The 72,089-nt window shown below is 40.6% G+C and overlaps 1 protein-coding gene across 2 annotated transcripts; it reads right to left on the bottom strand.

The window, feature by feature from the left end:
- Window positions 1–32,995: 32,995 nt before the first annotated feature.
- Window positions 32,996–39,113, bottom strand: CTLA4 (cytotoxic T-lymphocyte associated protein 4). Of its 2 annotated transcripts, XM_003253971.4 has the most exons (4): window positions 38,848–39,113; window positions 35,985–36,332; window positions 35,431–35,540; window positions 32,996–34,204 (listed from the first exon to the last, which is right to left on the bottom strand). In XM_003253971.4, exons 1-4 carry the CDS (start codon window positions 38,954–38,956, stop codon window positions 34,100–34,102), a joined length of 672 nt encoding a protein of 223 aa, XP_003254019.1. In that variant the 5' UTR covers window positions 38,957–39,113; the 3' UTR covers window positions 32,996–34,099. The 2 variants fall into 2 exon arrangements, with proteins under 2 accessions (XP_003254019.1, XP_003254020.1); XM_003253972.3 differs by lacking the exon at window positions 35,431–35,540 and having other exon boundaries at window positions 38,848–39,096.
- Window positions 39,114–72,089: the final 32,976 nt, after the last annotated feature.

The raw sequence follows: 72,089 nt of genomic DNA, 5'->3' as shown, positions 1-72,089 counted from the left end.
GCTATCTGGCCATCCCTTAACCCAGTCAAGTTGATACATGAAATTAACCAGTACACTTGGTTATCGTTTTTAAATTGGCAAAAATTATTGGTACCATTTTACCTTCCTTACTACCTACAACCTACTAGTTTCTACCTCCCCAAGTTTAGTGCTATTACATTCCCCCAAACACTAATATTACCATATTCCTCTTTTTTCTACCCACAATCAAAGCTATTTTCCCCCTAGGTAGAGAAAAAATGACCCTCCCAAACTTTTGCACAAGAAAGTGTGAATAGCCATTAAGATCCTCTTACTTTCCTAAATGTTTCTGTATATTTTTTTATTAATAAATTTTATTTTTAGAGCAGTTTTAGGTTCACAGTAAAATTGAGTGAAAAGTACAGACAGTTGCCAAATACCCTGTCCCCACACATACACAACCTACCCTACTATCAAGATTCCCCACCAAAGAGGTACATTTGTTACAACCATTGCACCTTTATTTCACACATCACTGTCACTCAGAGTTCATGGTTTACATTAGGGTTCACTTGGTGTACATTCTATGGGTTGGGACAAATGTATAATGACATATCTCTACCACTGTAGTTTTATGCAGAATAGTTTAACTGCCCTAAAAATTATCTATGCTCTCCCTATTCATCTCTCCCTCGTCCAGCCCCTGGCGACTACTCACCTTTTTATTGTCTCTGTAGTTTTGCCTTTTCCAGAATGTCATATAGTTGGAAGCACACAGTAGGTAGGCTTTTCAGATTGTCTTCTTCCATTTAGTATTATGCATTAACTTTTCCTCCATGTCTTTTCATAGCTTGATAGCTCATTTATTGTTAGCACTGAATAATATTCTATTGTCAGTTTCCCAACAAGAGTGAAAAAATAAAATAAAACATTTCATTGTCTGGATGTACTACAGTTTATTTATCCATTCACCTAAAGAAAATCTGGTTGCTTCTGAGTTTTGGCAATTATGAAGGAAGCTGCTATAAACATTCATCTGCATGTTTTTGTGTGAACGTAAGTTTTCAATTCATTTGGTAAATACTAAGGAGCATGATTGCTGGATCATATGGTGAAAGTATGTGTAGTTTTGTAAGAAACCTCCAAAATGTCTTCCAAAGTGGCTGTATGCATTTGCATTCCTACCAGCAATGAATGAGAATTTCTGGTGTTCTACATCCTCATAGCATTTGGTGTGTCAATGTTTTGGATTTCGGCCATTCTAATAGGGATGTCATGGTACCTCATTGTTGTTTTAATTTGCTGCTTCCTAACAGCAGATAATGTTAACTATCTTTTCACATGCTTACTTACCATCCATGTATGGCCTTTTGTGAGATACTGTTCAAATATTTCATACAATTTTAATTGGGTTGTTTATTTTCTCATCATCGAATTTTAAGAGCTCTTTTGGATAACAGTCCTCTCTCAGATGAGTCTTTTGTCAATATTTCTCCTGGTCTGTGGCTTGTCTTCTCATGCTCGTAACATTTTTTTTTCACAGATAAGTTCTGAATTTTAATGAAGTTCAGCTTTTCAATTATTTCTTTCATAGATTGTGCCTTTGGTGTTGTATCTAAAAAGCCATAGTCATACCCAAGGTCATCTAGATTGTCTCCAATGTTATCTTCTAAGAGTTTTATAGTTTTGTGTTTTGCATTTAGGTCTATTATCCATTTGAGATTAATTTTTGTGATGGGGGAGACCTGTGTCTGGCTTCAGTTTTTGGTTTTTGTTCTTGTTTTTTGCATGTGGATGTCCAGTCTTTCCAGCACTATTTATTGAAAAGACCATCTTTGATTTGTTAGATTATCTTCGCTCCTGTTAAAAGAAAAACTTTGACAAATTAATCTTAACAGAGTTAATTGGGCAAAGGATGATTTGTGAACAAGAGAAAAAAAGAACACTTCAGGCTCTACAAAACTTTTACTGGCTTTCCTGAAGAATGTTTACCAGCTTTTATCATTATGAACAAGATAATCATGAAGTAAGTGAAGTCAACAGAGCATTGAAAATAAACACTTGTCCAAACCCATAGAGTATATGACACCAAAAGTGAATTACCCTAATATAAACTATGAACTTTGGGAGTTAATGATGTATCAATGTAGGTTCATCAATGGTAACAAATGTACCCCTCTGGTGGGGGATGTGGATTGTGGGTGGGAGATTGTATGCCTAGAAACAAAGGGAATACGGAAACTCTTGTACTTCCCACTCCATTTTTCTATGAACATAAAACTGCTCTAAAAAAATACAGTTTATTAGGAATAATTTTTTTTTTTTTTGATGGAGTCTCGCACTACCTCCCAGGCTGGAGTGCAGTGCATGATCTCGGCTCACTGCAACATCTGCCTCCCAGGTTCAAGCGATTCTCCTGCCTCAGCCTCCCGAGTAGCTGGGACTACAGGCGCCCGCCACCACACCCAGCTAATTTTTTATATTTTTAGTAGAGATGGGGTTTCACCGTGTTAGCCAGGATGGTCTCAATCTCCTGACCTCATGATCTGCCTGCCTCGGCCTCCCAAAGTGCTAGGATTACAGGCATGAGCCACCACTCCCAGCCAGGAATAATATTTTAAAGCAGCACATAGAAGGAATGGTAAAATGAAATAAAATACTTTTTAAATGAAGTTGTTTAAACTATGAGCACTGTTCTTTCTTGTCATATTTTTATTGGTTGAAGCACATTTTTCAGGCCCATGGGTCACTACTGATTTATAGACTTTACTTGAATAACTTGGAACATTCAAGAGCACACACACAGTGATGTAAAAATCACATGAGACTTGTGGGTAGGTCATCAAAATGTTTTGTAATCAGATAGCTGGAATGACTACACAAAGGTTACCAGGCCCAGCCTCAAAACTTGGGCATATGTGCGTTGACATGGCCAGCATTCTACAGGGGCGGAAACTCCAAGCTGGGTCTGGGTAGACTGTTCCAAGGTTAATAACTGCTCCATTTTATGAATTCTTTATTGTTGCTCAACCAAATGCTCAGCAATTATAACCCAGTTCTTTCTATTTTGACCACTAAAAGTATTTATGGTCCATGCTCTTCACATTATAACCTCTCAATTTTTGAGGAATGATATTAAGGCTCCAAGTAAAGTAATCCAAATCCTGCAAACTATTTTCTGGTTCTTCCCCACTACAACATTTTTCTAGTTCATAACAAATAAAAGAGTTAAGGAGACAAGCTAAAAAGAAAAAGAGAAAAAGGGAGCTAAGACTAGGAAGTAGTAAAGATACAGGTAAGGTGACTCTGCAGAGCCCTAAAGGTGTAGTAAACACAGTTAACATAGCTTCTACTTGTACTTCCTAGACTCTTGAATTTCACAAAGTAAATTTTCAAAAATAAATAAATCCATCAGTAAAAAGCTTTGTTAGCTTTCACTTTGCCAAGTAATGGCATTAAAATAAATAAATTTTTAAAAATAATAAAGATCTTAATATAAACTACCATGATAAATTTATAGAAAGAAGGAACATGTTTAATATCAAAAAGTAGGATGAATCTATTCTCAAAAGAATGACAGTTCTTTACAGTGAATTAAAAGGGCACTACATCCACTTTCATCACTACATAAAAATGTTTTTCTCATTTTACTACAGATGAATGAAACTCTGTCAAAGAAAAGCACTTCTCCTCCACAGCCTGGCCTTTAAATGCCCCTAGGCTACTCCATCGCAAGCATGAAATGAAACAGAAAAGCCCAAGGTGTTACAAGCAGAAGATGGTTTCATAGTGCTATGCAGGAGACATTCTGGCATGTGTAGCTCTGCACAGTGGGCAGACTCTTCTTCATTTAAACTCCCATCAGAAAGTCAAACTACCAACCTTCACCAAGCTTTGAGTAGATGCAACTGGTTTTTGTATATTGATCTTGTATCTTGCAACCTTGCAAAACTCATCTGTTAGTGCTAACAGTTTTGTGTATGGATTCCCTTTTTTTTTTTTTTTTTTTTGACAGAGTCTTGCTCTTGTCACCCAGGCTGGAGTGCAATGGCATGATCTCGGCTTACTGCAACCTCAGCCTCCCGAGTAGCTGGGATTACAGGCGCCCGCCACCGCACCTGGCTAATTTTGGTATTTTTTTTAATAGAGATGGGTTTTCACCATATTGGCCAGGCTGGTCTTGAACTCCTGACCTCATGATCCACCCACCTTGGCCCTCCAGTGTGTGTGGATTCTTTTGGGTTCTCTGTATATACTATCGTGTCCTCTGCAAGTAGAAAGAATTTTATTTCTTCCTTTCTAGTCTGGATGCCTTTATTTCTTTTTCTTGCCCTGGCTAAAACCTTCAGTACAATGTTGATTAGAAATGGCAAAACGAGATATCCTTGTATTTTTCCTATTCTTAGAGGAAAAGCTTTTATACCTTCACTGTTATTAGCTATAAATTTTTATATATGACCTTCATCGTATTGAGAAAGTTCCATTCTATTCCTAGTTTGTTGAGTGTTTTTTGTAATGAAAAATGTTAAATTTTATCAAATTTTTTTCTGCACCTATTGAGATAATATTTTATTCTATTAATATGGTGCATTACATTGATTGACTTTTGTATATTGAACCAACCTTGCACTCCTGGGATAAATCTCATTTGGTCCTGTATAATACTTCTTAATGTGTATAATCCTTCTTATATGATGCTGGATTCAGTTTAGTAGTATTTTATTAAAGATTTTTGCACCTATATTCACAGGGAATATTGACTTGTAGTTTTCTTTTCTTGTGATAATTTTGTCTGCTTTTGCTATAGGGTAATACTGGCCTAATGAATGAGTTAGAAAGTGTTCTTTGGGGAGAAACCACAGCACAAAACAGTGAATAAACAACAGAAAGCTCTCAAAATGAGTCAGAAGAATCAAGAGAAGTTGTGTCTTGTTTAAAATGTAACTGCACCAGGCATTTTGTAGGCTATATTGTAAACAAATGCATCTGCAGGCAATAAGAATTTTACTCAATTGTTAGATACAAGATATAAACTAGACACAAGGAAATGACCATAGTAGCACAGACAATGACCAGTATGGCCTGAAAGCTAATTCCTAATGGGGAAAACTGAAGTTCAGTCTAAAAACCTCACTGTAGATTATTCATTATTTGTTTAATATAATTATACTTGTAGTAAAGCATAATTATAAAAATGTATAACATTTTTATTTCATAGTCACAGTTTAGTTGTTCTCAATGAAACTTTGTGACAGAAATTGTGAATTGTCTCTCCATTATCTCCTCTCTTTTTCTTCTTTAGTAATAGCAAGATTTAGCTGGACACATAACTATTCAGTCAAAGACTACATTTCTCAGTCACCCTTGCAGCTAGGTGTGAGTAAGTTCTGGCCAATAGGACGTGGGAAAACATGACGTGCAACTTTCAGGTCATGTCCTTAAAAAACAGGAATTTGCTCTTCCCTCTTCCCAGTCCCTGCTTGTTAGAATGTGGAAGTCATAGTGGAAGTTAGAGCAGCCATCTTAGATCACAAGATGGAAGCCACATGTTGAGCATGGCAGAGCAAAAAGGATCCAGACCCCCAACTTCACTGGTCTCCTTCAATCCTTTCACTCAGGTAGTCACTAAGTAAGAGAGAAATAAATTTCCATCTTGTTGACTGCCAATTTGGCCTTTGTTACTGCAGCAAAATCATTAATAGCATCCTAACTAACACACCCCCTGTCTAAAATTGCAGGTTAAAAAAATAAAACCTGGAGATATTGTTGAAGTCTAATTTTTTTTATTTAACAGGCTGTAGCTTTCAACTATAGTTACAATTTTGTATTGTAAAACAAATGAGCAAAAAGACCAGATAATATCCTTTTTCTGTAATTTATTTTTCTCTTCTCACTCTTGAACATACTTTAGTCAAGTCTCTTCTTCTCAGCCTTCCACCAAAATTACTCTTGTCAGGATCAAAAGTGACCTCTAAATTATGAAATTCAATCATTAACTCTCAACCCAATTTATATTTGACCTGTCAGTGTGGACACGTGTGTTTTTTCTCCTCTTTGAAACGCTTAATTTTGTTTGCAAAGCACCTTGCCTTCCTGGGCTCCCTCCATCCTCACTAGCTGTTCCTTTTTAGCCTCTTCCTCATCCCCGCTACTGCACAGAGTGCTTCTCAGCTCCTAGAACTCTCTTTCCTATCTGCATTCACTTCCTTGGTGATCATATACAGTCTCATATCTTTAAATATCATACAGACGATGCAACTCCAAAACTTTATGTTCTGCCTACTACAGTGTAAACCCTCTGAGGGCAGGGATCCTTGTCTGCTTCTTCCCAGAGATACTTTGTATCTTCAGGGCCTAGAACTGGGCCTGCCACAGACAGGTGCAGCAAGTAAGCTAATTGTGGAATGAATAAATAAGTAACTACAATCTGTTTTGCTTCCTAACTGATCTCTTTAAAGAGCTTAATATGTACTTTCCCCCTTGAAAGTTTTATTAGAGGGCAAGGAAAACCCATATCCTTGCTTAGCATATTGAACATATGCAGCATAAATTTCAACTCTGAATTCCTGGGGGCACAGACAAGCTGTATATCACTCTCACTGCTATTGCCAGCTATGCAGAGAGGGTGATGAAGACGGTCTGTGTTGGTCTGAAGAATTTATAGCACCGCGGAATATGGAAAGATATGCCAAAGTCAATAACAGGCTTAAAGAAAATAACGGTATTCAGTTCTTCATATCTGTGAATTCTAATCCTCAATACAGATTCTTTTAGGGTCATAAACAATCCTCAAAGACCAGCACTTTTAAAGGGTGTTTACAGGGTCTGCTTCGTTTCTGGGTGTAGTTAACCACCAATTATACTCAGTGAGATACTCGGGCACTCAGAAAAGAGCACATGTGTCTAATTAGAAGTATTATCAGTTAAATGCAGGCTCAGTTAGTCCCAATACAACCTGTGCTTACCCAAAACTGAGCCCAGGGACTGCAACAAGCTCTTCCCTTCAAAAGCCATGCTAATAGCATGCACAAGTTTAATCTCTTGGATTCTGAGTGGTCTCTGAGTGAGCAGCTTGGTTTAGGTGTCTTTCTGTCTATGTGTCAGTGTGCTTATTTGTGTATGTAAGTCTGTGCCCAAGAAAGTATGTCTGTGTCTATGTTCTGAAAATATTCTGCTCAGATATCCTGGGAAAAAAGAAGAGCTAATAGCTGAAAATCTGTCTGTGAAGAGATAAAGCAGAATGCTTAAGAGAAAAAAAATATTTCCCCTCTGGGAAACTAGATTCTTAGAAAAGGTTTCTTCAGAGCTTATATTTGACAGATCATTGCCAATGTTTCGATTTGGCAAAGTAGACCTACCTCTCATACCTTAGAGAAATGGAGAAGGTACGAAGAGGTAGTGTTGTGTGCCATGGTGGTTTGCTGCACCTGTCAACCCATCACCTAGGTATTAAGCTCCACATGCATTAGCTATTTCTCCTGATACTATCCCTCCCCTGCCCCACCAACAGGCCCCAGTGTGTGTTGTTCCTCTCCCTGTGTCCATGTGTTCTCATTGTTCAGCTCCCACTTATAAGTGAGAACATGCAGCATTTGGTTTTCTGTTCCTGTGTTAGTTTGCTGAGGATAATGGCTTCCAGCTCCATCCATGTCCCTGCAAAGGACAAGATCCCATTCCTACTTAAAAAATTTAAATCCCAAGGATTTTAGAAGTACAAAAAAACACTGGGGATAATCCACTGTGATCCTTCTCACAGGGATGAGAAAATGGAGCACAGAGAGGAGAAGTAATTTGTCCCTAATCACACAGCCACCTGGTAACAGAAATGGGATTAGAAACTGGGTCTCAGGTCCAAGTCTATACACTAGACCAAGTGATCCAAAAAAGATCTACACATGAATATTCATGGTCTCCCAAAGTGCTTATTATGAAAACATGGAAATCAAGATCTCCCTTTCAACATCAAGAGATTTTGTGATGTTCAAGTGTAAAATTATTATATCCATGTATTAGCCAGGGTTCTTTGGGGAAACAGAACCGAGAGAGAGGGAGTAAGAGAGAGACAGATTTATTATACAGAATTGGCTCATGCACTTATGGAGGCTGAAAAGTTCCAAGATCTGCAGTTGACAAACTGCAGACCCAGGAAAGCCAATGGTATAATTCTAGTCTTAGAGTCCAAAGGCCTGAGAATCAGGAGAGCCAATGGTGTAATTTCTGTCTGAAGACCAGCAGGCTGAAGACACAGGAAGAGCTGATGTTTCCATTTGAATCCAGAAGCAGGAAAACAGAAACAAAAACAAAAACCTATTCCCAATTCAAAGACAGTCGGCCTTTGAACTGAAAGAGTTTCCTTTGACTCATTGAAAGGGCAGTGTTTTTATTCTATTCAGGCCTTTAACTGACGGGATGAGGCCCACCCAAGTTTAGCGAGGGCCATCTGCTTTATTCAGTCTACTGATTTAAATGTTAATCTCATCCAGAAACATCCTCAGACACACTTAGAATAATGTTTGACCAAATATCTGTGCACCTTATGGCCCAGTCAAGCTGACACATAAAACTAACCATCACAAATTGTTATCATTAGATTCCTGGGTCTGGGTAACAACAGAGAAGCAGAGTTGCACACACAGCCTCCAATGCATCTATCTTTGATAATCGCTCTGCCCAGCAGCTAGGGAAGATTGTGACGCTGGGGGAAAAAGAGGTATCCAGACCTCTTTGCTGAGCCTGTTCTTTTGGAGTTGGCCAAGAAGGCGGATAAATTAGAGCTACATATGATAACCTCATTGATAGTAGTATTTGGAATGTAAATCCTGATATTTTAGAATGAAATGGAAAAAAGAATAAAAAGGTAACATATAGCTTAGAAATTTTTACTCTTGAACTATAAGGAGGATTTTGAAAAGACAGAAAGGTTTATGAGAATGGCACTATCTCTTGAGGTTTCTCTAGAAAGCAGGAGTCTCTAAGTTTTGGTGACAAGCAGCCACTTTTCATTCCCCCAAAGCTTTATGCCCACAAATGTAGTAGAGCAAGGAGGGAAAAGACTGTAATAAAAACAGTGTGAGGGGACTACTCTTCCTTACGATTGGAATTTTGGCAAATCACAGAGCTCTTTGCTGGTAGTTATAAAGATCTTGGAGCCCCACTGTGAAAAGATTAAAGACTATAGTTAGGGTTCATTGTCATTGACAGCTAACACCCTGTAAATGTTCAAAAGTAAAAATAACAGGAAGAAAAAATAAGAAGGAGATCTATAGAAGTCACATAGAGTAATAAGATTACAGAAAATCAGAATGTCAGCACTTTCTAATGGGAAGTGAAAGACAGATAAGGAACTCACTATTTCAAGAACTTTAAAAAAAAAGAAAGAAAGAAATTAAGAGAGGCCCCATGAAAATGATGGCTCTATTCATTGACTTAAATAACATTTTCTCTGGATCTTTGAAGGGAAAAAACATAATTATTTTTAGGTGAAGCACGTTTTGCGATTTCATCGCCCTGGCTGCATATTTAGTACATTTTCAGACCATCAGCAGGATTACAGAGCCTAGAAAGTCCAATCAGAGGCAGGACGGAGGCTTAGCTACTATTTGAGAATCTGATTCTATGGCTCATGCTGGCACCAATATCAGGGAGAATACTCCAAAATACCACAAGTGTAACATATCTGGGCAGCAATATCCTATTTTTAAAAAAATTAAAGAGAAGTCAGTTAATCACCATCATTCTTGGTAGATCAAATCTGGTTACATCCATCTAGGCTAGCAACTATCTTCCTACCACCTGGAAAACTTCCTACAGCGTGCATATGACCCTCATCCTACCTGAGAATTTATCCCTTCATCTTCTGCCAGGTTAAAGGCAGGAGAACCAGTATCTGTTTCTCAAGGTCACAAAAATGGCATCTTTTTTGTTGACCCCCTTTAGAACTGGGGCAAGGAGTAGAAAGATTGAAAGCGAAATATTTGGGATTGGGCTATAAATCAAATGAAAGAGAAAAAAATTCTAAAAGTGTTCAATATCTGCTTACTGTCCAGGCCATCATCAAGGAACTGAATTATGATCAGCTCTACAGGCTTCCTCTCTCAAGCTCCTTCCTCTGGAGTACCTTCTCTCCACCTCCATAACTGGCACACGCCTCTAGGGACCACCAGGACCAAGCCATAGGCCCTAAGAAAAGGAGATAATGGAAAGGGAGATCAGGAAGCTCGGCTGATGGTTTTCCAAGCCAAGTTATCACATGAAACTAGATATACTATAGATTTTAACCTCGGAGAATAAGGTTTTTGTTTTGGGGGTTTGGGTTGTTTCTTTTTTCCAAGAAGAATTAAATGTTACAGAATTTGGAGGCATGATTGTACAGATACTATATGAGGAAAAAAATATTTTGTGCCACAACCGCTTAAAATTCTTTAAATTGCTGAGGCCAAAGATACTGAAACCTCACAGCAATACTGAGTGACAGGTACACTAATCTTCTTTCTATTCTTTTTATAAGAGAAGAAGGTGGGACTCATAGAAATAAAGCAAAGTGGGTGACGGCAATTTAGAAGCCTGGCTGGGAGGTAAGCCTGTCCTTCTGATTTCAGAATGTTTGTCTTTTTTTTTTTTTTTTTTTACTTTAAGTTCTGGGATACATGTGCAGAAAGCTCTGGGATACATGTGCAAAATGTGCAGGTTTGTTATGTAGCTATACATGTGCCATGGTGGTTTGCTGCACCTATCAACCCATCATCTAAGTTTTAAGCCCCACATGCATTAGGTGTTTGTCCTAGTGCTCTCCCTCCATTTGTCCCCCAGCAAGGCCTCAGTGTGTGATGTTCCCCTCCCTGTGTCCATGTGTTCTCATTGTTCAGCTCCCACTTATGAGTGAGAACATGTGGTGTTTGGTTTTCTGTTCCTGTGTTAGTTTGCTGAGAATGATGGACTCCAGCTTCATCCATGTCCCTGCAAAGGACATGAACTCATCCTTTTTATGGCTGCGTAGTATTCCACGGTGTATATGTGCCATATTTTCTTTATCCAGTCTATCATTGATGAGCATTTGGGTTGGTTCCAAGTCTTTGCTATTGTAAATAGTGCTGCAATAAACATACGTGTGCATATGTCAGAATGTTTGTTTTTACAGTGACCAGAATGTTTGTTTTTATCAGCATTCAGAAAGCGGAGAGGAGAGAGAGAAAAAAAGATAGAAAAACATAAAAAGGCTTTTTATTCTTTTTTCTGTTTTCTCTCTCTCTCTTTTTTTTTTTTTTTCCTGAATAACCTTGAAGCACCTGAGTACTCAAATACCTGATTTTTCTTTCCTGGCTCACTGTCATCAGACTTCCCCTAACCAATAAATTTTTTTTCTTGGGTTTCCCCTGAATCCAAGTGTTCATTCCTTATTCTCTGCATCCCTCTTTTGATAGGTCCCATTTGTAAAGCCTGGGAAACTGGAACTGTAACACGCCACTCCACCAAATCACATCATAATAGAATACTTAAAGAAGTCCTTGTGCTCAGAGTTCTTAGTGCTCATTATTATCTTCTTTTATTATTATTATTTTTTTAGAGACAGAGTCTTATTCTGTCACCCAGGCTGTAGTGCAGTGGCACAGTTATAGCTCACTGTACCCTCAAACTCCTGGGCTCCAGCAGTCCACCTGCCTCAGCCTCCCAAGTAGCTGGGACTACAAGCACATGTCACTACAACCAGCTTATTATTTGCTTTAAAATTCACCAAGTTCATCAGCCAGATGAACAGGGCAAAGAAGAAACACTTGCCAAGTTCAAATTCTAAATTCTAATGAATTACCTTAACTCTTAAGGATTCTTGAAACATGAAGGGGGAAAGCAGAAGTGTTTCCCTTTCCTAGTTTTATCCCACAGTTGGCAATGACAAGAAGGGTTCAATTGTACCTAGAAACTTGTTCTGATGTAGCGCTTTACCTGCAATGGTCAACTCTAGCTGCACATTAGAATCAACTAGGGAGTTCTTAAAAAATAATGTTTATGTCCCAGCACTGGTGGTTCTAATTCAATTGGTCTATGTTGGGACCCAAGCAGCAGTTTTTTTGTGTTGTTGTTGTTGCAGGGATGTGTGTGTGTGTGTGTGTGTGTTTTGAGACAGAGTCTCACTCTGTCACCCAGACAAGAGTGCAGTGATGCAATTATAGCTCATTGCACCCTGGAACTCCCAGGCTCAAGCAACCCTCCTGCCTCAGACTCCCGAGTAGCTGGGACTACAGGTGCGCACCACTACACCCAGCTAATTTCTAACTTTTTTGTAGAGACAGGTCTCACTTTCTTGCCCAGGCTAGTCTTGAACTCCTGGGCTCAAGTAATCCTCTGCTTCAGACTCTCAAAGTGCTGGAATTACAGGTGTGAGCCTCCGTACCCACCCCTAAGCAAGGGTATTTTTAAGAAGATTCCCCAGATAGTTGTAATGAACAGCTCAGGTGGGGAACCACTGCTAACTTCATAAATAAGGCCTCCCTGTATCCATTTGTAAAATTAGAATCCTGTGCTCATCTCTGAGGAAAGTGGCCCAGAGGTGTTTCCTGCTCTTGCATGTCACGTACATATTCTTCATAGTTAACTTAGAATGGTCCAGTGACTCATTTCACAAGTCAAAAAGCCCAAATTCCATTGTAGGTAGATCTGAACAATGACAATTGTCAGCCCCTTGCATTTGAAAAGTGCATTATATCTCACAGATCATTTTGCTGATGAAGTATCTCATTTGATCCTTACCACAGCCCCGCAATAAGCAAGTCAGATATTTTTCCCATTTTAAAGATGAGGAAATCAGTGCTTCAAGACAGGGAGTGATTTCCCAGGGTCACACAGATGGAAGTGGTAGAATTGGGTCTAGAACCCAGGTCTCCTATCCCAGTCTGGTCTTCTTGGCATCACCCAATGCTGGCCACCACTGAGTTTTCCAACCAATTCCTATTGGCCCAGTCCTATGACCTGTCGTGGTGTGCTTTCCACTCTGCTTCTCCACTGTAAGGTGCATGCAAATCACCCAGGGATCTTGTTAAAATGCAGAAGCTGAGTCACTGGGTTTGAAGTGGGTCCCAAGATTCTGCATTTCTAACCTGCTGTGAGTGACGCTGATGCCGCTCGTCCACAAATCACACTTGGAGTAGCAAAGGCATAACAAAATCACAAATTGTATTCTTCAAATAATACTGAAGAAAAAAATTAAACTAAGCTTCATCCATCTTCTGGATGCTCATGAGACAATACACATGTATGGAAGCAAACCATCGTCAGATCCTTGGCAGTTCTCCCTGGCTAGAATATGTGTTATTCTTTTGGCAGCCAGATCATCATTGTGCTCATGTCTGGAATAGGATCAACAGCTGGAGTTGCAGCAGCCACTGGCTATAATTTCTCTCTCTCTCTCTCTCTCTCTCTCTGCTTTGCTTCTCTTTCTTTCAAGCCAGAAGGATAGGGTCTGTGGGGCCACTGGGCCATCTAGCCATGCAGCTGGCCTGAGCTTCTGAGTCTGAGAACACAATGATGATTCACTTTGTGCAATCCAAGTCCTTAGATGACATCTCCAGTTTCTGGAAATAAACTGCCAGGGAATAGTCACATAGACAAAGGGTTTTTGTCTTTGTAACCTGTTAAAATTTGTCAGTGGGCCAGTCACGGTGGCTCCTGCCTGTAATCCCAGCACTTTGGGAGGCCGAGGCAGGCAGATCACTTGAGGCCAGGAGTTCAAGACCAGCCTGGCCAATATGGCAAAACCCCGTCTCTACTAAAAATACAAAAACTAGCCAGGTGTGGTAGTGCACTCCTGTAATTCCAGCTACTGAGGAGGCTGAGGCATGAGAATCAGTTGAACCCAGAAGGCAGAGGTTACAATGAGCCTAGATCATGCCACTGTACTCCAGACTGGGCAACAGAGCAAGACCCTGTTGCAAAAACAAACAAAAAATATGTTAATGTATTAGCATCGATAAAGATGATCTTTTTCAGTTTGTTCTTATTCTTAAAATAATCAAATTGCTAAATATGTTTGCAGTATACAGAACATCCTAGAGAGCACAAGGGACAGGGACCGCCAAAATGGGCTTAGCTCCACTCTCACCATGGACTAGACAGTTTGAGGCAAAGCATTTCATCTTTCTGTCCTTTAAAAAATGAGATGGGCCAGGCGCAGTCACTCATGCCTGTAATCTCAGCACTTTGGGAGGCCGAGGCGGGTGGATCACCTGAGGTCAAGAGTTTGAGACCAGCCTGGCCAAAATGGTGAAACCCCGTCTCTACTAAAAATACAAAAACTAGCCAGGTGTGGTGGTGCCTATAATCCCAGCTACTCAGGAGGCTGAGGCAGGAGAATCACTTGAACCCGGGAGGTGGAGGATGCAGTAAGCTGAGATTGTGCCATGGCACTCCAGGCTGGGTGACAAGAGAGAAACTCCCATCTCATAAAAAAAAAAAAAAGAAAAAAAAAAATGAGATGGTGGGACTCTATGCTCTGACAATCTTTCCTAAAACCAATATCCAGTCAGTGGTTCTACTTTTACAACGTAGAAGAAATTCTTGTGGAGAAACTTTATCTCTTTCTTCTAATACCCCTTCCCCTCCCTCACAAATAGTCTACATTCCAACTGCTCCACAGGACATTTGATCATTGCCCACTCTACCCTGGGGCCGTTCAATCCCAACCAGTCATTTATGAGAGCTGCCCACTTGTATGCCACCCAATCTTCAGGAAGCACCACTAAGAACGCACAGCTATGTCCTGACACACCAGAGACCCTCTCAGTCCCATATGAGTCGGATTCACCCTTCCTTCTAATTCCCTTGACCCTCTCCCCTTGCTGCCATTTTGATGAGCACATATGTTTATATCCATTACGGTCGTTGAGGGTTAATATTTTGAAATAGTTATTTGAAATAGTTTCTTTTCACTTCCCTGTCACCATCCCTGCCATGTTCTCATAACTTGCCTCTATTCTTCATTGGCTTATGGGAAGAATGTGTCAGAGAAAAAGGTTCAACTACCCTCACTAGTCTTTCAGCCATTTGTTTAACAGAAGTCTTCAGGGTAAGGAAGTCTCTCAAAGAAACCTGAACAGAGAATAATTTCCCTCAGGCCCTAAAAAGACTCCTCCTGAGGTCAGAGGGAGAGAGAGGTAGGTCAAGGAGCAGAGAGGACCTATATCTCAATCCCCAGGGTCACTACCTAGAAGAGAACAAGACCTCAGAGAAAGAAGTGAATTGGCTATAGAGCGCACACAGACCAACAGAACCAGAGACACCTCATCCAAGATCTCCTGGCCCCAAGCGGAGCACAGGAATAGCTGAGAGTCACCATTCCTGAAGAGTGACAAAGAGAAACAATGTAAGTAGACAGGCATGAGAGGACCTGACCAGCACCCTACCGCAGTGTCTTGACATTGCACAAGATCCAGAGTGTGACACAATCCTGGGGAGACATGGGGAAACCCCAGAAAGGACTGAGGTTAAGGTTTCTTTCCACTAACCTAGCAGAATGAAGCTTGCAGTCAGAAATTCAAACCTCAAGCTGAGTTACTAAAATGAAGAAAATTGTTAAATGCATAATTCCTCCCTAAGACTCACGTCTGCTCTACATCCATAGGGTGTTGTATTGGCATTACTTAGCATGAGCACTCCAGTTGGAATTTACCTCAAAATATGAGGGAATCCAGTCATTGTTCACTAAGTATTCCTTGCAAGTTAAGTATCCATGAAGCACCTAGAGTAATGCATGGCATATAGCAGCCTCTTTGAACACTGCTGGCTGGTTGGTTGCTGAATGACCAAAATACTTGATGAAGCACTAAAACAACTCCCTTCCTTTATTTTAATGTGCTGGTTTCAATACAGAAAGATAGAAACTACTCAGATCAGTAAAATGTGAACTAAGAGTGGGCCCTTAATAATAACTTCTTCCAGATCTATCTCCTTGGATCACTCCAAAGATATAGCCTGAAAAATTTCAATCCTCTTCACCAGAGAGTTTACCCTGGAAGGCAGACAGCTGCTATATGTGATTTTACAAGGATTGTAAAGGTGTTAACAGTCTTGAAGCCCTAGGACCACTGTGAAATCTGGGATGCTATGTTTTGAAGCGAGAAGTTTGCCTTGGCAGCTGTGCTGTAATCAGGCATGCCTGGGTGTTAACTGAAATTGAAAAGAGCCTTTCAACAGCCCTAGATCCTCAATTATTTTTTCATATTATAGTTCATGTTGCTAAAAATATTCCTAAACCTCTTCCTTTTGATAATTCAGAAGGGGAGGTATAACATTGAGAAATAGCTGAATAATAACCACCTCCCTACTGGAAGTTCAGGATAAACCTAGAGAAGGCATTGGACTCCATCAGAGAAGCAGCCATATTGGATCCTGTCTGTTGCTGCGAGGTCTCTCTCCTCCCTGCTAAGACACACTTCAGATTAAAGCTTCTACATCTCTTCTTGTGTGAAAGTGAGAAAATTTCACATTTCAGATTGTTAGTAGTCACTGCCTAAAAGTACTAAGTCACTACCCACCTACAAATCCTGTTTTGTCTCTTTCCTTAAAAAATATTTTTAATGGGGCTTAAGATTTGGGATATAAAGCAAGAGCATAGGAAAGAGATGTGATTTCACTACTCAATTACAAATGGCAGAATTATGATATTGGAGCTTACTTCAGTGTCAATCCTCATGTCTTATGGGAATTCTTTCCTTTCTGATGTTTCAAATTCTACCTATATTTAGTAAACTGAATAGATAACTTTACTGGTTATTGTATACATTAAACACAAAGCAAAAAGAATAAAGGAGTGAGATCAATTTTTACTATGCACTCCTAGTAGAATGTCAGGGGCTCTGAAGATATTAAATGACTAATAAGAATCTCATGTTTCTATTTTTCAAAGACAGCAACTAGAAAAGGAGGAGCTGTGAACCCAAGGTTTTCTAACAAGTTAGAAAAATGCAGATATATTATGGGGTGAGGATAGAAATGCTCTCAGCTTACCCAGCCTAGATACTCTTCCACAAGCTTAGTTAAGTCACTTGAAATTAAATTGTCTTGTCTCTGAAATACTCCCTTTTCCCAGAATGGTTAGAGAGTCACACAAGTCTTAGCTGTCTGTGTGAGACCTATCCCCAATTCTGAACTTGATTTGGAAAAAAAAAAAAAAAATCCTTCCATACCTTTTTCTCTTGCCCAATATGTTTATCTGACTATCCCTAGGATCACTTCTACCATGGAGCCAGCCTACCTAGCTCTTCTTCTTCTTAGCCAGTTGGCAGGTCCTATGGTTTGAATGTGTTCATGTGTTGGAAACTTAATATGCAGCAGTATTGAGAGGTAGGACCTTTAAGACATGATTAGGTCATGAGGGCTCCGTCATTAGAACAGGAGTGGGTTTGTTATCACAAGAGTGGGTTTGGTATAAAAGTGGGTTTGGGCCTTTCTTGCGCTCTCTTGCCCTATCTTTGTCCTTCCACCATGACAGGACATAGTAAGAAGGTCCTCACCAGATACCAGTCCTTCCGTCTTGGACTTCTTAGTCTTCCAAATTGTGAGCCAATAGATTTCTGTTCATTATAAATTACTCAGTCTCAAATATTCTGCTACACCAGCATAAAACAGACTAAGGCAGTAATAGGCAAATTATTTAATCATTCTGTGCCTTAATTTTTTCATCTTACAAGTGAAGGTAATAATCGTTTCTACCTCATAATATTCTTATGAAGGTAGATTAAAATTATATTTTAAGGGTTTAAGACAGTTTGAGTGCATATCAAGCACTAAATATTTGTAATTACTATTCCTGGAGACTCTGAAGGTCAGTCTTTTCTTATGCAGACACACACATATCCCTTGCCAAATTATAGAAGGCTAATGTGCAGTGGCTCAAACATGGCTCACTGAAGTCTTGACTTCCTGGGGTTATGCCATTCTCCCACCTCAGCTTCCCAAGTAGCTGGGACTACAGGCATGTGCCACGATTCCCAGCTAATTTTTTTGTTTTCATAGCGATGGTGTTTCACTATGTTGCACAGGCTGTTCTCAAACTTCTGGCCTCCAGCTATCCTCCCATCTTGACCTCCCAAAGTGCTGAGATTATAGGCATGAGCCATCATGCTCAGCCAGAAATGTCATTTTTAATGGATATATCATGACTATTTTAGAGCCAGTAGGCTAATTACATGTATTTTGTCCATGTCTTCTCTTAGTCTGGTGAGCCCACCATCATTTTCCCCTGAATTCCTTGGACAGGGCAAACTTTGTGAGCCACCCACCTCACTTACAGTTTCAGAAAAGTTCACCTTCTAGCTCTGGCCTTGCACTAAATACAGTCCTTTAGGGCTATAATCATTTGCTTTATTCTGACCTCTTCTTGAACAGCCACAAATTACCAAGTGATCTCCCCTTGCTTATTCCTTTCAACATTCCTCACTTGACTTGCCCCTGTCTTGGTTCTTGTCTTCCTCATCACAACATCTCATGCCTTTGCTTTTTCTCTGTGCTTCCCAGTCCCAAACCTGCCATTACTTGATGGCTATGTGGAGGTAGATGATCAGATTCTGTACAAGCTTCTTCAGGGGAAGATATTACCAAGAATATGGTTGTGCAACATGTTATTATTAAGCATATTGAAGTGCTTGCTCTGCTGGCACCATGCTACATACTGTAGGAGATACAGCAGAATATAAGGCAGAGACTTGACCTTAGGGAGTTTATAATTATTAATAATCATCTCTAATGTACAAGCAGCCTCCACTCCACCATGTTCTAAGAAAATAGTTAGGAAATCCCAGGCGAGGAGAATAATGTTATGTGTACTATGGTGGTAAGAAATGGATGATAATGAAATTTTCAATTTTCTCAATCCCAGTCTAGCAAAAGCATTAAGTATCTCCAATAACAAGTGGGTCTTTGCCTGAGAAAAGCCATGAAATCATATGACAGGATCATCAAATACATGCATATACACAAATCAGTTAGTGACTATTCCCTAAATCATGAATCTAAGTCCTTTTGCAAATTTGTGATAAATGGACCACATTCAGGCTATGTGTCCTTTTAAACAACTTACATCTGTTTTTTATAATTCATTAAGTGGCAAAATGCCATTCTACCAGTTCTATGCACCTATTGTTTAACTTGGCTCTGTTTTCAGCAGTCTGTATAGTGTTCTTTCAGCTGGACAATGTGTTTATTCATGTAGCTGTAGCTATTCTGTTACTAGGAGTGTGTGTTTGAAACAGACATAATGTCTGGAAGGAAAGAAAACACCCAAAAGAAAAAAATTAAACACATATCATTTTTTTCTCAATGACCTTTGCCCCCTACACATATATTAAACACTTCATACTCCTCAAAACATCTTTATAGAAGAAGACATCTATAGAGATTTTATAGAAGAAGACTTCAAAGAGTAGAAGATTATCTCAAGGTTGAATGTAAGTGGATGAGCTTCAACTCTACATTGCTCAAACACTGATAGGCCTCCATGAGATGCCTCTTCCCTTATGGAAGACAGAGTAATGCCTCTGTCCATCTTACAATGCTAAAAATGGCTAAACAAACCCTGTCATTTAAATGGAGCTTCTTGGTTATAATTTTTAGTACAACATCTGATTTAAGGCATCATTTTGTAGTGCGGGTAGCCTATGATTTTGAATGGCAGCATAGAATGCAATTGAGAAGAATCTTTTGTAAAATATTTCAACAGGGATGAAGAGAAGGGTTCTTGGGCCTACCTGATAAGGGTTGAACATGGGAAAACTGAATGGCTGCTCTTGGGAAAGGGGACTCTTTGAGTCTCAACAAGCTCTAGTGTTGAATGTTTTCATACTAATAACATGAGTGTGTTTTTTAAAGAGTATCGTGGTGAACAGATTTGCCAAGGAGATAGGAAATCTAAGTAATGAGTGAAGCTGCCTGTCAATCATAAGGTAATTCGATAGGTGAAACAGAAAGAGGTCTCTTGAGAAATGGTTGGCCACAGAGTGCGACACCTCATGAAATTTCTTGCTGGTGAAACTCTCTTCCTTTGCTGAGAAGGTCTCATTTGCTGAGCTTTCACAGATGTAGAAATATGGACTCAGCAGGTTGCAAAGCCAATTGACAGTTTCAATCGTGTCACTTACAAGAAGAATTTGATAACCAATTCAGAAATGAATTGTGCTCCTTTCCTCTCTTGATTAGCATACCTCACCAAACCCATTCTGACTGTTCCAAGTGTGCCATCTCAAGTCTTACTTGTTGTGGAGCTTATATATTGAGTTCTTTCCAGAGAGCAAAGCTCTGCGGTCTGTGTGGAGTGGGGAAGGAAGGGCATCTATTACAAAAGCAAATGACTTGCCTTTCATTCAACAATAAAAATTAACATTGTAGCAAGAAAGACCTAGGAACACAGGCTGTGTTGAATAATTTTACTTGCTCATTTCAAAACTTACAGGTCAATAATTCTATTAACATTTATGTTCCTTACTAAATATATCACAGAGATACTATCACAATAAAATGAAGCTGAAAATAGATTGAGTGAGTAAAAACATCCTAATACAACTCTATTTCTTAACAAAGTTAATTAACATCCCTAAGCCTTGACCCTCTTATCTATAAATCCTGATCAACCTGGCACTACATAGTTCTAGGACAGTTATGATGGCCAAAGGAACTACCATTTCCTTTGACTACTACATTTCAGCACTACACATGCTTTTAAAACAGAAATGTGTTCCTCAAATGGAGGATAGTGAGAAAATTCAAACCCAGGGGATTAAATGACTTGCATGAAACCGGCAATTAATTGGCGATAGGGCTGGGACTCAGAGCTAGCCATTTTTATTTGCTAGCCAGATGTATTTCGTCTCCAGACCTTGTTACTTTACAATTTCTTCTTGTGAAACCAACATAGCCACTTTAAAAGACATGCCTTAGAAATAAGCACTATACTCAGGCCTTTACTACCTACAAGCAATTGAAAGAGTTTAACATCAAAAAATGGAACAGCTATTCAAATGGCCATCTTCTAACTAATCAGGTACTCTTTCCACTAGAGATATTCAATGAAAACCTGTTCTATGCTAGTCATTCCTCAGTGTCTAAGCCATCACAGTGGAAAAAATGGGCAAAGTGAAAAGAAAATGTTTTCAAGACCCCTCAATACTGCCAGTGACAAACCCATTAACAATATACAAATTACTGATCATTGTAATTTATGTCCACGATTACATGTATGATTAACTAAGATGCAACTTGCTCAACATAGTTCATTTCCAAGACACAGGGACTTGAGATGTTCCTTCATATGAATGAGGACTGCTTAATTCTGTTTTCAGGCTCTTAACGAAAGGAGAGAGGAGGAAGGAAAGAAGAAATTGACCTTTCTAAAAGCCATTTTCCAATTCCAATCTAACTTTAGGTTTCTTTTCTCTTAAATTCCACCTTTTAAGTTACTGAGCTGAATCAAATCGCAGCATCCAGGCCTGGTGTGCACAGTGACAAGCGTTTCCAGGGGATTGCCTTTTACTTCCCACAGATCACACCTTGCTTAGTATACCCAGATGTACCCACTCCAAGCAACATTACGTACTGCTTACTCATCCCTGGGTCTTTTGCTGATGTACTTGCACACAGTCAGGTGTTTATCACCTGGTATTTCTGTAATTTGTTTTCTTCACAAAGCGCACTTCTCTACACTTGTTCTTGATTGGAATTCACCTTGTTCGTAACTGAAAACCTCTGCAGTTTATCATAAAGTCACTCTAAATTCTAATGATAGCCCAGTGGCCTCTCAGACCTAGAAAAAACCTTGGAGACAGTGATTCTGACCAACCCCCTTCTGCTCTAGAAGAGGAAATGGAGACCCAGAGGCATAAAAGGACATTTCCAGGAATATGTAATGTCTTGGTTAAGATTTCGGCACAAAATGGAATTTGTCTCAGATAATTTGACTGATGAAATGCGAATTAAAAAAAAAACTACTTATAGAGGAGTGGACAGGATTAAGGCAAAACAGTAGATGCTGAGACCCACCCCGCCCCTTCCCCAGCAACCTGCACCAGCAGAAACTCCTACTTCTACAAGGTCTAAGACGAAATGAGGAAATAGCCACCAAAGCCCACTGAGGGCAGGAAGATAGGAGGGGCCGCCAGACCACTCGAGGTGTAATCAAGAAAGGACACAACTACAGTCCTGGATGCTGTGTCAAAGGAGGGATGAATGGAAGAAATATCCCAGCCACTCTTCTGCCCACTCTCCCATCTCCTGCTGTGTCTTCTGGGGGTGGATTTCCATAGGGCAGGGCTGGCAGGGGATGTGGCCCATTCAGGTCAGCTCCCCCAGGCATAGAACTGAGCAGGGATAGAATAGAGAATCAATTTGGAGGAGCAAAGGGAGAACAACCAACAGATATAGTGAATTCAACCACCTAGCCTCCATTTTCACCAGGATCCATCTCATTAAAAGGCTCTTATTTGCCTAACAATATTTACTGAAGGGAAATAAAGAAAAGGTAAAAGAAACGCAGGCAAGTAGGAAAAACGTAGAACAATCCTGCTCCAAGCACTGAACCAAATACTATGAGGGCTCAAAAAGAAATAATAAAAGTATACTATAGTAATATACTTACCACATATATCAATATTATATAGTATTTACCCTGTGTCAGGCCCATTCTAAGCACTTCATATATAGCAACTCATTTAACCTGCAACCTCATTTTACAGATGAGGAAACTGAGGCATAGTGCATTGAGAAGGTTAGGCCCTAATCCTTTTGCTGAAAGATCATGCTTTCACCACTACTCTACACTGCCTCTCTAAAGTAAAAAAGTCCCTTGGGGAATTCATTAGATATTTAGGGAGATAGTACCATTAATGCACAAAAACTTAATTGTCAGAGTTAAACAATCACAATTTGCATCATTACAAGACAGCATGTAAATGAGTCCAGGGTGGGGAGTTCAGCTTGGGCTGGAGCAATCCGGGAAGAGACAAAGGTGATTATTAAACAGCGCCTAATCCAGAAACAGCACCAGGCAATGGCAGACCTGCTGGGGCAGAGCCAAGAGCAGAACCCAGGACTCCTAGTTCTCCATGGAAGGGTTACTAGTTCCCTTGCCCTTGACAATTGTCTTTGCAGGGCTTCACAGAAGTGTTCTCCGGGACAGAGTTCCAATTCACAGATCTGGCACCTCATCCAACAGGATCCCACAGGGTCACCTTGCCCAGCCTCCTTCCCTCAGCCCAGGAAATATTATACACTCTTTTGTCAAATGAAGCAACTCTTCTGCTCTCATTTTCTAGATTCTGCGGGAAGGCCAGTGACCAGTAATTTTTAAATAACTAAACATAAGTTGGGCATGGTGGCTCACACCTGTAATCCCAGCACGTTGGGAGGCTGAGGAAGGCAGATCACTTGAGGTCAGTGATCAGTTTGAGAGCAACCTTGCCAACATGGTGAAAACCCGTCTCTACCAAAAATACAAAAATTATCCTGGCATACAAAAATTATCCTGGCATACAAAAATTATCCTGGCGTGGTAGCACACTCCTGTAATCCCAGCTACTTGGGAGGCTGAGGCAAGAGAATCACTTGAACCCGGGAAGTGGAGGTTGCACTTCAGCCTGGGTGGCAGAGCAAGACTCTGTCTCAAAAACAAACAAACAAACAAAAACATAGACTTTTAAATCTATGCACAGGAAAACATTCAAACAGCAGAATATAAGCAAAGTAAGACTAACCTTGTACACTAAACATTTGTCCTTATTACAATCACTCTTGAATATAATTTAGACTCTGAGACAGATGCCTACATTTACTTTCTTAACTGTCTCCCTCTTAGAAATGTGCAGTATTTAATAACAATATTAATGGAGGTCTTTTTGTTTAAGGACTGAAGTAATTGTCTTCACATGTGTATGCATTTTGACACTGAAAGAAATAGACATCGCATTTGGTTTTATGATGTTGCTATGTGGTTTTCAATTAGGTTTCTGTTACGTTCTACAAACACAAAAACCAGCCCGTATCTAATTTAATACCTATAAATTTCCACAGATGGCCGCGGAATACTGTAGGCTAGTGGATAAAGATTTTGCCGCATGTTTTCCAATTAGTAACTTAAAATTCTGTTTCTACCACATTCTTTTTTATTAAAAATTTCCATTCACTATTTTTTTTCCAGAGAGTGTGATTATAAAATAATTCTCTCAGTTTCACTAGACAAAAAAGACATCTGATTTGAAACAGTTTGTAGGTTAGGCAGCCAAGTTAGACAGAAATAGTTCAGCTGCAACTGGATAAAGCCAATAGTGTTAGGAAGGTTGTCAAAAGTCAGATTAATCAAGACCAGTTTGATCCCAGTGTATATAATGCACCACAGAAGATGGAATTTTTTTATTTTTTTGAGACAGGGTCTCACTCTGTCACCCAGACTGGAGTGCAGTAGCACAGTCATGGCTCACTGCAGCCCCAACCTCCTGGGCTCAAGAGATCCTCCCACCTCAGCCTCCCGAGTTGCTGGCACATGCCCCCACACCTAGCTAATTTTTGTATTTTTCATGGAGACAGGGTTTCGCCATGTTGCCCAGGTTGGTCTTGATGTCCTGAGCTCAAGCGATCTTCCTGCCTCGGTCTCCCAAAGTGTTGGGATTACAGGCATGAGCCACTGTATGCAGCCTAGAAGATGGAAATTTCTGAGGGTATAGCAGGAGAACTTTACTTCTAGAGCAGCCACGAAATTCCTTATATGTCTGTCTATGCTCAAAAATGCAGCTTTGTTCTGCCACCTGAACTCATGCCAATGTGCTGAAGGGTACAACGTTGAGTGCAAGATTTAAGGAAAAGAACACAGAGTTTGAAATCAGACTGACTTGAATTCAAATCCATCTCTACCACTTACTACGATGAGATCTGGGGCAAATTATTTGACAAAAATAGAAATAATATCTTCCTCTTTAAAGGTTTGGGTAGACAAATATGGTAAGCACTCTCTCATTGCCCACCGTGAGCTCAATCTTGAGAAGCGACAAGGTCATAAACAAAGGTTGATACCACAGAGTGGTAAGAGCCAAATGATTAAAGGACCAAAAGAAGTGAGAGTAACCACGTGTGAGGGTTTAGGAAGGCTTTACAGAAGAGGGGACATGTGAGCTGGGTCTTAGAAAAGGCAGGAAGTAGCTTAAAATCTCTGGAATTCTCAATGACATCTTGAGTGCCAACTGTGATGATGATCCGTGGTTCCTTAGAGAACTGCATTGAAAAGAATTTTTAGGACACAACCGGGATCAGTGATGAAGCCTATGGCAATATCTCTAGGCAAGGTCTCTGTATTAGTCAGGGTTCTCTAGAGGGACAGAACGAATGGGATGGATGGATAGATAGATAGATAGATAGATAGATAGATAGATAGATAGATAGATATAAAGGGGTGTTTATTAAGTATTAACCCACATGATCAAAATGTCCCACAATAGACCATCTACAGGCTGAGGAGCAAAGAGAGCCAGCCTGAGTTCCAAAACTGAAGAACTTCAAGTCCAATGTACGAGGACAGGGAGCATCCAGCACGGGAAAAAGATGTAGGCTGGGAGGCTAGGCCAGTCTCTCTTTTCACATTTTTCTGCCATGCTGGCAGCTGATTAGATTGTGCCTACCCAGATTAAGAGTGGGTCTGCCTTTCCCAGTACACTGACTCAAATGTTAATCTCCTTTGGCAACACCCTCACAGACACGCCCAGGATCAATACTTTGTATCCTTCAATCCAATCAAGTTGACACTCAGTATTAACCATCTCAGTCTCTAAGAGGTAGTCCTCCCCAGTTTATGGGGTTTAACTAGTTGTTGGCCTCAGTTTACTGGCCCAGCATTCCAATTCTCCATGATACCGTGCCTAGCCTCCCCTTAAGTGTGGGATCCTATTCTCTGCACTTCCAAATGTTGGCAGGTATCCTAATGTGAACTGATTGACCCACCAGAAGGTCAACAGCCATATGACTTTGGGCATTTCCTACCACATCCTTTCCTGCTGTGGCACCTTCCTGCTAAGGTAGAACTCTGTGCACAGTGACACTTGCCTGAATGGAGCCTGAACCCATAACAAGTCTCAGATGCAGGCCGTAGGAGGAGCTAGGCCAGCAGGAGCTAATCATTCAAGCAGGTCCACTTCCCCAGCCCCCTGCGCAACTAGGTCCTCTGATGCCTTCTTTACCCACCAGCTGCTGTTAGTGAGGATCCAACGGGCCTGCCCCTGGCCAGTCTGCAGTACAACAGGGTCCGATGCCCTCTCTCTGACTCTGAATCCAAGCCTAATACCAGAAGAAAAATAATGCCAACCCCCTCTTTCGTCACGTGCTTCTGTGGAACACCAGTGCCGAGTGCTCCAGGAAGCCCACAAAGAAAATCTAATCTATTTTTCATGTGACAGCCTTTCACACCTTACATGCCATCCTTGAATCATGTCTTCTCAGGCACAAATTACAAACACTATCAACACTCGAATTGGCACAAGTGCAGTCCATGCTACGCAGCTCCGCCTAGGCCTAAAGCACTCAGGGGTTCCTTTGTGATGTTTCCTGACACCACCCCTCCATAATCAGCTTTCACCCCTGCTTAGTGCCCACACACACACCACACACACACCACACACACACCTGCCTCCACTGCCAGCGATTCAGAGTGGAATCATTATTTTAACTTCCATTCCCGGCAGGGAAAGTCTTTTTTTGCTTTGACCCCAGACATTCCTACACTTCAACTTCTGATAGAAATTACTTATGCATACCTCCATCACAATCTCGGCCGACCAGCTCCCTGCTTCTGCCTAGAGCCTCTCTCAATCTTCTATGTGGCCTGTGGCATTGGACCCAGCTCTATAACTTTTTCCACCATATACCAGTTCACTTAATTTGCCATTTGGGGGCATCTTCAGGCCCTGGAGTCTGCTTTTGCCCTCTATTTTTTTTCCTCAAAGGGATTCATTGCCTTTTCCCAGCATCCCTCAGCCTCAACTCAGAGACCCTCCCTCCTCTTCACCCCCGACACCCCACCCTCAGCTTCTGCTCCAGGCTGGTTATTACCCTTTTAGAAACTAGCCCTATTCCAACGTTCACAAATATGAATGCAAGGTAACTCCCGCTGACTTCCATTGTTCATTACATCCTATATCTCTAGCCTGTTTCAAATGGAGAATCACCCTCTTCGCAAGGAGCATGCTGCAGGTGTCATGAAGATCAGAGCTTCTCACTGGCTGTGTTAATGATTTCCATTTTCCCCCATCTCTGAGCCAAGCATCAGTGTGAGAGAACCTGTGATACCTTAGGGCCAGAAAGGCATGCAAGCCAGCAATATTGCAGGGCTGACTACAGCACCAGTAAATGGGAAAGCAGCTAGTTACTGCTAAAACTGTGGATTGGAGCCAGTGGTCCATCTTTAAATGTCTTCAACTTCCTGTTTTCCTCTCTGGTTACAGGAGAGAGCTGCTGCTGGTGACAATTAAGCACCTTCAGAAAGCTTTTTAAAATATTTGTCCAAAAAAATATTGGCTGATATCAACACCCATTTGTAACCCCTGTAATACATGCATTACTTCTCCAGTACTTCAATCCCCATTCACCTTCCATTTTGCTCTTTTTCTTTTGCCAGTAACCCCCAGAAGTCAGATACAGTCATTCGAAAAGAACATGGGCTTTGGAATTAAACATGTGTCCTAATCCTGATTCTGACACTTACTAGCTGTATGGCTTTGGGCAAGTAATTAAACCTCTCTGAACTTAATTTCCTCATTTGTAAAATGGAGATGATGGCAGAACCTCTTCCACAGAGTTACTGTGGGAATTGCTTTAGCTAATGTACATCCATTTGTGCAGTATTTGAGGCTTCATAAGTTGGTTTCCTTTCCCTCTTCATTCAGGACAAGGAATTCATGAACTATATCTTAGTGAATCAGCTTCCTCAACAGGAAAGGAATACAAGGCTAGTCTTCATTTACAAATCCATGTTTCCTGTCCTTAACATACTGCTATGGTTTACCATAAAGTCAGGGGCAAAAAGGTGCTCACAGGAGACTAGAGACTATGTTTGAGTTGCACGCTAACTACAAAGAAACTACAAAGAAGGAGACAGAGTCTCACTCTGTTGCCCAGGTGGGAGTGCAGTGGCATGATCTTGGCTCACTGCAACCTCTGCCTCCCAGGTTCAAGTGATTCTCCTTCCTCAGCCACCCAAGTAGCTGGGATTACAGGAGCCCACCACCACGCCCAGCTAATTTTTTTTTTTTTTTTTTTTTTAGTAGAGACAGGGTTTCACCACGTTGGCCAGGCTGGTCTCGAACTCCTGACCTCAAGAGATCCACCCGCCTGAGCCTCCCAAAGTGCTGGGATTACAGGCATGAGCCACCGCACCTGGCCAGAAAAACTCATTTTCAGCAAGGTGAAGAGAAAAGCTACCAGTGGGATGCATGCTGCATGGCTAACATGACAAGGTGGAAGCAGGAAGAAAATGACAAACAGGAAGAAAAAGGTGATGATGTCCTTCAGGAAAGTGCTGCTCATGAGAAGTCATCTGTGCTATCTTCTAAAATTTGCGATCATCCCCTGAAATATATTTCTTACAATTCCTCTCAGGGAAAGCTTCTTCTTTTTGTTCAAATAGATATTATTACTTTGTGTGACTAATATCATGTTTCTGAAACACTGTTGGTTGCTATGGTAACTTGACTGTGCGTGATTAAAAGAGCATGTATCATCTCAATGGGTTGTTCCGCGACTTCCAGAGGCAATAGGAGCTTTCTCGGCGTACTGCAGGCTTTGCTGACAGACTGTTTATTGTCAGTGTTTTGCTTTGTGTTGTCCCCCTGCAGCATTCTTCTGTAGGAGTGTAAAGAACAGGCTGGGTTACCTGAGATGCTTTTCCTAAGTCCCCTAGAAGAGTACAGGAGAAAGAGAAAAGATGGAGCCAACATTGGAGCAGCAGCAGTGGTGATAATCACACCGAGATGTAACAGGAGTACTTGGGATGGAGATGAATGGAAAAGCGGGTTTTCTGTGGGTGGCCTGGAGTGGTAGCAGGGACGTCCTAGAAGCAGCCTGGAAAGGACAGCCCCTGGTCAGAAAGGTGCACATTGCCACCCTCTGCAGAGCCCTGATGTGAAAACCTGGAGATCTGACTTCTTAGCCTAGTTCAAGTCCTGCCTCACCCTAGGACCTTGGACAAGATCCCTAATGTCTCCAAGCCTTATGTTCTTCTAAAATCTGAATATCATTTCCAATATCCTTTGCTAATCATCTATGATGGTAGAATCCTGAGTTAGATCAGGGCTTCTGAACTATGGCCTAAAGGCTCTCTGAAGAATTAAAATCCCCAGGCCCTGCTCAGACCTTATAAGTGAGAAGTTCTGATTCAGAGGAACTTCAATCTGCACTTTTTCCAAATGCTTCAGATGATCATTGTATGAAATAAATGTAAGAACATAGAGTGTGCCCATGAAAGCAGATTTCCAAGAAGGGTCTGAATGTCAAGTTCCTTGCAATATGCACCAGGACGGGTTAACTTCCTCTAAGAAAATTGCTTAGAAGAGAAATAGCTACCTCTTCTGCAGGTCTCATTAGCTTCCAGTGACATAGCATCAATCCCAGATGTGCCTGGAAGTGAGAACAGGAGATTGTGTTACAGTTGGAACAGTGGTCACAGTCTCAGGTTGTTCTTGCTCAGAAACTTCTGAAGAGGGGTCTCTAGTACACTCTTCTTTTCTTTTTCTTTTTTTTTTTTTTTTTCTGAGATGGAGCCTTGCCCTGTCACCCAGGCTGGAGTACAGTGGCGTGATCTTGCTCACTGCAACCTCTGCCTCCCGGTTCAAGTGATTCTCCTGCCTCAGCCTCCCGAATAGCTGGGACTACAGGCACCTGCCACCATATCCGGCTAATTTTCATGGTTTTAGTAGAGACAGGGTTTCACCATGTTGGCCAGGCTGGTCTCAAACTCCTGAACTCAAGTGATTTGCCCACCTCAGCTCTTAAAGTGCTGGGATTACAGGTGTGAGCCACTGCACCCAGCCTCTAGTACGCTTTTTATTCACACTGCATTAGAAGCATAAGCTTTCCTGCTGATAGCATTGTCAGATAAAACACAGGGCATCCTGTTTTCTTGTTTTTGTGGGGTTTTTTGGTTGAATCTGGCAAACTTACTAAGAGCCCCTATCCCAGCATGTAGCCAAGGAAACATAAAAGAGGAAAGAATAAATTTTCCTCCCTTTTTACCAATAGGGTGTGTCATGTTTCTGGACTGAACAGAAAAAACTGACCTGAGATGAGAAAATATATATATATATGAAATAAAACAAGGTCTCTAAGGAGCCTGAGTCATGGCTCTAACCAGGTGGAGACAACAAGTAAGGCAATGGGAATAACTTTCCAGAGAAAGCTGTGTTCTCCTTTGCTTTGAGACCTCCCAAAACAATAACTTAATTTATAAAGTCTTGAACTTCTCAACTGGCTTTGCTCCAGTTAACAGCACAGTGACATCAACGTTTCACAAGCTCAGTCCCAACTAAGTTGAATGAACTGTCTATTAACTGTGGATATGGAAGAAGTCTCAGACTGGGTATAAAAATATAGTCAATTTTAGAAACAACCAACAATTCAAAAGAGAAAAAGAATAAAACTAAGAATTCACCAAAGAAAGAAAAAGATTGGAAGTAAGACTGGATTAAGATAAAAGTAGAATGAGTGGGACAGAGTAGGCAGCTGGAACTCATAGTCCAGAGTCTTTAAGGTTTAAGCCAAAAGATGAGTAGACCTTCACAAAGTTCTGCTGATCAAATGGGAAACAGATTAAGTTGGGACTGCCTAAGAAAACACAGATGGGTTCTGTATAGAAAACGGTCCTGGATGTCCTAGTTCCCCAACTCCTCAATCCATTATTGGAGCATCTACTGTGTGCCTAAAGTTGTGATTATCCCTGTCTTGGAGAAGTTCCTGATCTAACTAGGCAGAAAAGACATGCATGCTTGAAATTATTAGAGGTGAAACCAAGTACAGCTGCGAAACAAAAGGGGAGAAATCCGCATGAGCTTAAAGTGTCAGCAAATCTGATGGTGGAGGCAAAATTTGGGATTAGTCTTGATGGGTGTGACAATGAAGGATTATAATATTTGGAGGTGAGAAATGAGGAAATGGGAAGTAGCAGGAATGCGAGTACCATGCTGAAGGATGAGCAGAGGCACGTGCTAGGAGCCATGTTGGAGGAGGAGCTGACTCTCTAGCCCCTGGCTACTCTATCCGGTTCCCTTGTCATCCACATTCTTGCCTGGGACAAGTGGTTCCAAGGAGGAGGGTTGCAATGCCCAGGTTGCCCCTGCATGGTAGGCCAACCGCCTTTTGGGTTCATGGATTATTTGGGCTTGGAGCTGCCCCAGGACCCTGATCCCAGAAATGGAGATGATGATGAAGGTTGGAATCCCATGTGACAGTTGGTCCTCTGATTTGGGGGCAGTTCACCTCTCTGAGTACTACAGACATAGAATCTTCTCTCATAAATGACATGGGAATTAGAAGAGGCTTTCATCTGGTGCCCAGATGCACTCCCTTACCTTCATATTTGCTTTCTCCCCTTTCGGCAGAACCCCAGGTCATAGTCTTTCTTGTACAATTCTTCTGCTATAGGGGAAGCTTTTTTGAGCTAAAGGGTATTTTATTTTTATAAGATTGAGACCGAATGAAGAGGGCAAGGCTTATCTCAGTGAACAACAAATGGCAGAATTTTAGGCAATAGCAGAGGAAATATTAAGCTTATATAAAGTAGCCCATTATCTAAGGGTGTCTGAAAGGTACCTGGAGGGCATCACTTGTGTACGGCACTCTCTGTCACTTAGATCTGCCCATCAACTATGAAAAAGAGTAATCTCTCTAAAGATGTTTAGAGGAGTAGAAATGATATACTATCCACTGAGGCTCCTGATTGGTGTTTTTCTTCATGGCTACCATCCAAAGGCCTGGAGAGCAAGAAGCACAGTCTTCCAGGGAAAAGGAGCTCATTCTAGGTAATAATCATTACCTTACTTTGAAAGACCTATTCGTTTTTATTTAACAACCCCTTATGAAATGCTTACTATGTGCTGTCTTGTGTGTTTGTTAGCACTTGCTGGGGAAAGAAAGAGAGAGAGAAAGAGAGCAAGAGCAAGCAAGAGAATGAGCAAGGGGGAGAGACAGACGAAGAGACACAGAGTTGCCTAAGCAGTGATTCTCAAAACTTGATGGGTATAAGCAGCACTGGGAAGATTTTTGGAGATACAAACTCCTGGCCCAACACTCAAAGATTCTGATTCAACGCATCTGGGAATAAGTGTGAATTGGTGTTTTTAGTAAGTGACCCAGTGGATTCGGTTACAGGTGGTCCCTGACCACACTGAGAATCATTGCAAAAGACAATAACAGGATGTGGAGGTCAAAAATAGGAAACCTTAAGTGGAAACCAAACGTGCTGAGACTATACATTGGTTAAGCAAGAATCACAGAGGGCTTCGTGTGCCAGGCCTAGGTGTGCCAGCTGATAGCAACATAGGACCACAGGTGTGTGTTTTCCCCATATTTGAAAAATAGTTCATTTGGAAGCCACAAGGAAAAGCTCTGTTTTTCAGGAAGGCAGATCAAAATGGCTGCAAGGGACGTGGTTGCCAACATTGGAGTTGCCATGACAACTGTAATGCCTGTGAGAATTGAGCTGAGAAAGCAGGCAGTAAGAAAGGGGCAGTGAAGAACCTGTGTTAAACAGCATGCCAATTGATGTATAAAAGACTGCTATGTCTGTGTTAACCCATGTTATATCCCAAATAGTGGTGAGGAAATCAAAAGGAAAGAGGATGGATACCTTCCAAAAATGACTAGCAGGTAACGGGCTGGTGCAAAGCTGACTCATGAAGCATTATTTGTCCTTTTGTGGTTTTTCAATTTGTTTCCAGTATTTCTAATATTGGAGACTCCACCAGATACTGAATGAATCAAGCAAAAATTTAAACACAATACTCAAATGCAAAGATGATAAAGACAACTCCGGAAAACGACCACCACAGATTTTTATTTAATTAAAAATATTATACATGTTGTTGCATTTTCATGGAAAATATTGAGTTAAAAACACAAGCAGTGTTAATTTTCAGAAACCTTCATGCACCCCATTCTGCCACCTGCTGCCTTCTGTCCATGGCATTAACTACATGTTCATAAGAATTGGGCCCGTCGAACTGGAGCTTCCTAGAAGGTCATACCTATGGGTCTCCTGAAGTAAGCCATTGTCTTCAAGACAGTGTTCTGTCAAGTCAACTCAGATACCACCAGCTGTGGCTTCCTTGCAAACCATTGAAAGGAACTGGTGTAAAAGCCCCAAAGCACATGTCAACACCAACTCAGCACAATTCCGCGCAATCAAGAACTACTATGACCTCATCCAGTTTCCAAGCCAGTTAGCAAATGACCTTGTGTTCTACCTGGTATATTAGTGTCCTGAGCTCCTCCACAAAACTTCCCTGAGACCCATGGTGGAAAGACACTGCCATATAGTGTTTATATTCAAACCATTAACAAATACACAAAAACATATGTGGCTCTATGCACAATACTATCAAATTAAAAATATATATATATATATATATATGCAATACAACCTTTAGCATCACTGGCTAAAACATAGCCATGTGAGTATTTTTGAAGCCTTGATGTAATCATACATTTGTTTAAGAAATAAAAGGCATAAAATTTAACTTGAAAAGATCATTTTGGATATAAACGTCTCATACGTAAATATAAGGTGTGTACAATATAGTCTTCTCCCTCGCTCCCTGCCTTTTCTTTCTTTGGGCTGTGCCATTCCCTAACTTAATTCCTTGACCCACATCATAATGCTGCATCCCCATATTAATCCCAAGTGATGCTTTCACTGAAAGTGGAGCTGATGTGACAGAAACATCCCAACTCTGTCTTTCTGCTCCTTTGCTTTAAATTGTAGTACACGTAATTTGGGTTCTGCATCCAACTTTATATTAAAGAGAGATGAATTCCCCCCAAATGCACAAACAAATAAAAATAGCTGGATAGCAAAAAAGTTAGAATTGTCTCAGCTCTTGGAAATTGAAATATGGACTCTCTTCTTCATAATGGTTTCTCAATTGATGGGAATAAAATAAGGCTGAAATTGCTTTTCACATTCTGGTTCTGTTGGGGGCATTTTCACATAGACCCCTGTTGTAAGAGGGCTTCTTTTCTTTAGCTGTCAAACACAAAAAGAAACAGTCATTACTACTGAGGAATACAGAAGCCACTTCTAACCATAATAGAACTCAACACATATTGGGTCCCTACCTGGTTAAAAATGAATGTTCACAGCATACAGAATTATAAACCTCAGGAGATTTTCTTGATTCAGCTATTAAAATTTATTTTAGATAAATAACTGTGATTTTGATGTTAAATGGCAATCATTTGCCTTGAATGGAAGATAGGAGAAAGAGACTTTGAGAAAGCTTCACAAAGAACACCCAGAAAGCCTATGATAATTGATCGATCTTGTCTGCAAGGGAACAAGCTTGATAAGGTAATAAGCTTTAGTTATCCTGTTTGAGAGCTGTATTTCTCATCCCCACTGCTGAACCTACAGCAAAGGACATCTCTGTCAGGTTGGGTAGAGGATGTTGGAATAGAATATATCTTTGTGTATGTGTATAAGAGACAGAGAGTGAGAAAGAGAGAGAGAGAAAGAGCGAGAAGAAGGAAGAGGAAGAGAAGAAGGGAGAGAGGGAGAAGGGTGAGTTTGTAATGGCAAAGCCAGCCTTAGGCAGAGGTGTCTGAGAGGGACTGTCAAAAAGAAATCCTGATAGGAGGCCTGATTCCATACTTCTACCTCTTCTACCACCAACACCAACACCTGTGATAAATAAAAACTGGGACTTTCATTTCCTGGCTGAAGGGGAAGGCAAAACGTCCCAGTCAAGCAAACTGGATAATAGGGATAGGTGTTATGTGAGCAGCTATAGCTTCGACAAGGAAGGCACCAGAGTGGCACCAAGAGGTGACTTCCAGGTGATGGAGAGGGACATGGAGAAGGAGAATAAAGACCATCCAGGTGGTCCTCTCTAGCAGCCTAATTCTGCCCAGCCTAATCTCGTGTTTCAGGGCTGTTAGCTTAAGTACAATTGTCACGAAGACAAAGAGCAAAACAGCTGCCCCATGTTATTGCAACGGTTACTCAAATTGAAACCCTGCTCAGAAGCACATGAACATTCAATGTCAAACAAATTCATCTAAAATATTAGTCATTCTGAAACCTCAAATGCCAATGCCTACGGTTCTAGTGCGTTCTTTACCACTGTCCTTCTTCCTCTTCATTTATTGCCTCATCTCATCTCAAGAACACTAAACTCAACATCATCTTTTGGTCAGTTGATACCACTAAAGGTATCCCCATCAGACATGGTGCAACATCAACACCACACTCACCATTTTGCTCAAAGAAACAGCTGTGAGGAGAAAGCTATAAAAAAACAACCCCGAACTAACTGCTGCAAGGATCCAGAGGAGGAAGTCAGAATCTGGGCACGGTTCTGGATCTGCAACAGAAAACAAAGCAGAGCCTCCCTGAGATAGTTTTAAACTCTAGGGCTCTACTCCCCAACACTGGTGAAAAAAGGACATTAGAGCTTCCAGGCCTTGAGGTCCACCCCTAAATTGCATAGGTAGCCCACCAATAGGTTTGGCTATTTGGGACTACTTCCCCAGGAGCATCATATCATATCAAAAGCACAGATCAAACGTCATGATGGTTAGCACTCCAGAGAGAGAGCCTCAACTTCCCCAAATCATTTTATTTTATAGTCAGAATGCTATTAAGGTTGCCACCCATAATAAGCAAGGCTACCATGTGGTAGAGAACTCTTAAAGAGAATATCCGCAGTCCTAAAAGTAAACCTCCTGAAATTAAGGAACAAAACTGTTTTTGCACATAGAAGACCGCAATGCAACAGGTGTCAACTCAGTGAAATGGCTTTGCTCACCAATTACATAAATCTGGGTTCCGTTGCCTATGCCCATGTAGTATGGCGGTGGGTACATGAGCTCCACCTTGCAGATGTAGAGTCCCGTGTCCATGGCCCTCAGTCCTTGGATAGTGAGGTTCACTTGATTTCCACTGGAGGTGCCCGTGCAGATGGAATCATCTAGGAAGGTCAACTCATTCCCCATCATGTAGGTTGCTGCACAGACTTCAGTCTCCTGGCTGTCAGCCTGCCGAAGCACTGTCACCCGGACCTCAGTGGCTTTGCCTGGAGATGCATACTCACACACAAAGCTGGCGATGCCTCGGCTGCTGGCCAGCACCACAGCAGGCTGGGCCACGTGCATTGCTAGCATGGAAAAGCCAAAGGGAACTCGGTGAACTCATGCTCCTTCGTGGCCAAGCCCACCCACGGCCTTCTCTCCCCCTTCAACAAATCTATCACTTACCCCTTCCCCTCTCCACACCCCCAGCCTCCCCTCCATCTCTCAACTGTTTTCCAGCTACTCTCCATAAAGATGTTTTCTTACTGAGAAATAGATTCTTCAAGATGGTTGTGGTAGGAAGAACACTGATATGACAAACAGAAGACCTGGCTCTACCATGAAATATGTGATTTGGGGCAAGTCACACCTCCCCCATGTCCTTCATTTTTTTCACATATAGTAAGAGATAATTAGATGAGATGATATGTTCTCTGGTATTCTAAGGTTATGATAGAATGAAAGGAGCTATACAGCTCCAGAACTATAATGAGTGGTAGGGGAAATTCTGAAGGTTGAGGTACAGAATCTTGCTTTATCTCTCCAAGTATATGTCAAAAACCTCTGCCTACTTACTGAGCTGGCCCTGAACCTCTATCACCCAGGAGTAGCTGTGTCTTGATGCACTGTACCAGCCTCCGCCTTCCCTGGCATTGTTGTAGAGTGGAAGATGTTGTTAGATGAAGGAAGCCACAGAGCCGAGGGCACCGGGTCGTTTCCTCTCTAGGTTGAGGCAACCCTGCTGTTAACTCCTGTGGGCTTCCCCTGACACCACCACCGCCTCTCTGCCCTTTATTTCTCCTTCCCTTGAACACTCCCATGCTCCTTTGTTCTCTCTTTTCCCACAGGATGAAGGAGACCAGCTCTCCATACAGAGAGGCTTGCATCAACTCAAAAATAGTGACTGCATGCCAAATTACCTTCCTGTAACTAACCAGGCCCCTCTCCAGTCAATCTGACAAGTGAAAATCAAAACTTGTGTTGCATGATGTCACTCATCTGCTCAATCCCTTTGACACTTTACTAACACTGATTGCAAAAACAAATACAGTAAATAACATTCAATGAGTCCCCCATGATCCAATTTCAATCTATCACTCCAGTCTGAATTTCTAGGACACATTTTCCTGCTTATAAATCACCCCATATTAGAGACACTAGTCCCTTCCGCCAAGCCACCTGTACTGGACATCTGTCCTCAGAAGAGAAAACAGTTTGGCAGCAGCCATTGTCATGTCTATTCCAGCAGCCCTAGCTAGCTAGACTATAGTTTCCTTCCCTAACCCTCGCCTCTGCCTATCAGAGATGCCCTCTGAGCATCCTTAGCACTGTGATAACTCCATCACAGTACTTCATTACTTTCTGCTCTGCATTAAAGTTATTTGTGAGCTAATCATATCTCCCCACTCTTTTACTTGTGGTTCATGAACTCCTGTGAGCAGTGATTATATCCCGCCCAAGTGAGCACTCAATAATCTTTATTGTATTGACTCTAAGCTTAAGAAATCCTAAATGTCCTGCCCTCTCCCCAAGCAAGCTCACACTTATCACCACTAAATGTGGTCACACTCAACTTTCCAGTATCTGTCATGGGAGGGTCCTGGTTACTGGTTGAGATAAATTTACTTTAGGAAATTTAAATACTTCTAAGAGTGTTTATTTAATCTTTACATATTTAAAACATGTAAAAATAAGAAAATATATGTGAATATTTCTTCTCCAGTAAAAATTAAATCATCAAATATCTTTTGAGTACCTACTTCAAACAAACTACATGGTTTCTTAACCAAGAAGTTCTAGAGAGAGATAAGGTTGAGATTCAATGGAAATACTCATCATTTTAAGCCGTATAACAAACGTGGTGTCAGTCTCTGAAGAGCTGAAAACTGAGGATCTGCATCTGAAACCCACATGTAGGTCAGGCAACAATTAAGTATTGTATGCCAAACAGACTGGTGGCTTTCTTTCTTTCCTTTTTCTTGTCTTTTTTCTTTGGGCAATTTCAAACTTTTATTTTTAAATAATTGGCTAATTAACTTGTAGAATTGATTAAGAGAACCTTAAAACCTTGAATTAGGTAAAGAAGGCATTCTTCCCACAATTTCCCTACATTTTAAACAAGCTGGCTAATTCGTTTATAAAGTATATGAATCCGAGGACCTTAAAACCTTGAATTGTATAGCAAAGAAACTCTTCCCAGGATTTGCTTATGTCAATTTTGTTTTAAAGGAACTTGAGAGCTCATCCTGAAACCCAGCTCAAATGTATTCAGGACTATGGATATCCTTTCCCTCTTAAATCACTTCCAGTCTCATAGAAGGGTCTGAAATTGCCTGTATCTCTCTACTAAACCAACTCACATGCATTCATGAAGCCCCTACTAAATACCCGGCACTCGGTTCTGAGCTATCTCTTTGCCTTATTTGCTGCCGCCCAACTGTTCCCTGCTGGCCCTGGAATACAGAGCCAGCCAAGCCAGATTGGAGTTTTACCTTTAACTTCTGGCTTTGCTATAAATCACCGCCCTTGACTGCTGAAAGAAATGAAACCCAGGTGGGAGAAACACCTCCTCCATCTTCATGCTCCAAAAGTCTCACTCACCTTTGCAGAAGACAGGGATGAAGAGAAGAAAAAACAGTAGAGTGCAGGGCCAGGTCCTGGTAGCCAGGTTCAGCTGAGCCGTGTGCCGCTGAAATCCAAGGCAAGCCATGGCTTTATGGGAGCGGTGTTCAGGTCTTCAGGAAGTAGAGCGAAACCTTTCAGGATCCTGAAGCTTTGAAATGTGTTTGAACCCACACAGAATCAAGGACTTTATATAGATAGCTTTGATCCCAGATATGTATTACACATGTGCACACACAGAAGGCACTTGAATAGAAAGCCTTTTTGTTTTGGTTTTACGAGAAAGGAAGCCGTGGGTTTAGCTGTTACGTCGAAAAGACAAACTCAAGCACTCAACTGAACAAAACAAGCCAATCCATGGATGGAAAATGTATTCAATTTGAAACTGAAGCTTCATGTTCACTTTGAGGATCTGGATAAACTAAGTGGAGACTTGGAGAATTTCCTAGAGTACAAGGGTCCTCCTAAATCCCAATTTTATTCAATCTTCTGGGCATCCATAACCATCCAGTCCAATTCATTTCATTGACATCTCCAAAACTACTAGGCTGCTAGCTTTCTGAGCCCTTGGGCTAATGGCAGGATTTGTCTAGGCATCATTAATAAAAACTGTATTCTATCTGTGAAGCACCATCCTTCTAATGGTCCCTTGACAGTTTTACAAATAAGTTTATTTCTCTAGACTCCATGTAGCATTTGGTTAAGAGAAAAAAACCAAAATCACAAGAAATAAACTGAAAATAGGCAGAAAAAAAGCTGCCTCTGGTTTTGCAGAAGGAAAGAATTCAGATGTTCTTAAAAGCCTTAACTCAACAGAGACAAAACAGAGTTGAAGAAGGTCCAAAGAAAAGCCAACCCAAATGATTCAAGAGATTAGAGGCTTCCATAAAAGGATAGACTTTTTTTCTAATACAAATTTTTCAAGCAGAAAATTCAAAAATGAAGATTAAATATAACCAGAGTCCTTAAATTTGTGACAGCTGTAGACAGGACCAATGATCTAACAAAAAGAATTTGAAACATTGAGGACCTTCCTTAAATCTGGAGAGTTTTCATACATTTTAATAAAGAAAGAAACATTTATGGGGAACCTGTAATATGCCAGGAATTGTGTGCACTTAGGATTGAATGATGACAAAACAAAAACATAGTTGATACCTTAAGGGGCTTCTAGAAGGCTGACATGCAAACAGACAGCTGCAACAGGGAATATGGCATTTGCCTACTCCAGTCCATCCATGGTTTCCCATTGTCCACACTTCAGCACAGCAGAGGAGACTCTGCAGAATACTCACCAAATGCCTCCCTCTTTGGCCTGTGCCCCAGCATTCCCTCCCATTCCCCCTTCCTGCATTTGTCTTTCCTTCCACATGCCTCTTTCATGCCTCATCACCTTTACCCATGCTGTTCCTACTGCTTTTTTTCTCCTATTATCTTATTTTATACTCCTTCTCATCCTCCAGGACTTAGCTCAGCTGTCACCTCCTCCAGGAAGCCTCTTCTTTTTTTTTTTAATTTTATTATTATTATACTTTAAGTTTTAGGGTACATGTGCACAACGTGCAGATTTGTTACATATGTATACATGTGCCATGTTGGTGTGCTGCACAGAAGTCTGTTCTGACCTGCCTGTTTTCTATACGCTGCTACACATTATAGAAACCTTCAAGCCCCAGCTCAAGTGCCGACAAGCAATAGCAACCTAATGGGCACTTCCTAATGCCAGACTGGGCACCAGAGGTTCTTTAAAAAGTGAAAAACAAATGTTCTGGCCCTCAAGAGGAACACACAGCAGTGGTAGGGACAGACAGCTAAACCCATGATCATGATAGAGTGAGATCAATGCTGGAATTGAAGTACTATGTAGAGGAGCAGAAGCCAGTGGTTCAGCCTGTGGAAGTCAGAAAGGGCTTCTCAGAAGAAGAAAAGCCTGAACTTATTATTGAGAACAGGGAAAAGAGTGGATATTCAGACAAGAAGAACAAAATGGCCTAAAGTTGGAGATGGCATGAAGAGTTCATTATGGTCACAGGACAAAGCTTGTCTCGGGATGAGTAGAAGGTGCAAGCGGATGCTCTTAGCAGCAAGGGCCAATGAAACATAAGGAGCAAATTGGTATGACTGAGTTCACATTTGGGGTAAATTTTAGGGATGGGGAGGATGGGTTCAGGGAGAAATGTAACCAGGAAAACTGGGAAGAAGACTATTGGAATACGCCAGGCACTAGGATTTGGAAAGCTTTCTGAAGGGGGCAAAATAGTAAATATGTTATGATTTGCAAATGGTGTGGTCTCTGTTGCCACTACTCAACTCTGTCATTTTAGAATGAAAGAAGACATATATTATATATAAACAAATGGGTGTGTGTGCATTCCAATAAAACTTTATTTACGAAAATAGGTGAAGTTTGGATTTGGCCTGTGGGCCATGGTTTGCCAACCCCTGGTCTAAACTAAGGTAATGACAGCTGTGAAGACGAGGTCCCTATGGGACTAGTCCACAATCAGTGAGTGGAGGGAGAAGTTTAGAGTGAATGACACCAGAATTATGGTTTGAGAAGTACTGTGGTGCTGCAGAAATTATTCAAATGTCAAGTTTTCTTTCTTTTCTTTTTCATTTTTTTGAGACAGAGTTTCACTCTTGTTGCCCAGGTTGGAGTGCAGTGGCGCGATCTCGGCTCACTGCAACCTCTGCCTCCCGGGTTCAAGCGATTCTCCTGCCTCAGCCTCCCAAGTAGCTGGGATTGCAGGCACCCATCACCACGCCCAGCTAATTTTTTGTATTATTTTAGTAGAGGTGGGGTTTTGCCATGTTGACCAGGCTAGTCTCAAATTCCTGACCTCAGGTGATCTACCCGCCACGGCCTCCCAAAGCGCTGGGATTACAGGCATGAGCCACCGCACCCAGCAAGTTTTGTTTCTTTCAAGTCTCATAACAACCCTACAAGACAAGAGTTATCATTTTTCCCATTTTGTAAAGAAGGAAACTAAGGCATTGAAAGTTAAGGTGACTTATTCAATCACCCGTAGGAAGTGGCAGAGCCAGGATTTGAAGCCAGTGATACTCTTTGTCACTATGCTAAAGCAAAGATTTTGAAGCCCAAGATAACTGGATTTGTATCCTAGCATGAGAACTTGCTTACTGTTGACCTGGGGCTCAAAGCCCAATGTCCTCCAGATAATGGCAGCTACTTCTCAAGATTATTGAAAGGATTAAATGAGATAATGCATGTAACATGTATAAAAGGCCTATTGGAACAGATAGCCATTCAATAAATAGTCCTTTCTTATTATAGAGTCACTGAGAAGACAGAGGTGCAATTTACTGGAATAAATAACAGGAAGAGCAGGTGAGAAAGTGAAATGACAGCTTTCATTTGGGTATGTTGAGTTAATGGCATCCATGGAAAACAGTTGCCAATAGGATTCTGGAGCACAGGAAGAGACATTAGTTTAGGCAACTATGAAGCCACTGATGAAAATGTCACAGGCCAAGCCACAAAACGAGCATTCTTTAAACATTTGTTAAAAGAGTAGGTAAATGAATGAAGACAGTTTAACATAAGAAGAGATGAGAGTTGTAATTAGAACTTTCAAAGACGTCTTACCAGATTGTTTAATTATGCTCTTACGAAACTAATTCTGTCATAGCAAGAAAATTCAAATGGTTGTAAAAAAAACTGCTGGGTAAAAGAATCTTGGTGAGAAAAGATATATTCACATACATCACCCCACAGATTACTTGATAATTATAATAGGGAAAAGATAATTGATAAATCTAGCAGATACTGCTTTAACCAAGTGATTCCAACTGAAGATTACTGTGATAGAGTGTTCTGACATAGGGTACCTCCAGATACAATACACTGAGAAGGACACAACGACTTTGTGTAGTTATTGCCAAAATTGTTTTAACTGAATCTAAGCATGAAGAAATAATCAGACAAATCCATATTCTGCAAAATAACTGGCCTAGATTCTTCAAAAATGTTAATATCACAAAAGATTAAAAAGGGAAAAGCCTGGAAAACCATTCTAGATTAAAGGAGAAAATAGAAACATGATGACAGAATTTAATGTGTTATTCTTGATTGAAAAAAATAATACAAAGCAGATTACTGAGAAACTGGGGGAAACTTGAGTATAGCCTATAATTCATAATAGCATTGCCTTAATGTTAAATTTCCTGAATGTGATCATTGTACTGGGGTTACGTAGAGAACCATCCTTGTTTATAGATAATACTTAGGTATTCGAGGTTTAAGTGTCAGAATGTCAGCAAGTACTCTCAGATGGTTCAGCAAAAATATGTGTCTGTGTTAGCAGAGAAAGATAAAAAGAATTAAACAATAGTGATGGAATGTTAACAATTGGTGAATCTAGGTGAAGAATATGTGTGTATTCATGGTACCATCCTTACAAATTCTTTGTAAATTTGAGGTTTTTCAAAAAAATTGGAAGTAAAAATTATAAGGCCAACTATTTGTATTATTGATAATATGGTAGGCAATAAACGAGAGATGAGCAAACTGAAATTTAGAGAGGAAAAGTGACTTGCTGAAGGTGATTCTCCATCCCCTTTCCTCAGATCCAAGCTCCACCTGGCCCAGACCCCTGTAGAAAATGTCTCCTTAGTTCTCTGTCAGGGTGACTTCTGAGGGCCTAGCATTGGAAGTTCCCAGCACATCAGGAAGCACAAGGTGGAAGTCCAGGTCTTTCTTCCCTGCCCTCTCCCAGATTCAGGGCCATGTATCTGGTAGTAACAGTACCTCTCCACAAGTACAGCTCTTGTTTGGTGGCCCCTGTTCTATGATGCCCATTCTTACTCTTACCTCCCCTGGTCCTTTCCATCCTAGGGGTGCTATCAGCTTCCACTGTTGCTAGTGTCTGGGTGCATTACCAACCTCCACCCCTAACCCTTCTTAATATTTCTCAAAGTAGTTCTTTCATTGAATCTTTTATTTGAACCCCCTGTTTCCTGTTGGGACCCTCATTGATCTAGTGCTACATTTGGTATGTGGCAAAAACTGGATTGAAATCTTCGTCTTCTCATTCAGTACTTATTTTTCCCCAGTTATCTTATGTACAGCAATAATATGTTGTATCATATAGGTTTGTATTTGTTACAGTCAATCATGTGTAATTCTGTCTCTTCCTCCAAATTCTATTTCCACAGCACTTACATCCTCAACACACACAAAGCACTTAGTCAACGCCTCTTTTGTACCTAGTAGATAATAGAGAATTTCTGCATTTCAGTTTAGATCTCAAACGTTTTTATTTATCTTGCATCTCATTTCCAGCTCTGGGGAAAGTGCTAATCACTAAGGACACAATCATAGGCCTGATAGGTACTAATGAGCCCAGCAGAGTGATTAAAAGCATGGCTGGAGTCAGACAGACATGAGTTCAAGTCCTGGCTCTGTAGCTTCTGGATATGTGATCTTGGATGACATTTTTTAACTTCTCTGATCCTCAGCTTCCTCATCCGTAAAATATGGGTAATTTACAGGAATTATCTTATATCATTATTGTGATGATTCAATGAGCCTATACCAATAATTTATTGAACACTGTGCCTATCATATACTATGTTTTCAGGAAAAATTAGTTTACATATTAAACACAGAGAAAGCTATGGATTTTAAATTTCAGCTGTTATATAAATGCTCTTTCATCATCATTTCTACTGAATAGATGGTATTTTAGATTAAAATCAGATACTAATTATTCTAATACTCACATATTGAATTTCTGCCCTGTCAGTATTTCTATGAGTGTCTGGAACCAAACAGTTTATTATTTTTTACCTGATTGAGTCTAAAAACTCACAACTCTACACATAATCTAAGAATTATGTATTATAAGCTCTCAATTATTCAGTGGCCGAATATTCAAATGTCTAAGGGTACCACATCCTTGGATATTTTCATTTCAGGTTAGGAAGGGGAAAGTCAATTTGCTAATTAGTTTTACCATTCCAATTATAAAAGAAAAAAAGGTGGGGGGGTTGGTGGTAAAGGAAATGAAAATAATCGGCTAAAATTAGGACTTGGGGATTCACTGTGATTTCATTTATACTCACTATCTTCTTATATCCTAATAGCTTGAGTAAACCCCAGATTGGTTTTGTAGTACTCTTAGTGGTTACTGGGTTTGAAAGATCTCTCAAGATTTGCATAATTCACAGTGGTGCCTATGGCAAAGTATCTTCAGAATTCCAAAAGAGGTAGAGTTTGAAGAGTAACTGGGTTGTTTACTTAATTGTAAAATTCCTCAGTTTGTATAGCTCATTCTGAACTTAATTCAACTTTTCAGATTTTTGAATCTTTTTTTCCCTAAACCTCCTCCAATTATCCTTTACCCAACTAGTACACCCAAAAAAAAAAAAAAAAAAAAAAAAAACAAATCAACCTTTTATTGAAAGATTTGCACCTGGCATTGACTGTGGTACCTACTGCAAAACATCCTTTGCTTCATGGTTTCGGATGTAACGGGAAGAATGAAAAGTCTAATATTTGCATAGTGTGCAGTTTCAGGACATCCCATTACGTTGAGCCTATAATCATGCCTAATTAAGGTTATATACCCTGTGTGTTTGTGCTAATTAGCTCATCACACAGAGCTCCTTTCAAAATCGACTTCAAAGGAAAAAGAAAATCATCTACCAAAGTAAGTGACTGCTGAAGAAGAATCTATCAATCATCTCACTTCGAAAGAGAATTAAAGAGAAAGGAAATGATATGCAAAGTGACTGGAAAGAAATTTTAGCTTCATTACCATTAAAGGGTGAAAATATGGGCTGGGCAAGAACCCACTTAAATAAATGTGGTAGGTTAATTTTCAGTCCCTAGGAAACTATAATCCATTTCATAAAATCAGGTAAAAAATGGATGCTTCTGAGCTGTGGACTTTGTCAGTCCTTTAGTGGGGAAACAGAGTAGGTTCCTGCTGGCTTTTCAGTTTACATTGTGAACAGGGTTGTCAGGGAAGCAAAGTTGTATTTGCTGATTTGGATGATAATGAAATGCAGAGCCTGCTTCAGTTGAAGGGTAATCTTTGCCTGTCACCGATTTAATTCTATAGAGATGAAAACAAATATTTTTGAATGAATAAATAATTAGTCAGCTGGGCATGGTGGCTCATGCCTGTAATCCCAGCACTTTGGGAGGCTGAGGCAGGCGGATCACTTGAGGTTGGGAGTTCGGGGCAGCCTGACCAACATGGTGAAACCTCACCACTACTAAAAATACAAAAATTAGCTGGGTATGGTGGTGCGTGCCTGTAGTCCTAGCTACTCGGGAGGCTGAGGCATGAGAATCACTTGAACCCGGGAAGCAGAGGTTGCAGTGAGATGAGCTCACACCACTGCACTCCAGCCAGGGCAACAGAGCAAGACTGTCTCAAATAATAATAACAATAATAATAATAATAATAAGTTAACCGTGGTGACAAAACAATTTGTACAGGGAATCTGTGTTCTATTGCCTAAGCTCCTTACTTTATATGATTACATCTTTTGAATATCTTATCTCCACTTATGGATAATGTTCTGTTATTATATTTCGAATTTTAGACATTATCATCTCTGATTTTCTGTCAATGTCCTTAGATTCTCACTCCTAAAAGTAAAATTAAAGTTGGATTTTGTCTTTTTTCTTAATCCCTCAGCCCTGTTGTAACACAGCCAGCCATAAATAAATTTAGGTAAGTGGCTTTATCAAAAGCCAAAAATAGATGCTTTCAAAATAGGTAAACTTATTTTACAGATCAGGAAACTGATATTGAGAAGGTAATTGACTTGCCCAGGGTCACATATTCAGATCTTATTCTTTCATTGTCAAGGAGAAATAAACAGAAAGGGAAGGGTAAATAGTCCCATATTTGACCCACGACACCCTCCCCGCAACGTACCCCACCTGAATGGTACATTCAGGAGTGTACCTGATTTCTATTTAGAACAAGCTGAGATTACCCAGTACCATTTCTATTTTACAAAAGAAGAAACTTCACAAATCACTAATATTTTCTTGTCTTAATGCAAGGAGAAGGAAATCTTGGACTTGGACTACAAATCATCTTTAATGCTGAACGAACCACCCACCTACACCCCAAAACTTGCTAGCTATCTATAAAGAGTAACATTGGAAGTGCCAAACATTTGATGGAACCCATTTCTTGCATATTTGTGGCTGATATAATCTCAGCCTCAAGCACTTATTTCAGTTTCTTGGTTACAGAGACATTGCTTTCATATTTTGAGCTGTGTTATTTTGGGCCCTGCTGCAACTGCCACGTTTCAATGATGCCAGGCCCTGACCCTCTTCATACTTCCAGTTCAGAGGAAATGGTTATGCCCAAACCTTGAGCACAGAAAATATAGAAAAAGAGTACCTTTACTGTTTACAGTGTGAGTGATAGCAGCTGTGATGCTAGAAAAGGGTGTGTTAGGTGACAAGAAATACAGGGTGTTTGCACAGCCTGTGGCAGGCATTGACTCCCAGAGCTAGAAGAAATGTTAGTGAGTTCTGCTGTCTCATTTTAAAGAGAGAATATGAAGGCCCAGGAAGGTGAAATGATTTACCCAAATCACCCACACAGCCTGCTGGTGGTAGAACCACGATAACAGCCCAAGGGCCCTTGATTCTAATATGATTTTCTTCTCACTGCCTTTACTGTCATTCACCACCTTCTCCAGAACCTCTTGAACTGGCATGGCTTCTGGCTGTAGTTTTCTGCCCAGTTTGCAACTTCAAACCCAGCCCCACCAAACTTCCTGCTAGGTCTTGGGTACCCACAAACACAAATCAGTAAATCATTTAAGTAAAAAAAAATACATATGGTCTCACAGCAGCATTAATCACAACAGCCAAAGTGGAAACATCCCAAGTGTCCATCAACTGATGAGTGGATAAACAAAATGTGCTCTATCTACACCACGGAATATTATTCAGCCATAAAAAGGAATGAAGGTGCATGCTACAACATGGGTAACCTTTGAAAACATTATGCTGAGTGAAATAAGCCAGACACAAAAGGACACGTATTGTACGATTCCACTTGTATGAAATATCCAGAATAAGCAAGTCTGTAGAGCCAGAAAGCAGATTATTGATTGCTAGGGAATGTGAGAGGGGAGAATGGGGAATGACTGCTTGATGATATCAGATTTCCTTTTCGGGTAATGAAAACACTCTGGAGCAGCATAGTGGTAACTGTTACATGATGTTGTGAATATACTAAATGCCACTGAATTGTATACTTTCAAATGGTTAAAATAGTAGATTTTACATTATGTGCACTTTACAACACACACACACAAATATGGTCATATTGACAGATTCTATAGGCATTCACCATCTCACAAAGCACACCATTGGTCTTACAGTGTTATTGGCCATATGTTTTGTTCTCCTCTGAATGTAATCTGGCCAAATCTGAAGCCACATTCCACTTCTTTTCAAGTGTCAAAAGAATGAATTGGTGTACACATCCTTCATGAGCTGAGGCAGGGAAAAAAGATTCTGTTTATTTCTCATTATCTGCAATTCTGATCTCACATCACACTGAACCATCACCAGCCAGAATCTGAGATATGGATAACTGGCTCTGCCCTCTCTTGGGCACAATTTTCTAACAGGTTACTCAGCTGTGGACTAACTAAATGAGATGGAGGGAAGCCATGTTAGAAAAATTTGGCCCAACGAACTGTATTATTCCAATGTGCTTTAGGAGAATATGATTTAGAAGGAGCTGGTTACATTAAGTAGCTTTCCTTAGTAGACCCATTTCACAGATTATGTTCTAAGAGGAAAATCTCTGGCCCAACACTTCAGCCATGAGGAAGAAACTAAACAATTGTATTTACATGGTCACGTCAGAACCTGTTGAGGGTAATAAGAGTAATGCAGTGTAATTAAAACCGAAGCTCTTTGGTTTTTATCTGGCACACGCATAGAGCTCAGTTTCTGTATGCACCTAATAGGACCATGTCATGGCAATGACATTGTCTGCTTAGAAATCCATTGCTTATATTTTTGTTATTTCTCAACATTATTTAGATTCAGTCTGATCACATAAAGTTCTTGCCACATGCAAAGTTTGAACTTTGTAGTTCTGGACATTTCTGTTCCATTGGTTAAGAAATGCTGACAAGTAGAAAACACCAGAAACATGTGTTTCCTGTGCTCTTAAAATATAAGGAGGTCAAGAAGCTTCCATCAAATGCTTCTCCTGCATTTCATCCTTTGGATAAGATAGACAATTGTGAGCATGAGAACAAGTAAGTTTATTTGGAATTTTAAGCTCACAAAAAAAAAAGAGCTAAAGGAAGTTATGATGTTTAAAAATTAAAAGTTTGTCACTGGAATTTATTATCCTGATTTATAGGATAAATTCAGTAAGCAAGTTTATGATCATGTTGCCAAATAAATGCAATTCTTTTTCTCATCATCTGTAATCACTATTTCCATTTGAGAAAATAAATCACTTCCAAATTATCTGAATCTCCCTCCAAATAACCAGGCTTTTTTTTAGTTTAACACCATAAAATGTCTATGTAAGTGAATGCCATTTGTATAACCTGATTATACTCACTGATTTCACTATCTCCTGTAGCAAAGAAAAACTGAAAAAAATAAGTGAAATCCCTAAGATTTTTATTTTAAGAGAATGGGAGTAAAGAAGAAAATGAGAAGAGTAAGAGAAATGAGAAACAAATGAAACAAAGGAAGAAAGACAAAACAGAAACTTTAAATGAAGGATAATTTGCATGTATTCAAAGAAGCATCAATTCTGACCCATCTGACAGAATTAATCAGCAATAAGAGAACATTGGTTTTTATTGTGGGTGGAACTTTCCTAAAATTCCCAAAACCTCTTGATATCACAAAACCCCAAAAAAATGCTCTGCTAGATGTTTTTATACAAAGAATGTACAGATACTGTCACTCTAGTACTAAATTTAGCAAATAAAATTGATCGATTGATAAGACTCATTGAATCTTTTTTAGAGCCTTTAACTCAAATTTCTTCAGCATAAATGGTTTTTTGAAGTCACAAACCTAAAAGGAAATTCTTACTTAGATTTAATCATGTTTCTGTTGACACTAAGTTAGATAACAACTTTTTAGAGATTTATAGCAGTTTGAGATGTTACCAAGATTCAATGCCTCAAATCCTGTTGTTCCTGCAGAGACCTCAATTTGAAGTTTTAAAGTTTGAAAGCCCATCACAAAATGTACAAATTATTTCTATAAAATATTTTCAATAAATTCTGTGTTAATCGGTCCTACCCACTGTTTTCCAGCAAACATTTAGCCAAGCTAAAGGACATAAGAGGAAGATAAGAATTTCTCATGCTCTCTAATCCCAATTAATCACACTGGATTTAGTCATAGCATATGAAAAGTAAGAAAGGACACCTGTAAAATGCATAAAGTAGTTACCCAAGATTTAAGAGGTTTTAGTTATAGGCCTGGCTCTGATGCTGCCTAAATGTGAATTACTTTAGTTATATAATTGCATCAGAGTTTTTCTCACCTGAGAGATAAGGAGGCACTATTAGGAAGGTTCTCTTACTTTCAACTCTCAACAATTTTTAATTAAAAGTGTATTTTCCCTTCATGATATATAAATTTTAAAATCAGATTAGAAAATCTTATTTAGAGTATGATCTGCTTTGTAAAATTAAAGCAAAAATATATGCAGAATTATATATAGTAACATCTTAGTGATGCTTACCTAATTTTTACATAAAATTTTTATTTTCTTATTTTACCTATCTGTATTTTCCATTTTTATGAATGTATATGTGTTATTTTGTGGTTAGAAAAAAAGATATTACAAACAACAAAAATTAAGTCCTTTTAATGTTTACATAACACTAAGTATATGTCAAGTCATCAGAACTTTGGCATTCCGGTTTTTGGAGAAGTTGAAAGGAGATAAGATATGGATTTAGCTTCTTCTCTTTCATGCAGAGATTGAAATCCAAGATTAGTCTATATGAGAACTCTAGTTTCTAGAACATACACCAAAGAAGCAATTTCTCTAGCACAATGTATTGTACCATCGGCTTCTCCACCTTTTTTACTCCATCATCATCACAATAACTGTAAAGCACTTCTTGTGTTAACTTTCCTGAAATGCTATAAAAGATACTGTACACATTAAGAAACACATTCTTTTCCCCAAAGATAAATTACATTATTGGATATGGTCCATCGGACATGCAAATAAGTGGACTATGTGACCTATATATGAGTGAGACTTTAGTGGAGCAAAATTTTTTTAAGCTTTTGAAACCACAACCAAGGTATTAAAGACATCCATCATAGTAAACTTTAGAAGGACGTAAATTTGTTTAATATAGTCTGAGCTATCTGGGCCCAAACTCATTGAGACCTTGAATATGGGAATCAGAACTTTAAGGTTCATCTCTTATTGGTTGTGACCCTCAAAGGCAGAGAGCTAAGCCTGGCTCCACATCAACTGCTGACTTTGCATATTCTGAGTGCATGTTCTCAGTTTCTAACTTTACAGAAATCATACAAGATACACCAAGCAGGTCAGGCAGATTACCTTCAGTTTAAGGTGGACTTCAGATGTCAAGGGTTAAAACTGTCAGAATCAGGTATCAGATAATTCCCAGAAATTCCACATTCAGTGTAATAAATTAGACATGACCTTGAGCATACCATGGACAGAAAATTGAGGGACCAATCTTATGCAATTTTAGAATAATTCTCTGGCTGATTCCTCTCTGTCAGAATAATATTCCTACTTAAAGATACTTTTCTGTCTGAGCTATAGGAGTATAGTCCAAGGCTCCCGACCATGCCAGCCTCTTCTCTGGCAGAAGGAGGCAAAAGAAGGAAAAGAGGCTCATCTTTCTTTAGCACGTGAAGCCTTTTTATTTACCTAAGTTTAATACAATAGAATAATATTTAAGGAGACATCTCCACCAGTAACAAGGAGAATCCCAGGGAAATGTAAGCATGGCTGGCTCACCACAGCTCATCACAGCTTCAAGAAACTCTCAGTAATGAAAGGTCAATTGTTTCATCTTTACAGGAAGGTGAATATAAAACTGAAGTCCAAGTGACTGTAACCCTTCAAATATGTCAGTTTAGAAGGCTATAATTTTCCAGCGATGCTGTCCTTGTTCAGAACATCTCTGGGATACCTCTTGGAATTATTCTCACTTTTATAGGGGAGAAAAAATGCAGTGTGTTATTATCTTGTGATCATGTCTTGGTTTTGCTACAAAGTGGAAAACACCTGGTTTGGTCACCAACTGTCCTTAGTTAATGAGAAAATTGTTGGGGGAAAAATCAAATTCACATTCAAACAATAAATGAGTGCTGCCTTTCAAGATATTGCAAAGATTGTGCTACAGGTCTTTGAATACCAGAAATATTTTCAGTTATGGCAGTGTACCACTAGAAAAAGAAATGAGCTGTTACATTTTGAGAATTGAGGAGAAGGCATGTTCCTGCCTTACAACCGTACAAGGCAAGTAGAGATGGAGAGGAAGGAGATTTCCTCCTTACCTACCACTTGTGCAGGACTGCAGCCGAGTATCAGGCCCCCCTGGGGGATCAGAGCCGGTGTGATGACAAACTTTCACCAGGCACAATTCGAATAACTCCACTAGAACCTAAAGAAAAGATAACGCACACAGGCAGGTATGTAGAGCACAAGGAGGAAACCAGGCAGGCAGCCGGATACGTCTTCTTTGGAAAGGTGGGCCCACAGATGGGTGAGCCTCAGCTCCCAGGATAGAAAGATAGAGTTCAGGTCAGGGCTTCTGGCCTCAGGGAAAAGAACTGGTCAGAGCAAGGCAGCCAAGAGAGCCAAAGCAGAAACTCAGTCCTCTCAGATCCAAGCAAAAGGGATCGGGGAAAAGCTGGGCCTTACCTGACTATGGAGGAAGTCCAGTGGCCATTTCCAAGACCAGGAGCCATGTGAGAACTCAGCGATGTGAAATTCACTGAATCCAAGTCTCAGATAATGACTAGGGCTAAGGCTCTTTCAATGAAGTACTGAGACGTAAAACCTTTATAACTTCAATTAGGACTGAGGTGAAACAGAGCCCAGAGTGAGGTGAGACGGATATGGGAGCTGAGATATTAGGAACACAGATGAAAGAAATTGATCAAGATAGAGATAAAAGACATAAATAAAGTCTGCTTAGATGCCCAAGCATCTAAGGAGCATCAGAGGGAGGCCCAAGGTCTCTCTCCGAAGAGACAAAAACTAATTTAAATTCTGATACGATTATTTTACTCTATTAGCAAACCTCACATGAAAAATTCCATGTTTCCTTTCCCTTCTGAGTTTATTGTCCTTCAAAAGATGCTATTGTATTCCATGGATTGCTGGGATTTGCCAGTTACTTTTTTTCTTTTTTTAATTCAACTATCCAAGGTTAGTAGGGTTGAAACTAGACCGTGGTTTTCAAACAGCAGACGAATTGAGACCAGACTACATTCTAAACTCCCCCACCTTCTGGTTTCATTACGCTCTTGAAACCCAAGTCAATTTTATAAAAAGAGTTGATAAAACTGGTCTTAATTCTTAGCAAACCTGACCCAGTTAGAACTTGAAGCTAGAGTGAATTCAGTTTTAATTTGGGGTGCAGTGCTGACAGTAGAAGTGAAACTAAATTTGTGCAAATGTGTAAGAACTGAAGAGGAGGAAAAAATTATTATTAAATGATAAATATATTAACCCAAATCTCTGAGCAATGAGTGGACAACTGGTAAAAAATATACATATATATTTTCAAACCTAAAAACCCAGAAATTACTCTAAGATCATAATTCTAAAATAATGTTTCTGATTAAGTTCAAACTTTCCAAGAACATTCACCCTTGATCTGAAACTGAACCTTGAGAAATTTCAAACTAAAAGTCATCATAAACTCCTGGCATGAGAATTATGTTTTCATGATGGAACTATAGTGTAATCATTGTCAGTTACTAATTACAATCTTGAGACAGAGTCAATGGAGCCAAAAAAGAAAGAAAGGGGGAGGAGAGAGAGAGAGAGAAAGGGGGAGAGAGAGAGAAAGGGGGAGAAAGAGAGAGAGAGAGGAGGGAAGAGGGAGGGAGGGAGGGAGGGAGGGAGGAAGGAAGGAAGGAAGGAAGGAAGGAAGGAAGGAAGGAAGGAAGGAAGGAAGGAAAGGCAAGGATTAAGGTCATGCATTCTCAGAGCAAGTTACTTTGACCCTTGGAAATAAGACACTATTAGTCTTATTCTGAATGCTTCTCAGAAACATCGTTTTTCTTGGTGTGACATCTGACATTTGGATCAATCCCAGAGAGCTCTGTCTCCAGCAAATCACAAAATAATGGGATCGATATTGATATCCAATGTCCACTGTCATCATTTCTCTAAGCCAAGATTTCCTAACCTCAGAACTGTTGACATTTTGGACCAAAATTGGATTAAACAAGCACGAATTTTGTTAGAGGAATGTCTCTAAAAAAATATGGGGAGGGAGATGAGAAAATCTGGAAGAACCATCAGATCTTGATGAAAATTTTACCCCTAAGTGAAGGATAGAAGGAAGAGAAGTTGGGTGGAAGGGGTCTAGAACCTAGTGAAATCTAAAAGGTTCCTGACAAGACTGTCAGGGCATCTTGATCTGAGGTGAGCACCTGCAACAGGCTTGCTTTAGCATTCCCGCCCTGCTCAGTCACTGGCTGGAAGCAGCTCATAGGAAGCAAGACCTCAGCATAAACAGAGCACCATAGACTGAATGTTTCTGTCCCACCAAATTTCAGATTTTAAACCCTAATCAATTGGATAGTATTTGGAGGTGGGGTCTTTGGGTGGTGACTAGATCATGAGAGCAAAACTCTCATGAATGGGATTAGTGCCTTCATAACAGAGACCCCAGAGAGTTCCCTCTCTCTTTCTCCCACCATGTGAACACAAAGAGAGAAGATAGCTGTTATGAACCAGGAAGTTATCTTCTCTCACCAGACACCAAAATGACCATTGCCTTGCTCTTGAACTTCCAAGGCTCTAGAAATACAAGAAATGAATTGTAGTTTATAAACCACTCCATTTATGGTATTGTTATAGCAGCCTGAATGGACTAAGACACAGGGCAATGGATGCCAGAGTGCAGTGGCTTGGGCCTTTGGTCCATTACACTACTTACAGGAGAGGATCTGTAAGGCTTATTCTCATGGATGTCATAGTCCATCCCTTATGCCATATTGATCCGCTTGTACACAAAGGTTCAGGCAGCTCTTCTTTAGTGATTCCTGTGAGCCTTTCTTCTTCAGAAAAAAAACACAGAAGAGGGAGATTAATGGGATGGACAATTCCCATCACTGTGTTTGATCAAGGCCACAACTGGTCTTCCTCTCTCCCTCCTCCCCAAACCATTCTAAATGCCTTTCCCTCATTCTCAGCTGTCATCTCAGCAGGTCTTGGTGGTTTACCTGGTCATGTGATCCAAGCCTTAATACCTGAGGAGTGTGAGCCCCTAAGAATCATACCCTTCACTGTTTGGAGTTGTTACACATTTGTTCACAGTTATAATGGGACAAGAATACCAGGAAACACCTAAGTCCTTCAGACTACACCATCACAGAGGGTGGCAGAAACATAGACCTGAGACAAAATTGTAAATGAATATTGTTGTCCCTCCCACATGAATGCGAACTGTTTCTGATCGTCTTTTCTAATGGGAAGGAAAAAGAACATATTCACCAAATCAGTGTCTGCATACCATGAACCTGAGGCCTTATTAAAATGCTCTAGGAATGATACCACATCTGGGACAGCAACTGCTCTTTGGGCTGATGCTTGATTAAGTCTATGGCAGTCTAGAGGACTGCCAGAATCTGTTCAGTTTTTAAGGAACGAGATTGGTGAATTAAATAGAGATAAAGTAGGAACCACCACCCCTGCATCCTTTAGACCTTCAATGATGGCATTCATCTTCACCATCCTCTCACTCCAAAATATATGATATTTTGGATTTATTATCTTGAATGAAGTGAGAAAGATGTTGGACAAGTTGAAAAGTTTCAATTTGGCCTACTTTAATAGCTCGTATTCTACAGACCAGGAAACCTATGTGGGGGTTACTACAATTTCCAAATACATCAACTCCAATTGTACATTTAGGGACTGGGAAAACAACCACCTCTGAATGGGTTCTTGGGATTCTATTTATTACGTGACCCCCACAGGCTCTCATTCTAACAAGGGGTGCCATAATGACACTTTAGGTCTCCAAGTACTGATGTCAGCTCAGACCCTGTGTCCATTAATCCCAAACATGAGTGGTTGTTCCCCTCTTCCTCATCCATGTAAGCGATCATAAGTCCCTTGGGGAAGGACTGAGGGAATTATCTCAGTATATTCTTGCCATAGTGCTGAAGGGTCTTTCCCCCTAGTACCAGGCCACCTCTTCAGTCGATGGGTTACAAATCTGAAAATTGGCTCAAGTTCAGGAACTGCACAAAGGATTGTGGCTTTTTATTGGAGCAGTTGTTCTCCGTCTCCTGATCCTCTGCTCTTACCTGTATTTTTTTTTTTAACTGTCAGCCTCCTGGCTTTCCAGAACTCCATCATCCTCATGGATGTCAACAAAGGAGGAAACCACTGTGGTGTTCGTGCCCCTCTCACCAGCATATTCCTTATAACCCTAGTGAATGGTTTGCCCTCTGGTCCCTGTCATGGAACATCAACCTCCTCTGGTGGGTTTTCTGGTCTCACATAACATATCCATTCCAGCGTGTCTACCTCTTCAGTCCCTTTATTCATCTACTATCTGCCACGGTAATTCAGGCACTTCCACTTCATGAGAGTTGGCTATGTTTTTATCCAGCCTTCTAAGAGCCACCCAGCAATGAGTTTGCCCTATCACCTAACAACTTTTCTGCGGTGTTAAATATCAGGTCTCAAGAAAGTACCCTTAGGTCAATGAATTCTTGCTTTTCTAGTCTTACATTTTAGCTTCCTTGATCAAGCACCCTCAAAATCAAATCCTAGGAGTATTCCCCTGGCTACTGCCAATTAATGCTGGCAAACTATTGCAATTCCTTAGGCATAGAGTCTCTTTCTTAACTTACCAGGCCCAGCATGACCTCGATCCTAGTTATTGGCTTGGCAGGCAAGAGAGGAGGTGGGGGCAGATCCTGAAGATGGCACCTGTTACAGGGGTGAGATTTCTATAGCATCTTCCAGTACTGTAGAACTGCTAGCCTTTACTATGGAAGGTGAGCCACCTCTGCAAGCCCAGAGGATCTGAGGGGGTTGAAGAATGAACACCCTCAGGGTGCCATCCAGATGTCCCCATCCCATGTTGCAGTATTCTGTGTTTTCCCACCAGGTCCCTGACCTTTGCATAATATACCTGCTTTGGTTGAGCATTCAAACATCTCTGGAGCTCTGTGACTCTAATAATTGAGTCTTCATTCTGCCCCTCAGCTACATCTATCCTACTGCTGGGGATCTGGGCCACTTTGAGGGTGATCACAAAGGTTCTCTGGCTCACAAACTTAGCAATAAACTGCCTCCACTCCTTAGTCTGTCAACATCCTTTTGTGGGGCATTAATGCAACTGTCTCTGTATGCATTATTCCCTACATATTTTTTAATATCTTGGATCACTGCACCTTACTCACTACTACCCTCCACCTGAACATTTTCACAGGCCACCACCGGTGAAACATTTAGCAATTTGTGCCAGGGACAATCTGTAGTCGCCCGCTAGCCAAGACTGTGTCCTTTTCACCTGCTGTTTGGTGGAAAAGCCAGTCCCAAATTCCCAGCTTACAGCCTGTTTCCTCTGAAAAACAAGTGCCAAAATGGGATTAAACATGCAAGGATTGTATTAAGGGAAATGTCTGTGAGATAAAATGAGGAATGAGCTGGAAAAGGCTGGGAGAGCCGTCAGACCGTTATGCAAGAATACGCCTGATCGCCTGATGGAGAGAGGGAAGGAAGCCTGGGTGGAACCACCCCCAACTGCCACGTAGTCGAGGAAGGTTCAGAAAAGCCTCCAGAGAATTCTGATGCTAAAAACAGGTATCCACGGAGTCCTGCATCTCCCAGGAAGGGGCTGCCTCAGTATCCCTGCCTCATTCAGTCATTGGCTGGGAGCAGCCCATGGCAAGCTTGAAAGTTTTTAACCCATCCTGGCTAACAGGGTGAAACCCCGTCTCTACTAAAAATACAAAAAATTAGCTGGGCGTGGTGGCGGGCGCCTGTAGTCCCAGCTACTCCGGAGGCTGAGGCAGGAGAATGGCGTGAACCCGGGAGGCAGAGCTTGCAGTGAGCCGAGATCGCGCCACTGCACTCCAGCCTGGGCGACAGAGCAAGACTCTGCCTCAAAAAAAAAAAAAAAAAGAAAAGAAAAATAAAGAAAGTTTTTAACTGCACCACAAATACAGGGATGGACATCAGAACACAGCATGTGGGGACTTTGGTCAGTTATGCTCCTTATAGCTGGAGGTCTGGAAGCCTGGAAGTTTGTGAGCTCATCTTCACTGGAGCTCATCTTCACTGTGAGCTCATCTTCACTGGAGTTGTTTACTGTTGACATTCCAGGACATTCAGGTATGGAGATGTTCCTATCAGGCAGTTTCTAGTTTGCTTCTGTTGGAGCACTATGTGTTTTACCAGATAAAGACTACTTCTTTTCTTTCTTTTTTTTTTTTTTTGAGACAGAGTCTTGCTCTGTCGCCCAGGCTGGAGTGCAGTGGCACCATCTCAGCTCACTGCAAGCTCTGCCTCCTGGGTTCATGCCATTCTCCTGCCTCAGCCTCCCGAGTAGCTAGGACTACAGGTGCCCGACACCACGCCTGGCTAGTTTTTTGTATTTTTAGTAGAGACAGGGTTTCACCGTGTTAGCCAGGATGGTCTCAATCTCCTGACCTCGTGATCCACCCGCCTCGGCCTCCCAAAGTGCTGGGATTACAGGCGTGAGCCACCATGCCCAGCCAATAGACTACTTTTAATGTGATTTCCTTGGTTTGGCTTACCTACTCTGTGCAGGGAGTTCTAATTCAAACCCCATGAACTTTTGTAGTAGGCTTCCTTGCAGCCTCCCCAAACAAGAAAGAGTTTTTCTAATCTCTGCTTCATGGGTAGGTACCACAGTCATTCATGGTTCCTATGTGTATGCAAGAAACGAAATTCCTTATTTCCAAATAACTAAAAGAGTGAAACTGGAATGTTCCTAACAAAAGAAATGATAAATTATTGAGGTGATGAGTATCCCAATTACTCTGATTTGATCATTACATGTTGTATGCTTCTATCAAAATATCACATGTACCCCTATGTAAAACTAGTATATATCCATCATAATTAAAAATTTTTAAATTTTAAAAAAGAAACTGGTCCCAGGTTTTATCTTAAAATTAATTTTCAGGCCAGCCTTGGTGGCTCACATCTGTAATCTCAGTACTTTGGGAGGCCAAGGCGGGAGGATTGCTTGAGGCCTAGAGTTCGAGACCAGGCTGGGCAACAAAGTAAGACCCTGGCCAGGAGCAGTAGCTCATACCTGTAATCCCAGCTCTTTGGGAGGCCGAGGCATGCAGATCACCTGGGGTTGGGAGTTCAAGACCAGCCTGACCAACATGGAGAAACCCCATCTCTACTAAAAATACAAAATTAGCTGGGCATGGTGGCATATGCCTGTAATCCCAGCTACTTGGGAGGCTGAGCCAGGTGAATCACTTGAACCCGGGAGGCAGAGATGGCTGTGAGTCGAGATCGCGCCATTGCACTCCAGCCTGGGAAACAAGAGTGAAACTCCGTCTCAAAAACAAAACAAAACAAGGCAAGACCCCGTTTCTACTAAATAAATAACTAAATATTTAAAAGATTAATTTCCAGCATTGGGACCATGAGTCAAAGAATGTTATGGCTTTTGATATATATGTAGAAAGTATTAGGCAAAATGCATCAGTTTACATGCCCATCAGCAGCCTATAGATTTTGCAACTTTTCTAACACACCTATCTTTTAAAAAAGAAATCTGCTAATTAAATAAAGGTGAAAGTTTTCTCATTATTTTGTTCTGTTTTTATTAATTGATTTTGGGTCATAAAACTGAGCATTAACTGACCAAAGAACAACAGTGACCTGAGGTGCTGACCTGAGGACTGTTTAATAATAGTCCACAGAATGGTCAGGATGAAGACCCAGTTTCTCTGGAGGTTGCTGTCTGCCTCTTGAATTTTCCACCACTTGCACCCTGCTCTTTGGTCAGACCAATCCCGTGAATCTACAAGGTTCTCTGAAACTTTGACTTTCTCCTTCTGCCTGAGCTGCCCTGTTTTTCATTAACCTGATGAAGATCTACTTTTTCCATGCAGTCTTTCCCCTCTTCTTTTCCCTCATCTCCACCCCAGTAGATTACCAACCACTCTTCTGCCATGACTGCATCTTACAGTTACTTCTATCAACATCAACAACACTCCATTGCCTTTGTTAATTTGGAGATCTTCTCCCCATATTCTATTCCTTAAAGTCAGAAACCACGTTGGTTTTATTGTTATGCCATCAGAATTTTGAGCAGTAAGTGTGCACACAGTAGATATAATAAATAAAGTGTTTCAGAGTTATCTATGAGAGGGGAAAAAAAGTGGCACAGCTTTACATTCATGTGTTTTTTTTCTTTGTCTGCCCTCTTTGCATCTCTTTTCTTTGGCCAATCAGCACACTCAAGTGTCTACCCATCTTATGTTAGCTTCTATAAGGCAACAACAAAACCTTCCTAAAAGGTTAAATGGTCTAAGCATAAAAGGTTTCCTAAAAGCCTAAATAGTCTGAGTTCACATGTTTTGGAGGTTCCAGGCAGGTATCAAAAAACCACAATGAAAACTCAAATAATCAGGCATCAAAATGTTTTTTTAAATGCAGATTTACAGTGTTAGATTGAAAAACATATAGATGCCAAATCAGAACTTTCCATTTTAATCTAGACACATAGCCCTACTTTTACTAGGATGCTAGCAGGAATGCTGCTAAGACTCAAAGCTGCTCTTATGAATCTGTAACTTCTAAATTGCATTAGAGTTGACAGCACTTGCTGAGCCTCTGGTATGCATAAAGAGGAGGCTTTAAATGGTTTCCTGATGTCCATGGAAAAGAGACTTTCAATGGAATTGAAATTGATTAAACAATAATAGAATGCCATTTTTAAGATTCATATATCACAGCCTTTTTAGCTTTAGGTGAAAGCAACCTGAAGTGAAGTTATAACTTCCAGGAACATATACACAACCCCGGCCATCTCCAGCAGACAGTGTAGCAATGCTCTTTCTCTCTCATTCCCAGAGTAGAAGTAGCTTAACAAAGAGCATGGAGTATAAAAGGGAAGTCCCAAGGAGAAGGCCTTCATCCCTTTTACCACCTCTATTCTCCACAGTTCTAAGCCCTCACACTGGCCCAGAAGAAAACTAAGTCTTGTCACGTACTTGAATGTGGACCATTACTTTAACCCTAAAAATGCATGGGGAATTGGATCTGCTTGGAGGAAATCATATAAAAACATTTGTAAGCTGAAAATATGTTAAAAACATTTTAAAACATAATAACCTAGAGTTTCTGTGGCTTTGCTAAGCCAAAAGACGGGGAAAAAAGGAAAGAAAACATACTTCTCATTTCTAGATTTGCATCATCTGGAGTAACTGAATATATGCCCAAGACACTTCCTTGGGTCTCAGTCTCCAATAAAGTTGAATTTAAAAGAATTTGCACCTGCTCATTTTTCCTACAGCTTATAAAGTTATGAGAGTGAGTGGAATTAACATCTATAAACAGAAGAGAGTCTTGAAGCGAAGTCTGGTCAAGAGAGAAAAGGAAGCCAGAAAGGCTGCCTAACAAAATCCCTGCTTCTCTCCTTTCACCCTACAGCCCCTCCGTCAGCAAGTACAGTTGAGTTCAAGGCACCTCCTTATTTAAGTTACTTGAGTGACTTGAGTTCCTGTTCAGTTTTGTTTGGTCCTGGAAGATGGACTAATCAGAATCGAACATAAAATCACAGGAGGGACTCACAGACTTTAGACCTACCTAAAACACACTGAGAAGTGTTGTCACTGACTCCTACTTTCTTTACCAGAAATTATTACTCACCTGTGCACCATGTAGTCTGAACTAGAAGAAAGTACCATAATGGAAGACATTACCCATAATGTTTACAAGAGGAGACAACAGGAAAGATGATTGTGAACAAAACTTATGAAAGCAGATATTTCTATGCCCATACGTAGTATATGGGTAATGAACTAAATGATTTTGATTTTCATTCACCCAAAGGTAGTGGAATAAGACTGATGCTTTGGATGTAGAAAAGAAAGATTAGATCATGATCAAAAGAAACCAGTGTAAAAGAAGACAAGGGCAGAAAAGCACTCTGTTACAAAGTTATGTACCCGCAAGGAATGTGACTCACAAAATCAAATGGATCCATGAGGAGAGTATTTATATTCATTTTTTGTTATTTTTATAACAAAATCCATGTATGTTAAGTACAGAAAATTTTTTAAAAACTCATATAAACAAGAGAATTCCTATACCCATAAATAATGTGTTAGCAATGATATATGTATGCATACTAAACCATGAGCAAAGGACTCTAGCAGTCTTGTTCACAGCTGATAACTCGGTGGATATCCTTTGGATGAATGAATTTAAGATGTTTTTCTATGCATATATACATATAAAATGGAGTTATCCCATACACAGTATTTTGCACTTGACACTATATAACAGACATAGTTCCATGTTGAATTATCTCCATGTCAGTATATTTCCATCTACCATATTTGATTGCTGTGTTTTATGACATGGATGTACCATAATTTATATGACTGATTCCTTTTCTGTCTGAGCCCACTGGTTGGAGGCATTTCCTCCTTTTTATACTTCATTTCTTTGTCCCTCCTTTTCCGTGAGCTCTAATAGTTAATCTCACGCTTTCGTGAGCCTTTTGGTTTCCTGAAGAACTTGCTAAAAATTCAGACTTCTGAGCCCCATCCCTGGAAATCTGAATTCATTTGACTAAAGGGGATCATGGGAAACTCTGTTTTTTTTGGAAGATCCTAAGTGATTGGTCCACAAGGGGGTGGGAAGACCACACTGTGAGAATCACCATTTGGTCAAGCTACAGAATACTATAGGCATATTTCCACTCCTTTTCATTATTTGCAACCCTCCACCCTCTGGAAGCCCTAACCCTATTTTGAGAGAAATATATAAAAATCTGCTTCCAGATCCCAGAGACACAAAATAAAGGACTTGATGCTTATGGATTCTTAACTATAGAACAGGCCAACATATATAGTCAGTCAGAAACATGCAGGTCTTATCACATCTGCTGCTTCTGAAAACAAGCAAGCATTTGAGACAAATCAGTGACAGAGGGACACCTCCCAGGTTGTGAGAAAATTTTGTCCGCTGATAAAATTCTAACCTAATTCCAATTTCACAGAGGCTTTTGGATATGTGTGTGTTCAGTTAATTAAACCTTTTCTTCAATTAGCCCACAAAAAAGTCCAGAAAGATCAGAAAGCATACTGGGAACCTCCTTTATCATTTGTCTAACTGATTTGTCCTCCCACCTTCCTGCCCCTCCATCACTGCCTCTCACCCTGGTCTGTGGCTTTGTGCTGGGAAGGGCTGCCACAGGAAGGGGGATGGAGAAGTGTCACTTACAAAGTGTTTCAGTTGAGTAAGCTCCTTTTCTACAGTCAGACTTGGAAACCCAAGGCTTATTGGAAGCCAAATAATAAATCCTGTGACCAATGAATCACCGCGTTAATTGACAAGCATGGGTAGGAACCGTAATAGCAGTGGGAAATGAGGTCTGATCCCTGTAACAAGGAACGCGATGGAACTGGAATCATGTTCTAGCAGAAGCAGAAATCAGCCAGCTCTGGCTGCCATCATCTCTCCCCAGAGTGGCCGCAGCAGCCCTCTGATTGATGTCTTTGCCTCCTATGAGTCCCCTCACCTCTTCTCCAGAGGCTGGTGCAAATCTGAGCATGTAAGATGTCTTCTTAAAACCCTTCCATGGCTCTCCATGACAACTGGCATAGAATCCAAACACTTTAGCATAGCTATCAAAGTCCCTCAAGATCTAGCCAGTGTTTTTCTCTCTCCAGACTCACCTCCTGCCTCTCCTCCCACAGCCCTCCCCTCACACATCCACACACACACCTACTATGTGATCCAGCCATAACCATACTCCGTGCAGATTCTCTGATTCACCACACTCCCTCAACTCAGGGCCTTTGCCACATATTGATTTCTCTACTTGGAATATTCTCTATCACTCTTGCTACTTCTCCTCCTGACAAAATTCTGCCTAATTTTTTAGGTCCTATTTTATACACTGTTCCCCCAGGAAGCCTTCTTTCATCCTTATCCCTTGTAGTAGTAGTAGGTTGAATAATGGCTACCCAGCGATATTTTTTTTTTTTTTTTTTTTTTTATTTGAGACGGAGTCTTGCTCTTTCGCCCAGGCTGGAGTGCAGTGGCGCGATCTCGGCTCACTGCAAGCTCTGCCTCCCGGGTTCACGCCATTCTCCTGCCTCAGCCTCTCCGAGTAGCTGGGACTACAGGCACCCGCCACCACGCCCGGCTAATTTTTTGTATTTTTTTTTAGTAGAGACGGGGTTTCACCGTGGTCTCGATCTCGTGACCTTGTGATCCGCCCGCCTCGGCCTCCCAAAGTGCTGGGATTACAAGCATGAGCCACCGCGCCCGGCCTACCCAGCGATATTATGTCCTAATCCCTGGAACTTGAAAATGTTACCTTACTTGGAGAAAGTGTCTTTGCAGGTGTAACTGAGTTAAGGATCTTGAGATGAGAAGATTACCCTGGATTATTTGGGTGGACCCTGGATGCCATCATAAATGTCCTTATAAAAAAGAGGAAATTGAAGATCATATAGAAACATACGAGGCAGAAGGTGATGTGAAGTCAGAGGCAGAGACTGGAATGATGCAGCCACAAACCCAGAAATGCCGGGGAGCCACCAGAAGCTGAAAGAAGCAAGGCACTGATTCTCCCCTAGAGTCTCCAGACAGAGTGTGGTCCTGCCAGATTTCTAGCCTCCAGGACCTTGAGAGAATAAACTTTTGTTGCTTTAAGCCACCAAGTTTGCAGTAATTGGTTACAACAGCCTCAAGAAACTAATATGCCCTCCAACCTGGAAGAGTTCTCTCTTTCCCTCTTTTACCAGGGTACTTACAGCACTGAACTCTTATCACCTATTTACTTGACTTCAGACTCCACGAGATTAGAATTAGGAGCACTGTCTGCTCTGATCCCCACGGTATCCTCAGTGCCCAGCACCGGGCCTTTCACACAGGAGAGGCTCAAAAAGTAACTGTAGAATCAATAGATGCATGAATGAATAATGGAATGAATGCATGCATACACAGGGAAAGCTTTGCTTAGAGCGATAAAACAGGGATACCTAATAACTATTATTTGAAAGGCTGTTATTTAGAGAGGGAGAAGAAATACAAATGTATTGAATGTCTACTGTATCAGCCACTATGCCAGATGACTAATGTCCATTATCTCATTAATACAACATTTTTTTTTTGAGACAGAGTTTCACTCTTGTCACCCAGGCTAGAGTGCAATGGCACAATCTCTTGGCTTACTGCAATCTCTGCCTCCTGCGTTCAAGTGATTCTCCCACCCCAGCCTCCTGAGTAGCTGGGACTACAGGCACCCATAACCACACCGGGCTAATTTTGTATTTTTAGTGGAGATGTGGTTTCACCATATTGGCCAAGCTGGTCTTGAACTCCTGACCTCAGGTGATCCACCCACCTCAACCTCCCAAAGTGCTGGGATTACAGGCATGAGCCACCGTGCCCAGCCAATACTCACAACATTCTTAAGGAGTAGTTATTATTGCCCTGGTTTTACAGAAGAAGAAGAAGTAGACTCAAGAAATTAAGTATTCACTCATGGTCACATAGGAAGAAACAGACATCTGTGAGGACCCTGGGGTTGTAATGAGACCCACAGGATGGAAGCCACAGGGGAGGCGGAGTGCAATTTAGAAAGATGCTCTTTGTATTAATAACTAGAGCTATCCAACAGTGAAATGAGTTGTAGCAATCTAGCAGAGGATTAGTAACCTACAGCCCATCTACCAAAATAGAAGTGGAAGTTGGCAAAGAGCATGGGCTTTTCTGGGACCCTCTCTCCTGTCTATGGGCTGGCAATCCACCGGCCCTTTCCCTCTCCTGAAGCCTCACTCTCGCGAGGACCAATACTCAGCATTAGCCCAAACTTCCTCCCCATCTCCTGACACTAGACCAGGATTCAAACCTTCAGAAAACCACTTTTGAGAGTTCTCTGAGCCCTGCACAACATTTCCCAAAGTGTGCTTAAGCCTATCAGATATTCCATGAAAAACGATCTTCCCTGGAAAACGGGTTTACTCCATAAGGACTCCAAGACAACGTATGAATAATCCTGTTTTACTTTTTAATAAAATTTCTGAAATTAGCTTGTTTCCTCTTCGTTTATCTCTTTCTCTCAAAAGTAGACTGCAAAAGATCAGATCAGTAAGTCAAGAGTGCAGTTGGACTTGTGATCCTCAATCTGATATGACCTCTCTCCTTCCTTTCCACATGCAGAGATACTGTGAGCTTTTCTTAGCATGTTTATGTAACCACTTTTCTCAATTGTTTGGTATTACTGTTGTTTTTCTCCTTCTCTTATCCTCCCTATGAGATTGTATGCTCCTTAGGAGCCAAAGACAATATCTTGTTTTTCATTCTTTGCAGCACTGTCTTCATTTCGTAGCATGGGTCAGTCAGTCAATTGGACTGCTCAAAGAAGTTTGACTATATTTTATTTTTTAATTTATGTGAATCTGATTATATTCTACTAATGGATTAGAATTTCTTGGTGACAGATAATTAGTACTTTCTGAATTCATATTCAATGCAACAACCTCAGTTTGGAAAAATTCAACTTACTACATGCAGAAACCACAACCAAAAATTTAAGGCTTTTCTTTATCGTTTATCAATTTAAACAGTTCCTTTCTATCTTCAGACACACCAATATATTTCTTGAATGTTGTTAGGTTTTAGCTTTAATTTTTAAATTAACACACAGCAAAATAGACTTTTAAAAATGGCTATACAGTTCCATGAATTTTAACACATGTATAGATTCGTATAACTATCACTATCAGAATACCGAACAATTCCATCATTCCCAAAACCTCTCTCATACTATTCTTTTTTAGTCACACTTGATCCCAGCCGTAGCCACTGTTCCCATGTCTTTCCCCATCACTATAGTTTTGTCTTTTGGAGAATGCCAAATAAATGGTATCATATACTATGTAGCCTTTTAATACGGGCTTCTTTCACTCAGCATAATGCTTCTGAGATTCATCCAAGTTATGTGCATCAGTAGTTTCTTCCTTTTTGCTGATGAGTAGTATTCCATTGGATGGATGTCTCATAGTTTATCCATTCAGCCAATGAAGGGCATTTAAGTTGCTTCTAGTTTTGGTGATTATGAATAGAGCTTCTACAAACATTTATGTACAAGTTTTGTGTGAACATAAGTTTTCATTTCTCTAGGGTAAATGTGCAGAAGTGGGATTGCTGGGTCTTATGGTAAGTGTATGTCTAGCTTCATAAGAAACCATCAAAGTGGCTATACTATTTTTGCTTTCCCACCAGCAATGTCTCAGAGCTCTGGTTGTTTTGACTCTTCACTAGCACTTGATATTATCAGTATATTTTATTTTAGCCATCATAATTGCTATGTAGTGATATCTCATTGCTATTTAGGTTTTTACAACATTTACAAGTGGGGCAACTCAGTCAAAGTTGGGGAGGGTGTTATCTAACAAAACATATGACCTCACATTTTATTTGATTTTCCAACATCCCTAAGAATATAATGTAGCAATTGCTTTATAAAATATCCAAGGATAAGCTCATCATTGTATCATTTTCCCAATCTATATTTGAAGTTTAATTGTTGGTGTATCATAGTAGAGCAACTGAATGCTCCAACTGAACCTTAGCAGAAATTGTGCATGGACATGACAAAATGCAATTCGTCCCTACATACAGAAAAGGCAACATGGTACAGAGCATGAAAGAGGTTGGTCACTCTTCTATGCATTGTCTCAAAACTGGGTTTCTCTTCCCAGATTGCTTGCTCCCTATACCCCAGCCACACTTGTCCAAATTCATCCCTACTCCAGAGCTTTGGCACAAGTTTTCCCCTCTGTCTGAAATGTTCCTTCCCCGTATCTTAGGAAGACGGGTCCCTTCTGGCCATTCAGATTTCTGCTTAAATGTCATCTTAGCAATCACATCAGTGATCACCCATCCAAACGGTAGCACCACAAGTCACTCCCTATTTTCATCATGCCACTTATCATTGCCTGAAATTATCTTGTTAACTATGATCTGTCTTTCTCTGCCAACTCAATAGCTCCAGTGCCGGGAACACTTCATACATAGTAAACACTCGTAAATGTGAGCTAAATGGGTGGATGACTGAATAGATAAACACACGTGTAAGAAACTTTCTTCTTGCAGACGCTGCTGGGGGGATGTTACTCATGGTACTTTAAGCATAAGCCTTGCCCGTAACTTGGTCTTCACATCTTTGAAGCATTGATGGGAAGGGTAAAAACTGGAACCATCGTTTCGAGGCTGTAAGCACTTTTCTGGCTTGTGAGGCAGAGACTCAAACAAACCTTTGGTACAGAGCAATCTGTCGTTCTGGGAAAATCACTGGAGCAGGTCTTTTATTCGTAGAGCAGAGACCCTAATCATAAATACAGATGCCTGAGACAATGTCACAGCAGGAAGCGAACTGCTCTTCTGAGAATGTAAAATGTTGTCTGTAGGGTGGGCAGACTATGCTTCCTCTGAAGAAACACTTCTTTTCTAAGAATGAACTTGGATGGTGCTGTGCCTGCCCACTTGCTCTGGTTCTCATGGGGCACTGTTTTCTGCACTCATGGGCAGATCTGTTGCTGAGGCCTTGAAAATGTAGGATGTACAGATTTTATTTCACTTCATGTAAAAGCGGGCTGACCTGGCTGAGTGGCGCACAATCAGGACTCTGCTATGATACCCTTATCTGTGTTACTATTGAAGCCGGAGCAACGAAAACTTTGAGACAGGTTTAAATAAATAAATATATGCTGCTCTCACTGTCTGAGATCTGACATGTTTTCAGAGTGCTCCTTACCAACTGCGTTTCTTCATAATAAAATGACAGTACTTACAACCAACAACAGCATCCTAAATTATGGTAATAAACGCTTCCTCTTACAAAATAATTTGGTTTGGCTCTTCAGTCACGTGATAAATATTTGTTGAGTACCTATTACATGCCACACACCTTGTAGGCACTGAGAAAACAGTGGTGAACAAAACAGACATTATTCCTACACTCATGTATCTCATAATAGTGGGGAAACAAACATCAAATACAACAATCCAATTACAAACCATGAAGAGTGCACAAAAGCCATGGAAACATTTAATAGAGAGGCATCACCTCATCTAAGGCATGAAGGAGGCCGTCCTGGAGAAGTCATTGTTCTTGAGCTGAAATCTCAACAACAAATGGAACTAAACTAGGCAAAGAGGAGGGGAAGAACATTCCAGGCACAGGGAGAAGTATGTATGTAAATCCTGAAGGAGAAGAGAACATGACATCCTCAGGGACTGGAGGCCAGCCAGGCTATGGAGGGAGACTGAGGTCCAGGATGATGATGGAAATGTGCAGGGGTCAAATCACATAGGCCTGTGGGTCATGTTAAGGATCTTTGCCCTTATTCTGAGAGCCATGAGAAATTTTGAAGGGATTTGGGAAGAGCACTCTGGTTCAGGGCAGAGCTCCTATTTGAGAAGGCAAGAGGTAATCCAGAAGAAGTATTTAGGAGGTGTACCAATTAGCAAGTTATGGTCCCTCAGCTCACATAAACACTACTATGATTTGTGATGCTGAGGCTGGGAGTCTACAAACTACATTTCTGCTTTTTTTTTTTCCTTCAACTTTTATTTTAAGTTCTGGGGTACATTTGCAAGAGGTACAGGTTTGTTACATTGGTAAATGTGTGCCATGGTGGTTTGCTGCACAGGTTAACCCATCACCTAGGTATTAAGCCCAGCATTCATTAGCTATTCTTCTTGATGCTCTCCCTCCTGCCTCCACCATGCGACAGGCCCCAGTGTGTATTGTTCCCATGCCCCTTGTGTCCATGTGTTCTCATTATTCAGTTCCCACTTATAAGTGAGAACATACGGTGTTTAGTTTTCTATTTCTGTGTTAGTTTGCTGAGGATAATGGGTTCCAGCTCCATCCGTGTCCCTGCAAAGGACATGATCTCATTCCTTTTTATGGCAGCATAGTATTCTGAATCTGTGTTAGACTCTGTCAGTAGAAGGTGTTAGAGGGAGAACTGCAAGGCTGAAGCAGGAAGCAGGGACTTGCTCCATGTTTGTGTGGATGTCACCCCAGGCTCACTTCTTCACCCAGCAGCAGCAGCAGGTGTGTCCATTAGCAGCAGCTGAATCCACTTCACAGTTTTTTCAAGGCTTGCAGAACCAGCTTCACTGCCCCTTATCCTACTCCCCAGAGACATCAACACTAGCCAACTGGAGACCCCCCCTCAGAGGTCTGGGTCCCAGGTTATAAGACTCCTTCTGTAAATTTCTAAGTTTTAGTAATTCTAACCTTTTCCTCTTGTTCCTCCAACCCTAGGAATAGTAGCTGCAGCTACTTCCTCCGAGATACATCAGCATTCTCCTTTGCTTCTCAATTACCTAGTTAACTGCATTATGCCTGGTTAACAGCTCTTTTTTTTTTTTTTTTTTTGAGATGGAGTCTCGCTCTGTCACCAGGCTAGAGTGCAGTGGTATGATCTCGGCTCACTGCAACCTCTGCCTCCTGGGTTCAAGAGATTCTCATGTCTCAGCCTCCTGAGTAGCTGAGATTACAGGTGCACGCCACCACACCCAGCTAATTTTTGTATTTTTAGTAGAGACAGGATTTCATCAGGTTGGCCAGGGTGGTCACGATCTCCTAACCTCGTGAGCCACCTGCCTCGGCCTCCCAAAGTGCTGGGATTACTGACATGAGCCACTGCGCCTAGTCAGCAACTCTTTATGTAAAATTCTCTCTGTTTAAATAGGTGATGTGGTTTCTGTCTTCTGCCTGGACCCTAGCAGATACAGGTCGCTACTGCAGCACTAAAACAAACAGGGATAAAGGTGGCAGGTAAAATGGGGAAATATTTTTTATCTGAAGTTTCCATCCCAACTTGATTACTCCATAATTGATTTGTTTTTTAAGATTATGAGGAGAGGGACTTTCTTTCAAGCTATTGGTAAAATAATAGATACCTAATAAATATTTATTGAATAAATTAGAATAGGCTTTATAAAAGTTTAAAGGGTCTCAACAGACATTTTCTACAATTTCTAATTTATTCTACCATCTTGAAATATATACCCATATATGTTTAGAAATAGGTATATCTAGAGATCAAAGTCATAAGATATAACGGCCCATGCTAAATGTATTTTAGCACAGTAAAATACTCTCATGCTATTTTAGCACAATAAAATACTATATACAGTATATGTACCCTGTACATATAAAATACAGTAAAATACTCCCATGCTATTTTAGCACAATAAAATAGCATGGGGGAAACATCGAATAATTTTAATGCAGAATTTTATAAAACACCTTTAACCCTACTGGTTGATATGACACAAAAGTTATTCTGCCCAGCTTGATAAAAGATTCATTTTAATGTACTATTTTCTAAGCAAAAATGAAACACACAGCTATTGTCTGATTTTAGGACCCAACTTTAAATGTTTTAGAAGAATAAAAGTTATGAGCTTTCATTTATCTGGGTTATGAAAAGGCAGACTGATATCCTCATTGCTATTAATAACATATTTAAGCTGCTCAATACATCTACAAAAATGTTAACTATTTTTAAAGAAGGTAACTTTTATTAAATTTTTAGTTTAATTTAAACTTGCAATAATGTCTTTCAATGTTCGTTTCACTAATCAAGGTTCTCAATTCACAGAGCTACTACTCTATGTTCAGTTCACCCATTGTTTTCTCTTGAAATATATAAATTTTCTATTAGAAAATTAGCCTATTAGATCCTGGCTCCTCTTTCCACATTATGG

This window comes from Nomascus leucogenys, chromosome 22a, assembly GCF_006542625.1.
Source record: "Nomascus leucogenys isolate Asia chromosome 22a, Asia_NLE_v1, whole genome shotgun sequence".
Classification (NCBI taxonomy): Eukaryota; Metazoa; Chordata; class Mammalia; order Primates; family Hylobatidae; genus Nomascus; species Nomascus leucogenys.
The sequence above is the reverse complement of the archived record's forward strand: the minus strand, read 5'-3'. Positions and strand labels throughout refer to the sequence as shown.

Coding starts and splice junctions, on each gene's coding strand:
- CTLA4 (XM_003253971.4), bottom strand. CDS start 38,956: ATGGCTTGCCTTGGATTTCAGCGGCACACGGCTCAGCTGAACCTGGCT. Junction 36,333..38,847: donor CATCCCTGTCTTCTGCAAAG/GTGAGTGAGACT, acceptor TTTCCATGCTAG/CAATGCACGTGGCCCAGCCT. Junction 35,541..35,984: donor AACCCAGATTTATGTAATTG/GTGAGCAAAGCC, acceptor TTTCTGTTGCAG/ATCCAGAACCGTGCCCAGAT.